The sequence below is a fragment of the Gymnodraco acuticeps genome, unplaced genomic scaffold (assembly GCF_902827175.1).
Source record: "Gymnodraco acuticeps unplaced genomic scaffold, fGymAcu1.1, whole genome shotgun sequence".
Classification (NCBI taxonomy): domain Eukaryota; kingdom Metazoa; phylum Chordata; class Actinopteri; order Perciformes; family Bathydraconidae; genus Gymnodraco; species Gymnodraco acuticeps.
In genome coordinates this window covers 152,092-224,180 of record NW_022990560.1, presented here as the reverse complement: position 1 = coordinate 224,180, position 72,089 = coordinate 152,092, and the positions used below count along the sequence as shown (strand labels likewise).

The window sequence follows — 72,089 nt, the reverse complement described above, 5'->3', positions numbered from 1 at the left end:
TTTGGGGAGCCTCCTCCGGTTTCCCCTCCGCAGCGTGGCTCTCAGCGGCTGAGTTCTGCAGCACGAGGCCAGGCGGGCTCACTTCCTGTTCGGGAGCCACAGAGGCTTTTTGGGGTTCTGGGATCTCAGAGGGCTTTTCTGCTAGCTCCCCCGCAGGGAGGATGGGGGGGGACTGAGGCCCGCTGTCTGCTGCTTGGCTGGGTGCGCTTGGTTCGGAGGACGGGGTCTCCTGGGGCTTTTCAATCTGTATCTCTGGGAGATTCTTCTCTGCATCCCCCTTGTCTACCATAGTCCTGTCCTCTTTCTGTTTCTCGCCCTCCCCCTCCATCTCCTCTGACCCTGGGCTTGCCTCCTTCTCTTCCTTCTCCTCTACAGTTTTAACCCCCCCCTCTCCTTCCTTCTTCTCCTCATCCACTTTCCTAACCTCCTCACTCAACTCCATCCCCTCTACCTCTTCCTCAACCTTCTGCAACACTTCCTTCTCCCCCTCCTCCATAATAATCTCCTTTTTAGCCCCTTCCTTTTCCCTCTCCTCCATCTCCTCATCCTCCTCCTCGTCTTCCTCTATCTCTGCAACCCCCCTGTTACCTGTCACCTTGACTATCTGACCTGCTGGCTTACCCTCCGCCGGGCGGTCCGTTCCCGTTGCCACGGTGTTGCCGTCCTGGTCGCGGTTTGGCTGTCTCCGGGGGCGGGACTCCATCTTACTGAGGTGCTCGGCAAAAGCCTCGCGCCTCTCATCAAACACAGCTGTAGAAAAACAAAAAAGAACAAGACGTTACAGATTAAAAAATGATGGATTTTAAAAGGAGATTTAACAAATAAATGTTTAATATTTTTTTTGTTGCTTTGGCCCGTTACAATGACACGGTCAAAAACACTCCCGAAACAATAAAGATTTACAATAATTGTATCGTTAAATAAAGTACAAAAATATTTGTCTAAATTAGGACCTTGAAACATTAGGAAATGTCTGAGCCTGCCCTTTCGGTCTCCAAAAGCCCTCTATACATGTGTGAACAAGTTGACTTAGTACCATGAAACCACAACAAGAGGACAATTGACAGAGGTGATAACAAAATACAACATGTGCAGTCCAAACAAATAGAAAAATAAAATAGGTTAAAAAATATTTTGGCTACTACAAGAACCAAAAATGTAAACTCTTAAACTTTAGCAAAGAAGCCCCCTACTCACCATTGAGTTTCTTGGTGGACTCGTCGAGGAGTTTCTGTGTGGCGGAGCACATTTTCCTAGGCGCATAAAAGATGTTAGGCTTGGTCTTGGTGCGGATGTATTTCACCAGATGGTTGTTGTGGCTGGTCCACTCCTCTTGCTGTGGATGGAGGAAAGACGATGTCAAAAACAGGCAAAGGACAAACTCTGACATTTGTTTTGTATACAGTCAAACAAAACATAACAACAATGCATTAGCAGTCAAGCACTGTATATTCCCTTGTTTCTTTTGGGTTAGATGCCTGACCACGGGTCTGTGGTTAACTCAAGCTGGGGAGATTTTTAGGTTTTGTTTTACAACATAAAAAAACATCAGTAAATACCCGACTTAAATGATGGTTGGTAACAAATGGCTAAATGAGAAAGTCATTGAACGCTAGCCTCCTTTAGCTTGGAGTGGTCACGTGAAGTCATCTGACTGATGTAGTTTGTTTATATCCTAGCGTTCGCTTTTATATGTAGAGATTATTATGATGAACAACAAACATATGTTATCATAATATTCCAAAATATCCATTGCTTTTTGACAAAGGACACGTTGTTGCGATGCTAACATCAAGGCCAGCCAAAAAAAAATCCATCATCCCTGCACTACTGTGTGCATTCATTTTTCGGACATTAACCAAACCTAAACAAACTTTTTAAATTGCAAAAAAGGCATGTCGGTTGGTTTCTACTGGCTCTGAAATGTGTTTTGAGTATTTGCTTACCAGCTGAGCTAATTCCACTTTCTGCTCCAGCAGTCTCAGCTCAGTCTGTTTGGCTCTCCTCTCCTCGAAGAGCTCCCTCTTGTCAGTCTCCACCTTCTTTTTCTCAGTCTCTGCCTGAACCTCGAGCTTCTGCTCGATCTCTGTGCGCCGCTTTAGCTGTTGGAAGAAGATGGACGGAGACAGGCTTAAGAAGGGAATTGGTCAGCACAGTTCTATTGCACAAGAATCACATTTTTACACGGTGCTTTACGAAACAGAAAAACATTGCACTACACCATCCCACTTAGGAAAAGTGCATTTAGACAGGCTGTCTTTACATTCAACGCATCCCATCAATGGAATTCAATATCACAATCTATAAGAGAGTCCTGTTCCTACTACTCATTCAAGCACAGTGTTAAAAAGTGGCTCATTGACAACCAACAGTGTCAGCACTGATGTGTGGGTGTAGGTGTGTGTGTGAGTGCGTATTGTGAATGTTTTCTTTATTATGACTTGCTCCTTACCTGAGGCCTGTACTACGAAGCAGGATTTTCGCTTAGCCGGCTAACTTCAGGGAAAACTCTGGGTTTCCGGTCCTACGACGCTGGTTCTCTTTTTAGCAGGCTAGATCACCATGGTAACTTATGCTGAGCGGCTAACCTGCCCCGGAGCAGGTTAGGTTGCAGGCTAAGAGCTCAACTCAGTGAAAGCACTGCCTGCTGACCAATCAGAGCTCAGTGTGCGGAGTTTAAAGCGATCAAGTCATATTACAGGAGAAAGGAAATACAGAAAAACTGCCGTTGCAGGAAAGACGGCCGGCAAAAATCACCGACTGTGTGAACGTGAACATTAATAGAATATCACCTCCCATCTTCAGAGCAATCTGACTATTATAACATTAGCGTTAAGAAAGCTTACTTAAATATCTGCCACAACATAAGTAACCGGATCAGAGTAACATTAAGTGCAGTCCGCGGCATATCACTTCATAATGTATCATATATCTCCTTATCTGAGTCAGCTGAGCCGTATCTGGCCGTGCAACACTCAGTGTCACATACTGTATGCAGAAGTATTATTTTAAGCAACACATTAAGTTGACGAAACACTCGAGTCAAATGTAATTAAAGTCAGATCCACTCGTGTCTTAGTGATATCATAAACCTGTTAATGTATGCATTGAAACACTTTTTCTTTTGCCAGCTGTATTCACCTTGCAGGTGCAGCTATGTGGCTTTTATCCTGGATAAAGTGTTTAAGACATGGATGTTTAAAGTTTAACTTCTTCATATTTGACTAATATTAAAGTTCACTTTTCATTCAGGAAGTATGACGCTGTGCTGTCAGTACGCTTCTCCAGGTTTGTTGGACAAATGGTCGAATGCTCCAGATACCACCCCTTTCATGTGAACGCGCACCTAACTAGATAGGACACGGCTGGCTTGAGCGATCCACTTGATAACCCGCGTCGTAGGACCGCTTAGCGAGAGCGCGTATGTTTTGTATTAGGCCAACCGGCTAACTCAAACATATCCAGGTTATGTTGAACCGGCTTCGTACTACAGGCCTCTGTATTCAGCAGTGTTGGGACTAACGCGTTACTGTAACGCCGTTATTTTTGGCAGTAACTAGTACTCTAACGCACTACTTTTTAAATTCAGTAACTCAGTTACCGTTACTACATGGTGCGTTACTCCGTTACTCCGTTAGTTTTTTTATATAGTCAACAGCCAGGCGAACAGAGATGAGAACTGTACTTAAGTACAGTACTTGAGTAAATGTACTTAGATACTTCCTGTGTCACATGCGGAGACGGGCTGTGGGCGTGTTTGTGTTGTTTACTAACAAGACTATCATGGCGGCGGCGGAGCTCAAGTCTAGTTTCTCCACCTGGAGATATTCTCACTATTTCACTTATGTCGAGCACAAAGAAATGAACGTTTCTGTTAAATGTAAGTTGTGTCTTGGCGGGTCAAAGATCCTATCTACTGCCCAAACCAGTAATTCAAATATCTTAAAACATCTGCAAAAACAACATGCTGGGACGAAGCTAGTAGCCTAGCTAAGACCACAGAGACTCAGCTGACGCTACTCCCCCTCCACAAACAGCGGCTGGATTTTAACCAAGGGACTGCCAGCCAGGGAAAAGTCGATAAAGCCATTGCACGGTATGTTGTAGAACACATGCAGGCTATTGCTACAGTGGAGTCACCCGCTTTCAGGGAGCTAGTTAGCATGATAGCATGTCCGGGCGGCACACGGCATATGGGACGGAAAACTTTTTCCAACTACCTGGAGAAAGAATATACAAAAATGGAAAGCTAGCTAATATCGATGCAATCCAGATTGCATATAATGCATGTCAAGTTGATCAACAGATTGTATTATTCTCCAATGCAATGACAGTACTGAACTGAAGGCTATAGCCTTCAGTTCAGTACTGTCATTGCATTGGAGAATAATAAATGGGAGCCCTTTTTGTAAGTAACTAAAACGTTACTTTTCACAGTAACGCATTACTTTTGGGTGTAAGTAACTGAGTTACTTTTGAAATGAAGTAACTAGTAATGGTAACTCGTTACTGGTTTTCAGTAACTAGCACAACACTGGTATTCAGTGATGTCGTCTATTGTAAATATGTACATTTTTTTGTATAACAATGTAGTGATATTTGTATTCTTGCTTTTAGGATGCCTATCACCATCTGGCAAAGGGACTATCGGTGAAAACTAGCCTTTTGGCTAATTCGAGTACATTCACAAGTTTTTAATATGTTGATTAATGTACACTGTCCCTTGTTTTAAATAAATCAATTCAATTCAACTGCGACACCAAGGCTCCCATTTCTTTATTCAGAAATAAGTGATCATCTAAATAAGTGAAAGCTTCAAACTGATTAAAATGTTTTTGTTGTCTTTGCCTCGTTTGATGACAAAAACACGTTCTTCTATTAACCTGTTGAGCCTGTTTTTCAGGTCTCAGGCTCGAAAATGACATTCCAAGAACAAATGACCATATCTTCCCTTCTAATAGAATCATAATGAAAAATATGCCGGTAAAATGTGCCTGGAGAAAACGGCTTATGCCACAATAGGATATCAACAAGTAGTCAAGATAGTCCGTTTAGCTTCGGTTGCTATGCTAACATCACCCATTTTATACCAGAGAAACTTTCATAACAGCGTTGTGATGCCAAACAGCGTTAATTCAGACTGACACACATTCACTTATGGGGAACTGAGGATATGTATCAGCTGCACTCTGGAGAAAAGTATTAGGATGGAGAAGTTGTTATTTAATTTAATCTGGCTTCGTGTGATTAAAAGCAACACGATCGTCGACCCGACGCAGTCCCCCGTTGTTGATGTAGTTGTAGTGAGCACCGTAACACCATTGGGGAGCAAATCAGCGATGTAAACGGTGACGTTATGAGCAGCTGCAGCACCAGTCGGGCTCTGGGCGGTGTGAACAAAACGGGAGCAGAAAAGGGAAACCGCAGCTGAACCAGAAAAGCTCTAGCACGGAGCTAGAACGGGAAAAGCGCTGGTGTGAAAGCCGCATCAGTGATGATACTTAAATGTCAGGAATCTGTGGAATCTCAGCATGTTAGCAAAGCTTGTTTGTGCAGATCCGATAAGTATATCGATCGATTTATACCTAGAGTTCAGGGCTAAGTGCGTAAGCATTTTTTCGCTCAGGGCTCATTTAGAGGCTTCTTGTGAGACTTGTGTTTTGTTTCGGTAAAAATGGTTCATATCGTCAGTTAGCTTAGTTTTTTCCCGTTAAAGGTGGGGTAGGTAAGTTTCAGAAACCAGCTCGAGTGCACTAAAATGTGAAAGTACACAGCCGAAAAGAATCCGCCCCTTCCTTCAGACTTCCTTACAGAGCACCTCCTCCAACACACATGAACGCGCAATGCACGAGATATATTTGTGCGTGCACAAGATGGAAGGCTGACAGACAGGGCGGCAATCCAATCCGTTTAGCCGGGCCGGCTTTTTACAGTATTACGGCTTCCACAGATGACATTTTTTTATGGATTTTTTGTCAAAGCACTTAAGATATTCATTGCTATCGGGATGTTAAGAGCATTCCATGGAATATAACAAAAAGTATATCTCGAGCCGGTTTCTGAAACTTACCTACCCCACCTTTAAGTGAGTATGACACATTCATAGTTTAATACATTTTAAGAAGCCCTGAGACACAGTTCCGTGAAAAAAAAATCTTCATATGGGGCTTAACAGGTTAACTACTCAAGAGGTGGGTTTCTTCTTGCCCCACTAAATGGCGTCAGCTTAAGGCGAGACACGGCAGGCAAAAACATCGTTTTTCAAGTACTGGTCAATTTTGAGATTTTGTGCTATTTTGATTCCATAACATGTTTTCTTTCAGGCTTTTGGAAGGAAAACGTACAAAATACACATTTAAGTGTTTATTTTACTATAGTTTGTCTATTTGCGTCTGTAGATTTCTCCTAAATTCACCAAAAGTTAGCATTCTAACGTAACATAAAGTACCGCGACCGCTGTGTGCACCATGTCAACAGAGATATCGCTGGAAAGCTCCGTCTCTCCTGCACAATCTCATCGGATCCAAATATGGTCATTTCCTTTGTATCAGCAACCAATCGTGAAAGCACAAAGGGGTCTTAAACCAAGACACGAAATCTCATTGGCTGGTGTCAATTTCTGACAACGTGATTCGTTCAGATGCGTCACGTGGTGTGCTAAAACACTTCCTGGTTAGCTTTCAGCTAGAAATTGAAATCTCAAAATGCCAAAAGAACGGCGAAAAAAACGTTCACAGAGAAGACGACAACAATTGTCACTTGCACGAAACAAGGTTATAAAAAAAAAAATGACCCTGAACATGAAATACCTTCACGGAGTGCGTCGATGCGCAAGCTGTCATCCAAAGAACAGGAGGGTTTAGCTAGCGCCTCACTGCAATCTTTAAAGGTCGTTTTCTCAAAATGAGTTTTTTCTCCTACTCTGAGTTCGAAATTTCAACTTCAGTAGCACGTACATACACCAAACCTTCCAGTTATATTCCTATCAATATTATGAAGGCTTTTACAGAAGGGTTTGTTCATATATAATTCATAGCCTGAATTATAAAACATTGTATACCTAAAAACATGGCGAAAATGGATATTTTAGGGCTGTTGACAGTATTTTCTGATTTATGGAGTGATAAAAAGAGATATCCAATATCCCTTCTGTAAAAGCCTTAGATACTAATATGACTACAAAATGAAACAAGAATTTTGAATCTGGCTATATCCAAAGTTCAGATTTCGATTCCTGAAATGTGTTAAAATATGTGCCTATTTAGTGAGATAATGGGTAAAGTGCATATTTAAACATGCTATTTCGGAAAACTTGTAATACAAAAGACAATTGCCTTATTGTAAGTAATTAACTGGAGACATTTCTAGCTGATACCTTTAAGTTAAAAAAATTACCCTATTCACCTGGGGTGTCTCGCCTTAACAGTTCACTCAGAAATTCTGTGTTTTTTCCTTACCTTATCGGTTGAGACGTTTGACTCCTGTTTGAATTTTTGCAGGGTCCCCATGAGCAGGCCGAACATACGCCGATTCCTGAACAGAAAATAAATTATATTTCCAGCTGTGCTTTAATAATACAATTATAGTTTGGGCCATGCCCACACAGCACGGTTTGGAAATGTCATGTCAGGATTAACGTGGCTAAAATAATTGCAATTCACCATATCATCCTGATGAATAAAAAAGGGTTTGTACTTAAAATGGCACTAAAACAAAAATAAATACATTTATTGAATAGACAAATGTGTAGCATCGGTTTTTTCCTTGATTAACTTTTTAATACCAAGTTTTTATCTGCCAGCCTACCTCTGTTTGCCCCTCTCATCGATGGTCTGATCTTGGATGAGGTCTCGGCGTGTTCTCTCCTTGGAGGTAGCTACAACAGACGACTGCAACGCCGGCTGAGGGAAGGCGGGGAAACAATGTGTTAGCTCTGTTTGTCCTTCAACACTTTTTTCTGTATAAATGTACATTCACCCGTTTAATTCATCTCATTTCGATTCATACTATTTATTACTACAGGTTTATCCTTTTTTATCTTATTGTTATGCTTATTATCCTGTGTGTACTATCTGTGTTGCTATGACGGCTACATTTCCCTACGAGGATCAATAAAGGCCCATCTTATCTTAAAACAGTGAATGTCTTTTTCTGATAACTTCTTCTAGATTTGACATTTATACCCCTGTCTCCCTCTCGGACTGCACTTACCAACAGTGCTAACTTCATATAGAGTAAAATAAACTGTATTCTCACCTTTTTGACATCGTCATCATCCTCGGCGTCGCTGTCGTGGCGCGTGTCTCTCCTGGCCCTCTGGTCCCCCGCCAACCTGCAGACATCAAGGTGAGACACCCGTAAGACACAGACACTTCACAAAACAAGCAAATACAGCTGCTGCTGTTCGCATAATAATAATATTTATACAGCACTTTTGAAAACAAAGTTAAAAGTGCTTTATATGCCGTTCAGGCGGCAACAGAACACAAGGTCAAAAATCCCCACCCTAACCAGTAAACTATACCAGTGTTAATTTGGGCAGCTATTTTTGATTTAGTCTTTAGACGAAAATGGTTATTAGTTTTAGTCACATTTTAGTCATTTCCAGACTTCATAGTTTTAGTCGTCGAAAACTCAAAACGTTTTAGTCGATGAAAAATCATTACATTTTAGTCAACTTCTAGTCAAAATGTTTTCTCTCTTTAAGCCAATTCAGTTAGGCAAATACAGGTTTCTGAAATTGGAATCACGGTGACCGCATCAAGTGTTGAAATTCATAAAGCAACATTTCACTCTCAACACTTGTGTAATATCTAGGGATGGGTATCGTTAAGGTTTTAACGGTGCTACTACTCTTATCGATCCGGTACTTTAACGGTATTCTTATCGGTACTTGTTGTTATTTTTTATAAAGGGAAAAACTAAACAAATTAACATTGCTTTATTTAAATGTAAAATATATATAATTATGTTATTATATTGTACTGTACTCGAGTAAAATGTTGAGGTTCTTGTACTTTACTGGAGTATTTAAATGTTTTGCTACTTCTACTCCACTACACTTCAGAGGTAAATTATGTACTTTTACTCCACTACATGTATTTAATCCCTTTAGTTACTTCACAGTAGTGTTGCACGGTGTACCGATACTTGAAAGGTACCGCGATACCCTGCCGTTAAAAACGGTACGATTCCTCCGTTTCATTAGTATCGGTACTTTAAGAATGACGGGGAAAAGTATTCCGGTGAGAAAGCGCCGTTTTAATAAGAGCCGTGTGTGTTCAGCGCTCTACTTCCACTCCCTGCACTGCAGCCGTGCCTGCAGTCCCGCCCCTCTCAAGCACGTTCTAAGTCCCTCCCCTCTCTCGTGCACGCGGCCACGCGCTAGCTGCCAGAGCATGTGAGAAAACGAGAAGCATGGCTGCAGTGGCGGCACCAGAGATTAACTCTAGGGGGTGCTGTGGGGTAGCTTGACGTTTCATAGAGGGTGCTCAAACATTACCAGCGCTACAGTTGCATTTTCTACTGCAACACTCCCCACACACACACACAGTGCACCCGCGACTGTTACAATGAATGCTCGATAATCAGCTCACGGCATATAGGTGTAAGCAGGGCTAAAGTGCTATTTTTACAAGTGGGGAGTGGACCTCACGTCCTCTAGGAGGGACCTCACCTTCTCTAATGGGGTCCGGGGGCATGCTTCCCCGGGAAGGTTTTTTTTTTTAAATATTGAAGTTAAAAGCATCAATCTGGTGCACTTTGAGAGCAACGTGAAGAGATCTATGGATACATCTCTCAACACCCAGATGAAACAGAACTGTAAACAGATTTTCTATTTCTTTATAGATATTTTACAACTCTCCTTTTAAAACAAACCCTTTGAGACCCACTGAGATAACTAGACTAAAGATAACTATCTAAACACTGAGAGTCCTTTACTTCACCTGAGCTGAGGTTATCTGAGACTCTCAGTCTGACAGGAGAGTTCTCCCTCCACCTTGTTGTTGAAAAAGCTCCTTATATCCGTTAGCTTGGCTAGCTAGCACCAGATGCTAACCACAACAATCTCCAGTAGATAGGCCTACCCACCAGTGCGTGAGCTCTCTCGCACACAAAATGGCTCGTGCCACACACACACAGAGCTTGAATGAAACACAGAGACCCAGAAGTAAGCTACTTGTACTCACGAGGCTATGCCATTATGTGCAGAATCCCTCTCGCTTTCAGGTGGTTTTGATTGAGTATCCACACGTGGACGTTTAAGGACTAAAAAACGATCAATTTTTCACTTTGCTGTTAGCAAATAAGTTGGCGCTCTAGCTAACAGGAAGTCCCTCAAGTGTCACAAAGTCATTTAGCCTATGGGTAGGACAAAAATCGAATCGGTGCTGGCCATTGGCCTAATCATATCACCTGTGTTGGCTTTATGTTTTTGGTCAAAAATGTGCATTGATGTAATCAATAACATTTCTAATTTAAAAAAAAAACAAAACACATTTCTTGGGGGTGCTTAGGCAATCCTGGGGGGTGCTTCACCCCCTAGCTCCCCCCTGGCGCCGCCCCTGCATGGCTGCAAGTGGGAGTGCAACTGCCGCTGCACCTCGGCTTGTTGACAAAAAAGACGCCAGAAGCGAAATTTGGAAGTATTTGAGCTATATCTCTGACAGTGAGGGCAAGCCTACGGACACCACGAGGCCTGTCTGTGAGACATGTTTTAGATCCCTGCAAACCAAGGGAGCCAACACATCAAACTTGGCTAAGCACCTCGCCGACCGGCATCCAGAGACAGACAGGTTAGCGAATGTGATAGATAACATAATTACATCATGCTCAGCCCATGCCCTCAAATCTAAGTCAAACAAGTGTAATTTATGTTGTGACAAACGAACGTTTTCGTTGTTTGACGAGGCAATTAATGGCAATGATAACTGTCTAATATGGCTATCTTTTTAGCTAATTTACCAATGTAGCTAACATCTGCAATGTACATTTTGTCAATAATTATTTATATTACTGTACTATTACATGTTAATAATATAAAAAAAATTATATTTTATAAAACAAAAAAGTTGTTTGAGATGATGCTTAATTTTATTTAATACGAATTCTTGTCATTTATTTTGTTTATTGTTCTCATTGTTTAAAAGTTTGTGTTATGGTTCTGGTGTGAAATAAAGCACAATAATTACATTTAAGACTGTTTCGCTTTTTTAAAGAAAAGTATCGAAAAATAATCGGAATCGCAATTCTTGACTTGGTATCGAAACCAAAATGTTGGTATCGTGACAACACTACTTCACAGATGTGGATGAATGATGTGAAATCTAATCAAGTGATAAATCAGACTTTAGTTCCACCTGGAGTAAATTCACAAGCTACCCTGCAGTATACAAAGTCATTCAAACTAGCTGCACCAGCTTTGAGAACACTTTGATCATCAATCATCAGTGCAGCTTAGATGGCTAATTTACAGATGGCCCTGAGCCCAATAGAGATTGCCCTGAAAAATGCGCACGGATGAAATGGCACGAAGGGTTTGGGGGGCCTCCCCCTAGAAAATGTAGATGTTTGTAGGTCTTACTGTAGATGCTGTCTGGTGCATTCTCTAGACCAGTGGTTCCCAAACTTTTTGTGCCCAAGGCACACCAAAGGACAAGTAAAAATCTCAAGGCACACCTATTGTGCAAAATAGCCCTTATAACACGCGTTATCACTCATATCATGTAAAATATCTGTAAATGTACATAATTATTTACTAATGCCAAATAAAATGTGACAAAGACAACTATATTACTGATTAAATATTTATTAACGAAATATTTCAGAAATTTATTTAAAACTTTATCAAATTAGGCTTCATCAAAGCAGCAACACACTCATTTAAACCAGACAGGTCACAACATTAAAAATGAGGCAAAGGAAACTCAGCAGAAATTCAGAACAGAGAACTGTCAATGCAAGGAAGCTGCATTGTCCATGGTCCTGAACTACAAATTATAAATGTAACATTTCAGCAATCAGCATTGAAACATGTGCTATTGTAAATATTTTGCCGACTTACAAATTAGTGAGATACATGTGCCTGTCGGGGCGCGCATCATTTTTTAATCCTTGGTGGCACTGAGGAGAGGGCCACTCGCAAGTCCTGTTCAACAGAGAGCCGTGACCTCCTGTTGTTCTTCATGTAAATCAGAGTAGAGAACGCCAACTCCAGAGATGGGGTCGTTACTAAAAAAATGTAATATATTACATATTACTTTAAAAAAAAAATATATATTACACTACTTCGTTACTATCTACATAAAGTAACTCGTTACTTTACTCGCCGAGCACGTACGAACTGCGCATGCGTGAGTGGCAATAACTTTCCTTACCAGCAGGCGGCGGTAGTGTGTATTTGTCATTCAAAACAGGCAACAACCGGAAGACAGAGAAGAAGCACAGACTACGTGATATCAACAAATAGCTGTGCGGTAGCTTCACCTTAGCATGTGTTCTTTGCAGGTGCTTGTTGAGGTTTGACCACGTGGTGTTTCCAGCAGTGGATAACAGCTTCTGGCCTGGACACAGTTTGCACCTCACCGTCACATTCCTGTCTATTCTTCGGACGAACTCAAAATAATGGGCGTACCTCCACCCCTCGAAAGTTATCGCTGACTCAGCCATGTTTATGCAGCACTGCACGTGGAGATGTGGACGCATAAGTCGCGCAGATTACGTACATATAAACCTACAAAGTACTGATATAGTAAATTAAAAAATAATTATTTTTGTGTAGTTGTATATTGCAATAATAAGGTATGGTTGTCACAAAATCCCACGGCACACCCGGACTTGCCTCACGGCACACCGTTTGGGAACCACTGCTCTAGACCAATGATTCTCAAATGAGGGTACGCGGACCCCTAGGGGTACGTTGGGGTACTTCAGGGGGTACGTGAGGTAAAAATAAATAAAAAGGTTAATTAAAAAAATACCATGCATGATTACAAAAATAATCTTAGGACAATAAGTTAAATAGAAAACACAATATCATAAAAAATATTCCTAGAACCACTAAGGGGGTCCTCATATAAACATGTTACATTTGTGTATTGTATTTATAGTTTTTAATAATATATAATTGGTTTGTTAAACATATATTAATTCAATTGAAAAACTCCTTGGAAAAATCTTTTTTTTCATGCATAAAGATGAAAATATCCTTAGTTTGTTGTAATTCATGCATTAAGGAGTTAATAAATCAAACACTGATGGAACATCCGTGGTCGGTCAGGGGGGTACTTGGCTGTGAAAATGTTTCAAACGGGGTACATTACTGAAAAAAGTTTGAGAAGCACTGCTCTAGACTGAATTATAAGATGAACCACCACAATATTATATTGTACAATTTCAATTTTATTCTTCATTTCACTTGTTTGTTTGTTCTTGTTTGTGTTTGCTCACTTGCATGTCCTGCATAGCTATAAGAAATACTTAAGTTGTTGGTCAAGACACTTTCCATCTGATGAAGGCAAATGCCTTCCCAGATGTAAAAAAGTAGAAAACATTACATTCAGTTGTAACTGCCAAAACAAACATTATTTACACTATTATGGCCCCTGTTAAAAATGTTTGTAATGTTATCTACTGTAAGTTGGTCGAACGAATGCCTCCTCATCCGGAAGCTGACCGAGCAGACCCGAGCAGCAGTCGAGAGGAGCCGAGCGTATCCGCGAAGCACACAAAATGGCGACGTCAGAGTTCCCGTTAGCCGGCAAATCTAAATCTCTTTGGTCCAAATAATTTCCCTTTAGCGCAATACCGCTTCAGTTGCGCCACTTATGTGACAGACAAGAATAGTCAATTCTAATGTCTAACACGTAATGTGGAGAAAGAGATGTCCTGTATGGGTTGATTGTGCGTTGATCTGTTGGTAATGCCTCGGGGTTCCGGTAGGCATGTAAACAAATGCATAATGCTGCGCTATACTTTGTGGCCTCACCCGGTTGCATAGCGACGCTTATTGTTTAGGTGTCTTTTAATAAGCAGGTAGTCATATCATTAGCTAGAACTAGCTGGATCTGATCGATATGGACATAAACGCGAGTGAAGTCTAATCTGACGGGAGAGCGAGATCAGCTGCTGCTGACGAGTCGACACGCAGCTCTGCATGATCACATGCAGCGGTGAGCGGACAAAACACACACTTCAGGTTAGAATATCACACGTAGCTATTTTAATTACCTCTCAAACTACCTAAACTAGTTATAGATATGTTTAGTTTTACTGTCGGGTCACTCATTACTGGATCCACGAGCTGCATGATACTGGCATAATAGATTGCCCGATCGGGCAACCAGCAGGTGAGGCTTCATTGCCCGAGCTAAATACTAGATGGCCCCGGGCCATCGGGCAGTCCTTAATGTCGAGCCCTGATCATTATAAAACATATCATATATATTATTCTGAAATGGACCAATCTGCACAATGACTACTTTTGGTACTTTACCTATATTTTAATGCCAATACTTTTACTTGAGTAACATTTAGAAAGCAGTACTTTTACTGTAACGGAGTATTCATACACTCAGATCTTGTAGTTAAGTAAAAAAGTACCAGAGTACTTCTCCCACCTCAGCGCACCTGATGTGATAACATTACTCGTAATTGGGGCTGGGACAACAGAGCTACGAGTTAAGGAAGTCGAAAATTGTACATTTCTCCGACTGAATATGACGCCTTTTGGCCGGCTGTTTGGACAGACTGCTCGTGTCAACGCGCTTACCCGAAAACACTATTGGCAAATGAGCTTTGTCCACATCGAGCTTTGTAGAGTTTTTTATACTCTCTGAATGCTCCGTCCCGGCAGATCTCTGTGTCCGCTGTAACGTGTCTGTTAGGCCCCGCCCCCCGCACACAGAGAGACACAGGGAGATCGCTCTTCTGGAGTGAAGAGAGCGGAAATAATGATATTGCAAGTTAGAAACGTAAGATGCATTTTGACAGACAAGACGGACAATTGGGGGGAAATACCCTGCATTTTGAATGTCCGATAGTCCACCATTAACACCTTAGTCCTGTCTCGTCTAAAAAATACTAAATATACATTTCGTCATAGTTTTTATTATCAAGAATCTATTTTTAGCTCGCCATCGTCTCAGTCATGTAAAAAAGGTTGTTAACCAACATTTTTCGTCATAGTTTTCGTTGACGAAATTAACACTGAACTATACGACATTTCAACCAAAGCAACATAATCAAAATGGAAAAAATTAAATAAAGTAAAAGCAAATAAAACATGGAGGTTGAGTAAAACCGAGCAGTGGCATTATTAGTTCAAGACTCTAATAAAGAGATGAGTTTAAGAAGTGATTTAAAATCACAGCTGTGATCTCGGCAAAGAGCATTTCTGAATCGAAGAATTAAAAGTGATTCAATTAAAATCACATCAAAGCAATTTCTATTTATGTAATTAACCAGTTTAGCCCTAAGCCTGTTTTTCAGGTCTCAGGCTCGAAAATGACATTCCAAGAACAAATGACCATATCTTCCCTTCTAAAAGGGTTAAATTAATAATCTTTTTTCTCAAAGTAATGATAAACCTGTGAGATGGATGTAGAAAAGTCAGAATCAATATAGATGTTTTTTATTTTAAAGAAAATTCAGATTGAACATAGTAAAAAACTGTAAATTATAGTGTCCGTCCAAAAATTATTTTTTACTTATAGTGAAAACTACCCTTGGATGATGGTAAGGTAGACTAAAAGCTTTAGGAATCCAAAGTACAACATATAATAAGTACCCTGTATCAAGATTGATGCAAAACAAGTGACATTTGACCTTTTTAGAGAGGTTTAGCAAAAAGAAACTCCACCTCTGAGGTGATTTGGGTAGAAATGGGGGTTTTACCGTTTCTTTGGAACCCATTGGTCGATTTTGGTGATTGACATCTCTTTCTGACCGTTAGAGCCAATAGAATCGACGGGGAATCTCCCCACTCACACACACATGGTAAAACAAAAAGGTGGGAGCTTCGCACACACAGTTTTGCATTAGAGTGAAGCTATAGAGCAGGGGTGGCCAACTAGTCAGAGGTTAAGAGCCACATGTTTTCTATGTTACTGCAAGGAGCCACATCAAACACACAGTCACTGATACCGCTTGTTTCAGTTTTTTGTTTTCTGGAGACAAGATTTCAACCACGTCACTGATGCATTTTTGTGGCATTGGGATATATTTTTAAAATCCTCTGGAGCAGAGAGGAGCTGTGTATTATTGTTATTGATTAATGCATCAGTGTTTCTTAGGGTCAAAAACACTAAACCCACAAATTAAAATGAAAGCGTTTAGTTTATTTAATAAAAGAGCACATGTTCAATGTGAAAAGTGACAGTAGTTATAGATTATTTGCAATTTGATGCTATATATATTTTTTAAAAGTATATATATAACACCTTGAATTTCAGGGGGGACGCGGGGCTCCGTTGGCGGCTCGCAGTGCCCCTCCAAGACAATGGTAGGGGAAACACTGAATAGTGTTTAATCAACAATAGGTTTCCCCCCTCAAAGGTGATTGGTTCACTGCATTGCAGGTATTATTGTGATTGGCTGTTGGGCCACATCAAAATTAGACGCACTGTCATCCTCTCATACTGACACCTGACACCACACATACACACGTAGGGAGAGCCGGGACGAAAGTAAGGGACCAAAGTAACGGAGCGATTTTATCCGAGCCCAAACAACTTTGACCGGCCAAATTATGTCAGAATGATCAGCATTCAATACTTAACAGACCTACTAAATATCAGGTTTAACTGTCAGTGTTGTCACGATACCAACATTTTGGTTTCGATACCAAGTCAAGAATTGCGATTCCGATTATTTTTCTTAAAAAACGGGAAACAGTCTTAAATGTAATTATTGTGCTTTATGTCACACCAGAATCATAACCATAACACAAACTTTTAAACAATGAGAACAGTAAATACAATAAATGACAAGAATTCGTATTAAATAAAATTAATACATTTCTTACAGACAGGCCTCGTGGTGTCCGTAGGCTTGCCCTCACTGTCAGAGATATAGCTCAAATACTTCCAAATTTAGCTTCTGGCATATTTTTTGTCAACAAGCCGAGGCGCAGCGGCAGTTGCACTCCCACTTGCAGCCATGCTTCTCGTTTTCTCACATTCTCTGGCAGCTAGCGCGTGCATGAGAGAGGGGAGGGATTTAGAGCGTGCTTGAGAGGGAGGGACTGCAGGCACGGCTGCAGTGCAGGGAGTGGAAGCAGAGCGCTGAACACACACGGCTCTTATTAAAACAGCGCTTTCTCACCGGAGTACTTTCCCCCGTCATTCTTAAAGTACCGATACTAATGAAACGGAGGAATCGTAACGATTTTAACGACAGGGTATCGCGGTATACCTTTCAAGTATCGGAACACCGTGCAACACTAGTCAGGAGTCAGTGTCTCTCCCCCAAACTCACACATATACAATTCGATATGAACTGAAGAGCCGCATGAAACTAGGCAAAGAGCCGCATGCGGCTCGAGAGCCGCGGGTTGGCCACCCCTGCTATATAGAGCTATAGCTCTAGCTCTGACATCTAGAAACCGAACAGCAGGTTTATTGCTTATGGATTATCAGAAATCATTTCAAGGGGACACAGAGGATTAATTTATGGATTAACTTCAGCAACGTTTTTATCGTTTTAATGCCATTGAAGACCACTTTTGACCAGACTACGACACAGGTGAGCCATGTTAGCGTTTTTAGCTACCTAGCGCCACATGTTTTGATGTCTGTTGTTGTTATTATCTCCGCGAGTTCGTATAATCGAGTGATAATGAGGGTACCCTTCGATTCTGTGTCACCTCACGATGTGAAACGATGTGTTGGATGTGCACCAAAGATAAATAATAAGGTTTTGTGAGTGAATTTCGGTGCAGTCATCTGTTAGCATTTTTCGCTCGTTGCTAATTCAGAGGCTCAGCGTTAGCATTGTGGGGTTTTTAAAAAAGAAAAAATTAAAATGATCAGTTAGATGAGTTTCTTCCCGTTACATGGATATAAAACATTCATAGTTTATTAAATGAACATGCCCTCAGACACTGTTTCCTGCAAGATATTGCGGCAGTACCCCGGTCTCTCGGACTTAACAGGTTAAGAAGGGATAAGGCACATTATTTAACATGAACAATTGAGTCCATCATGTAAATGTGACAGATTAGCCAGAGGCTGATTTCTATCTACATACATACAATGGAAGGTTGATGGGGATTGAAAAAAAAACAACAAAATAGAAGCTTGATTGCAGCACATATGATCTTAAATACACACAAGTATAACAAATTAAATAAAAATCTCACCTGAGCAGGGCTCCTTCGATGTCTCTTTGCTTGGCGGGGGGGGCGCTGCTTCCCATGTCTGAGAGACTACGCCTGAGGAAATACACAGAGACGGGCACTCTGTAAATAATCCATATTCCAATTTGGGAAATTGTTTGTTACAGTAGCATGTTTAAAAGAAATTGCACACAAATATAACTAAATAAGCTGTAGAAATGGTAGCTATAGAAGACTCAATATGAAGTATATGAGAATCAGAAATACCTTAAAGGGGACCTATCAAGCAAAATGCACTTTTGTACGTCTTTTATACATCAATGTGTCCCCGGTGTTCCAGGAAACTCACCAAGTGTCATAAAACACAACCCCCTCTATTTTCCTCCATACCCAAATCTCTAAAAAAAAAAAAGGGGCTGCAACGGATCAGGGGAATGAGAGGTTGGGCCACGGCCGGCCATTGCCGCTCGAAAGCGCTGGAGACGCTCTAGCCCTGTAATGCCCCTTTCACACCAACGCGTTTTCAGCCCCGGCTCGGAGCTGGAGCCTGAAAAGTACCGTTTTTTCCTGTTCACACCGCAGAGGAGCCGCCTCTTAGCTCCGGAATCCGGTTCACTTCCAGCTCCAAAAAATTGTCGGTCTAGAGGCAAGAGCTTCGGAGCTAAGAGGCGGCGTCGCTTACGTCTCTACGTCAAGGCGGGGGCAGGGGCATGGGCGGGATCAGCCTCCTGAACAACAACAAAATGCTTGCGTGTGATGTTTGTAAAGTTCCAAGTAAAGTCGTCCCTTGTAAAGTCCTCCGATGCCTTCCATTTTGTTTCGTAAGAGGATAACCAAAGCGAACAGCGCTTCAATACAATCGGCCATTGTTGTTGTTGTCGATGTGAGGGATTTCCGCGCGGTTTGGATTTTATGAAGCAGGCACGTAAATGGTGACGTCATGACGCAGCAGCGGCAGCTCTGGGCGGTGTGAACAGAGCGGGAGCAGAAGAGGGAAACCGGAGCTGAACCAGAAAAGCGCTGGTGTGAAAGCCGCATAAGTGGCGCTGTAGTCTGCCACAAAAGCAGCGAAGAAGACTTCCCTTGCATGGTTGCCCTTCTGTTTATTCTCCGCTGTGGCTCTTTTTCTCCTTCCCCGAGGCAAGCGTTTGCGCCTCCTGCTTTAAAACAAATGAATAATGACTATATAATCATATGTAAGGGATAATGTGCAGCGACGCGGTCATTATGGGGAAAAGAACACCGACAGGCTGATCAGGAGCCCGACGCGAAGCGGAGGGATCTAGATCGATTGAGGCATGGCTAAAATGCAGGATCTGTTTGGTATTTTGAAAATATATATATATTTATATAGGTATGACCCTACTATATATATGTTTCAAATATAGCATGATTGGTCCACTTTAAATAATCCCAATTCGTTTTCATTCATTCAGTTCAAACCACTAAAAATGCATGATTATACAAAAATGTATTGATTGTATTGTCTGATCAGCGATTAGTTTTTAATTAAAACGATTTTAGAGAGATTATGAATCAAATTCATGGTTGTTTTAGAAGATTTAGTTTGAGGTGCAGTTAGAAAAGTATAGTTACATATTATCTTCATTCATATTTACAAGTGTTAATGTACATACATCTAGCATAAACATGTCTTCATTAAAAACCCTGTTGTGTATTTTCAATCACACATCTCCTGTATTGTAGTAAAAGTGAAACAATTCTCACATTTCAAGCAATACAATTCCAAAGCATGGTCCCGATTTTAAAAGCTTGATATTTTATTAAAAAGCGCAAAGGTTGCATACCATTTGATAGTAGCCTCCTGAATGAAAATGAATGCTATATACAGGGTTCCTGCAGGTTTCACCAACTCAAATTTAAGACTTTTTATGACCACTTTGAATAGAATTTAAGACCTATTTCACGGCAATAAAGTATGATGGAAAATTGCTATGAAAGAAGAAATACGTCCCATAATTACTTACAAAGTAAATGTATTCATGTTCAACATAAGAACAATGACTGAACATAACAGTACAGAACTGTGTTAGCGTGTTAGACAAAAAGTGTGTCTGTGTGTGCTTGAGTGTGTGTGTGTGTGTGTGTGTGTGTGTGTGTGTGTGTGTTAGGGCTGTGCAATTAATCGTATTTTAAATCGCAATTACGATTTTGGCCTGCCACAATTATGAAAACATCATAATCGGAAAAAATGATTATTTTTGCTTTGCTAGGTTGTGACAGTGCACTGCAACATATTTGATCTAATTAAGTTTTAGTCTAATTTATTTATCATATTTATATATGTTACGTAGCTTGTGGAAGTGTGCTCCAAAATATTTGTTGATCTTGTTTATTGGTATTTATTATTTTGATATTATTTATTTAATACATGTTTGTATTGGTTTTTCAGTTGAATTATACGTTCAGGGTAATCAACAGTTAAAAAGATACTGTTCAAATTATTATTTGTTTTAAAGTTCAATAAATGGATGTTTTCAAAGTCAATGAATAATCGTTAGGGCCGGGACTCGATTAAAAAAATTAATCTAATTAATTAGAGGCTTTGTAATTAATTAATCGAAATTAATCGCATTTTTAATCGCATATACATATTTGACCTGAGAACAGTGAGAAGCAATTTTTTTCACATGGATTTTAGTATACCATTAGGCGCATTCACACCGCAGTACTTTTCCCACAAAGGTTCATGAGAACTTGGTTCATGAGAACTCTTTGAACCTGGGGGAGGATTAGGCAAATGAAGCCGCTGACGTCACTTCTTCTTCTTCTGCTTTGGGTTTACTGGCAGGCCGCAAACCACTTCACGGCGTATACTGCCGCCCAAAGTCCCCGGCCGGAAGTCCCCGGAGTTGGGGACTGGCTTCAGTAGAAGCTGCTGGGAGTCCCAGCAGCTTCTACTGAAGCCTTCCGAGTAAATCGCCAGAACGCCGACACCTCCTCATCTCCACCGCTCCCATGTTTTATTTTGTGTTGCCATAAGTTAGTCTCTCTGCGTTTCTGCGCTGGGCTAATGCTAATAATGCTAATGCGAGGATAATAAAATGGCGGCTTCACAAAACTTTTTGGGAGTTTTACGGGGCGTGGTTTGCAATCCGCCCAGCCAATCAGAAATATAGCTCTTTTCTCACAAGAGAGCCGTACGAAAGTCCCTGCTCTCTAGCAGCTCTCTGCTCTCTAGCAGAGACTTTTGTGGGGGTAAAAAGGTTCTCATAAACTAATTTTAGTACCGGCTCTTTTTGGTGTGAACGCGATAAAAGAGGCTAACGTCCACGCTAGCTTCCACGCAAGCTGCTATATGTTTTGCATTGAGGTGATACTTGAGGCTTGATGTGCTGCGGTGATATGCGAATTCCTTTTTGCATAATTTGCACACAACCGTGCTCTTATCGACGCTTCCATCCGTCCGTTTTTTAAAACAACATATCCCACTGTTGTTCACTGTGGTTTGTTGTTGTCTGAAGTCATGAACGTTAGTTGGTGCTCCAGTATAATCGGTACGCCTGAAACTCATCCAGTGAGAAACGTTCCGCGGTGCAAAAATAAGTGCGATTAAAATGCGATAATTTTTTTAAGGCGTTAATTTTTGTGTAATTAATTAATCTTAATTAACGCGTTAAAGTCCCGGCCCTAATAATCGTATTTAATAATCATGATATTAATTATTGACCAACATAATCGTCATTATTGCCATAATCGAGCAGCCCTAGTGTGTGTGTGTGTGTGTGTGTGTGTGTGTGTGTGTGTGTGTGTGTGTGTGTGTGTGTGTGTGTGTGTGTGTGAGAGAGAGAGAGAGAGATATACAAGAGCTATATTCAGAGCTCTGCTGCCTTGGCTACACTATTTCATCGTTGCTGTTGTATGATTGGTGTTTAGCTACGGTATTTAGCGTCTACAGCACCTCCGCTTTTAGGGTTGACGTAGACCCAAACGTCGCCCGGAGGTCCCCCGGTGTTGTTGCGGGAGCTGCTGCACTAGCTAACGCTCCACTAGCTAACGCTGCACTAGCTAACGCTACATTAGCAAAACAAACGCTAATTTATTTTTGCAAAAGGTGCAGCGGGCTTCAAACACGTTCCTCTCCACTGGTTTCAACCAAGCACTAAATTAGATGTTTTCCAACCAAATACGGTTGAACTTACACTTCCCCATATTCATTTGTAAGTAGATTTGAAGATACATGAGTTTCTGACTGCCGCTAGCTGAAGCTTGGTTGCTAGGTTACTAGCTGGGTGTTCTCCAATAAGGGGCCGGGGGAAACAAAGTTAGTGATTACTGGTTCCATGTTGATTTAATTAAATACAAATTGTTGGGGGGAACTGAAAGGCTATTACCGTACTGGTTACTTTGCAGCCCGGACATTTCCCCCAAAACACATTTATCGCAACACAGAAGTACCTTTCAAATCCGATCATTTTTAAGACCTTCTAAATCAGTGGTCGCCAACCAGTCGATCGCGATCGAGGTGCGGGTAGATCGCGGACCGTTAAAAAGAAAAGTAACAAAAGAAAGAAAAATTAAATAAAAATAAAATAATGTTTGAAAAATACGTTTTTAGATGTAAACCTATCATCCACCAGCAGGTGCCATTTGATTGACGTATATTTGAGACACCTCAATAATATAATACATTAACCGTGCTTTACGTGAACCTCATCATGACACAAGAGAGGACGGCAGGACTGCAATTTCCCGTGTTCAGTGAATGCAAGAGGCAAGTCACCAGACCAATCAGAGAGTTGCATGGAAATACACGTGTGCTTGTGTCATTCAAGCTCGGATCTGTGTGTGTGTGGCAATAGCGCATTTAGTGTGATAGAGAGGGAGAGAGAGAGAGGGACCGGTGCTAGCGGGGACCGTGTTGTTAGCATCTGGTTAGCTAGCTGCACTAACGGACATAAGGAGCTGTTTCCACAACAAGCTGGAGGAGAGTCCTCTCCTGTCAGACTGAGGGGCTCAGGTGAGCTAAAGGACTCTCTGAGTGTTTAGAACGGTTTTGTCACAAATTATTCAAAAGATTATTTCCGCGGCACACCTTCATATGATCATTATAGTTATACAAACAATAAGAGAATAAATGAAAAACAGGTATGAAATACTATATGGCAGTAAAACAAGAATACAGTTTAAAAGGGGAGTGATTTGTAAAATATCCATAAAGAAAATGAAAATCTGTTTACAGTTCTGTTTCATATGGATGTTGAGAGATGTATCCATATCTCTTAATGTTACTCTCAAAGTGCATCAGATTGATGCTTTTAACTTCAATATTTAAAAACAAATCTTCCTGGGGAGCATCCCCCGGGACCCCCCTAGAGGAGGTGAGGTCCGCCCCCACTCATAAAAAATAGCACTTTACCCCTGCCTATATGCCGTGAGCTGATTATGGAGCCTTCATTGTAACAGTTTTTCAGATGCAATTAGCCTATATAAAAGGCCTCAAGTTGGAAGCACTGTCTGGGCCGTCTTTTTCACTCAATTCTGCAATAAGTAGATCTCGCCTTTCACCTAGGCCGAGGTCGGTGATCTTGGGCTTAAAAAGGTTGGTGACCACTGTTCTAAATCATTTTTTTGGGTCATATTTAAGACCTTTTTAAGGCCTTAAATTCAGACTCAAATGTAAGACTTGTTAAGACCCCACGGGAACCCTCTATATAATGTAGTAGTTACCTGAGCAGGTTCATCCCTCTGCCTCTACCTCCTCCACCGGGGCCTGCCATGGGGCCGCTCATCCGACGGATCTGACCCGGTCTGTAAACACAGCAATACACAAGATAAGAACATGCGAGAACCAGAAACCTGTTCGTTCCGGTAACTCAGCTCCAACAGAAACTGTTAGCATTGATTCCTTGGTAATGCTAACGTTTTAGAAACAGTGCTATTCGCTTCAACTAAACAGGACGACGCATGATAGGCCTAGCAATAGTTAGCATACTGCGTTTGATATCCCACTCCATTGTTTAAGCCAGTAGTGTGTTCCATGCAGTGTTTATGACTGTAGTGTTTGTCATGTATTAGTTTGGATACAGGTGTGGGGTCAGCTAGCACAACACAATCAAACGAGGTGGCTATGTTTGCTAATTAGCTAGCCGACTAATGCTAACACACGTCGCTACCGGTCGCTACTCGTTTGAATGCTAGCTAGTTAGCTTAACTCTAAACACACCCCCAAAAGCTAAATAATCAGTCGGCTTTATTCTTCTTTACCTTGATTCATTAGGGTCACGTCCAGTTAATTTACGAATATTATCGTCCACACTTTTCAGGCTTTGTTTTGCTTTTTCGAGCTGGTCTTGCAAGCTCCGCACTACCACCGCCATCTTGCTTCCAGTTAGCGCGAATCACGTGTTTCCTCCTCTTCTTCTACCTTCGGCTGCTTTTTTCTTCTTCTTTGGTTTATCGGCGGCTGTCACGCGAGGTTGCATTGCCGCCATCTGCTGCTCAGGGTTTCTCCTAAAATCGATAGCCATTTTTACTACATATGTTGCTACTTGGAATAATCTTCACAACCAAAAATAATAAAACCCTGTTTTTTTACAATACTTCCAGACAAACAGCTGAAGGGAAGCATAATGCTTTGATGCAAAATAGTAAAAGGGGACCTTCGATTAGGACTCTTTTGATGACTTCTTTACTGAGTCTGTCCTTGGGTGTTTTCTCTTCGGTTCTTATCATGGTTGAAACATATAAACTGTTTTTGTTGGAATGTGCCTTCTATCAGAAGTAAAAGATGGAGGAAGTGAAGATATTTTACTGCTTGTAAAAGTACTAATACTGCAAATGTCTCCTCTGTGGGATTAATACCAACATTTAGAAATACAGTTACAATTAAAAGTTGTACACAAATAACAATATATCTTAATGTACCAAAAGTTAAACTAATCAAAACAACCTCTTTTTTTTTTGCATTTCATATGATAGTACTGTTTTATAATTATAGCTTTAATGTGTTCATTACTATAATGTGCAGCTGGTAGGGGGAGCTTTTTTTGTAATAATTATATTGCTGTGTACTGTGTAGTTGTACATTTCAACAAGGGACAAGGGATCAATAAATGCATTTTGAGAAGTTATGCTAAGAGAAAATGGTTAGAATAAGCTTGACATTTCAAGATGAAAGGTTAAGTTTGAATAATATAAACTCATACTCCATAATATTACTTTGGTGAGTTGCAACTGTGCAAAAATATTAAACAGTAATTACTAATAATTCCTCCCTATTGTCGGACACACCCCAATGAAGTTGAGCAAGTCTTTATAATTAATCAACATTCTGCTGTCACCCTGTGTGTTGTTTGTTCATCGCAACAATGTGGTATTGCTCCAGATTAATTACATAACAGCATAATCTGATTACCCAAATGTGAAATAAAGCTCTTTGTCAGAGCTATAAACAAAGCAGAACACAGAACAAAATGAGCAGTGAGCATTTTTCTAATGTTGTCATTATTGTCATTTTAATGTCTCAAGATGAGTGACACATATTTACATCTTTACTGCAATAATTAATAAAAGCAAAAGAAGGAAAAGCCTTTTTGTCATATTATTTCAACATAATTCTGCCATTTACTCAAAATGACATATTTTTAAAACCAAAAAAGGATTAATTGGGAAGGTAAGCACTTGAGGTACCTGTCTTCTCCTAATATGTCTTACATTTCTACTGATGTAAAGAGCACAGGAAATCCCATCATTCCTCCTGGTTTTGTGCTTTCAGTATCTCTTACTCCTCTCATCATTATCCAGCACGTTCCTCTGCATTTCCCATCGCTGTGTTGTCATGGTGACAGTGGTTGAATCTCATTTACAAGTGTTTCATGTTGCCCTCTCACTAGGGATGCCCTGCACTGCAGAGCTGTTTCCACTCCCTTCCTGTGAGGAGAGTTGATATTTGATGTTCCCTCCTCAACCGCCCTTCCTCGAATGGAGTTACATTTCAAACATATACATATAAGGTATTGTACATTTTAAATGCACTACATCCTGAACAACATTGCAACCTTTCTAAACCCCAGGAGGTTACAGAATTTTATAAGTTTTAGAGAATATTTATTCTCTCTTCCTAAGTGTCAAAGAATAATTCTTCCTTACTCCTAAGATATTTAACATTTTCTGTGTGTTGACATTTACGATCAGCCCTGCTCCTTATCTTCCGTAAGGAATGTGATAATGCAGTCGTATGTTGATACTATAAGTTCTATGGCTTGACCTAGCGGACATAGGGGGTTTTACGCTAAGCTCCACAGATGAGAGAGACATCTCCTGTGTCTCTAGATGTTAACGCCCCATCTCCCCAAATATGTTGTTTACTCTCTCTGAACTAGTTAAAAGGTCTATCGAGAGATATGCTGATTAGAGTTGACATGACAACCCACCTGTGCAGTCAGAACCTTTTGCTGCTGTGACTTGTGATATGAATTCTCCGGCCGTATCCTTCTACTATCATTGTTCGACATCAAAGCTCCAACTCTCCTCGTGTCTCTCTGAGTCCTGACTCTCCATTGCTGCAGAAGTTTCCCTTACAATAAGCATCATAATCCAGGTCTGAAAAGCCAATGCAGAACTGATTTAAATCTGCATTCTCTCCGATATGCAGCAGGGGGCGTCAGATTTGATAGAAGTCTATGAAAGAATCCTCTTCTTATTAGTGCGAATGCTGTTTACAGCATTCCACTAGTTCTTTGAATCTTTAATCTTCTTCTTATTATTATTTCAGAGGCTGTGTTTACTCGCATCATTCAAACAAGACGCGCTGGCTCGGGGGCTACAACAAAATGAACATATTTTACCGTGATTAAATTGTAAGACACGTTTCTAAATGATGCCGAAGTAACAACATACTGATACCGGTTAGTAAAAACCATGAATTATTGCTTTGACAAGTCTGCAGACAAGACGGCAGGCGAAAAACCTTTTAAAATGCGTGTTTTCTGAATGGCTAAGCTAACGTAGTATATGCTCCGACCGTCCACACTCATAACAACGGCCTACAGACATAAATAAACCAGCGACTGTATTCACCATGACAGACAGTCTGTGGTTTGTACTTGTTTAACCTTTGTCCAGTTTCTGAACAGATATGAGGAGCTGTGAGCTCTGAGTGCTAACTGCTAACAGCTAACGGCTGATGTTTTATGGTTGAACGTCAGTGACGGCAGGCTGAGATTCTCACCGCTGATTGGCTACCGCGAGATCGCGTCACGCGAATATGACGCTTGAGTTGAACAAATTTAACTCGAGCGTTTGTTGCGGCCCCCCTTCAATCGCGTCCATCACTTCATGCTCGCCGTCGGAGCGAATTTGCGTCTGTCCGTGTCTCTGCATTGACTTTACATGTAATCGCGTCGCCCCCAAACATCGCATGGCGTCCGGTGTGAACGCAGCATGACGGCCCCTACACACGGCGGCGTGCGTTGCCGCTTCAACGCTTCTGAATGGGGTGACGTCACGATTCGCCGAACTGCATTGTGGGAGCAAAGCGTAGCTTCTCTCGCGGTGCTCGCTGCAAAAGTAGAGCAATGTTCTACTTTTGACGCCTCGACGGAGGCGTCAGCCAATCGAATCATATGCCAGTACAAGCTCTAGCCAATCAAACCGCGTGCTTGTGTGTCTGGGGCGGGAGATTCATGTGATTGGTTGTTGGTCGAGTTTCAGCCCCCCCCGCCGGCAAGTGACAACGCACGCCGCCGTGTGTAGGGGCCGTAAGAGTGCGTGATGTCACAGCTAGAGTGGAGGACAGCTTGAAATTCGCCTTACATTTTTTCTCTTTTTAACTGCCATAATTCCCAAACCCTACACTCCTTGGAAATAATTGTTTGTGAAAAACGTAGGAAAACCTCTCATAAATAAATAAAATAAAAAATAATAAACAAAATGCCTCCTGAGGGCATGAAGTGACAACAACTTTCAACATGTCTCCATTTAGGCCCATTGTAATCGAGTCTGATCTGTCGTCAGAGCAGCAGCTGCACACCTTTAGTAAATCTGCCAAAAATGCCACATTATGGACCCAAAAGTACAGAAAAAGCAGATTCCGACACTCCTCACGGTCCTGACATCCTCCACGCGTTGACATTTTACGAAAGCAGCTACTGTTTTTAAACTATAGTTAGAAATGTAAGAGGTTTATTTCTCATTCAGAACAATGCTAATTTAGCAGATTATGTTCCCATGTTGAGTCAAATGTAAAATACAGCAGGATAAGCTCTATGGCAGGGGTCACCAACCTTTTTTAGGGTGAGGGCTACTTTAAAAAATAAAACAAGTCGGGGGTTACTTTTACTCCTCTTTTTTTTGTTTTTTGCAGTGTATATATTTAGCACATTTTAACATTATTATATGCTTACCTTTAACCTTTGTGTGCTGTTTGGGTCTGTGGGACCCGTTTTCAGTGCTTACTAAAAGAACATGTATGCAATTTAATTATTTTAACCTGTTTTATTTGGGGGTGGACGGTCCTCACCTCTTCTAGGGGGATCCGGGGGCATACTCAATTGAAATGCATCAATCTGGTGCACTTTGAGCACAACATGAATGTATGGATACAGCTCTCAACACTCAGATGAAAGGGAGCTGAATACTTTTCAATAATCCAAACATCTTTAGAATATGATTACAACCAATAACAAATCATTTAAACTGGTTTATTCTTATTTTATGTTACCTAGTTAGCATTCCTTATTTTTATTTATGCATATTTTACTAATCACTCCCCTTTTAAACGGTTTTTAGTTTTTTTTACTGTCCTATACACATTGGAATGATTTCTTACTTTACCTATATTAAATAGATAAAGGTGTGCTCTCTCTAGCTCTCTCTCTCCCTCTGTCTCGCTCGCTCACAGAGGCTATGTGCTCCTCCGTGGCGATGATGGCTTGCGTTAAAAAATAAACATATTTGTAAAGTGGGGGGACACAAACGGGATTTCGAAAAGAGCGGGGGACATGTCCCCCCCCCCCCCCCCCTGTCCCCAGTGGAGATTACGCCATGCGTGTGTGTGCGTCAAGTGGAATAAATACATAGGCAAGTTGCAACACACACAGAGTAAAACTCTGCCCCTCATGTGTTGTATAGGCTGGCATGATAGGCTGTTCAATGGGGCTGATGTGTTGTGTAGATTCTGCCAGAAGGAAATTCAGCGGGGCGGTGCCGCTCCACATTGCTTTTCTTCCCGACTGCAACGCTGGTCCCGCAAATCAAGCAAGAGTGTGATTGGTCGATATTCATTTTGGGGTGGGGGAGGAGGGGTGTTAGATAGATATAGAGTTGTAGTAAGTAGATAGAGTTTGCTATGATTTAAGTTTAGTTTATGCATAGGGTAGATTCTTTTAATTACATTTCCTTTTTTGTTTTGTGTATTTTATACATTTTGGATTTGCTTGGCGAGCTATTTTTAGAACATGCCCCGCGGGCGACTAGTGTTGCACCGTGCAAGTGGGCACCGTGTTGGCTACCCCTGATCTATGGTTATCACTCCTTTTCATTGAGAAGAGCTCATATTCTGTTACATCGGTTTCTTTAACCATACATACAGGTTAAATTGGTGCATATTCAATGCACCCTCTACACAAAATAGTGACATTTTTTAACCCCAGAAAGTATTGGAATTGTATAAACATATGCCAAGCAGCAACCTCAAGGTCATAGATAAGCCTTCTTCATACAGTGATTTCTACTGATCTGGATTTAAAAGTGAAGCTAATGTGGAAAGTCACAATTTGGCATTCTTTCTAATTGCCAGTAGGGGCCGATTCCTTCGTTTTCCCTACTTCTCATTAGATTTGTTACCCAACTTAAAGGTCAAATATTATGCAAAATACACTTTTTCATGTCTTTCATACATAAACATGTGTCCCCTCTGTGTAAGGAGATTCTGAAAGTTTCAGGAAAAAAGATTCCCTGTCTTTTTGTCCTGATCCATTTATATAAAAACCTGTCTGAAAATGAGCTGATCAGATTTTGGACACTTTGTGATGTCATAACGTTTTTTTGGGTTGTGTAACCATTAGCCAAAATCTCCTCCTAGAGCACCATTGAGTTATTTTTAACCAAATATCTCTCAGAGGGGCGTGGGGAGGGGCTCCTTATTTTCATCTAAAGTAACAGACAGAGAATCAGCACTTTGGAAACAGGGCTGAAACAGAGGGGATTATGGGATGCTACAATGCATGATCTGTTTGGTACATGTTTTGTATATAACTGAGACCTATAATATATTGATGAAAAAGAGTATAATAGGGGACCTTTAACACTTCCCTGTCAAGTTTATGGTCTTAGACTCTAGTTTATGTTTTTGAATATAGCATGATGTTCTTTTTGTAAAATATGCAAAAAGTAAAATAGATCATTAATCAGGGTATGCTTTAGGGCAGGTCTACACTGTGATTGACAGGTCTACCACAGTACCATAGGATAAGGGCTGATGGAGCTGAAGCTGGAAACAGGAGATAAATAACACAATGGAAACAAATCACTTTGTAATGCTTTTATTAATTGACTAAAAGAAGAGAAGCATTCATTCAACATGAATTCAAATCAACATGAATTCAAATCAACATTCGGCAGGTTGACCCCTCAAGTGTGCACCTTGTAAAGAGGTTTTACATGGAGGTTTGTAATGTCCCCTCCCTTTTCTCAAACACAAAACCATGGATCCACACTGCTCACTAAGATAAAATCTGTCCTTTCAGCTGGAGAGGACTCTTTCCCTGCAGATAAAAAAAAAAAAAACAGCTGGAAAGGTTTCAAATCCGGGTTTTGTATTAGTCTAAATTTAATTAATTAAGAGCGGTTTCACAGGCATAGATTAAGCCAAGTTCTCAACTAAAACATTCCCTTATGTGGACAAACAGTTTTTTGGAGTGGAAACTCCCGTGGCTGGTCTTAATCCATGCCGTTCATAATACAGATCAGATTAGGCCATTTAAGAAACAAAAAGGTATTTAAAATGTGCTCCGTGTGATTTGAAATCTGGTCCAGCTGTGTTTGGGTTACGTCTGGTTCCCTACTTACAGAAATAAGGTACTGCTATGTGCTCACTTTAACAAACAAACACAATCACACAGGAACATAACGCTCAGAATATTCAACATTAAGGATGGTAAAACAATTTTTTCCGCATAAAACACTTGACAACATAGCTTCTGATTTACAAAGTCTGTGTGATTTTTATAATATACTTCATGTTCATAAATTGAACCCGGACATGTGTTGCATAAGTATACCACGGTAATGCATTGTTGATACCTAATACAAATATGCACTGTGTGAGTTAATATATATATCTATTTATATAGTTTATATTTCTTCCTCTATGGTTTTCTAAAGAGGCAGCCGGGCGCTGTCAGCACTGCTCGTGCCCCTTTGTGGCCACTAGTAAGACTGCTGTTATTGCAAACTGTCCTGATTTTAAACAAATGCACAACATTCGTACCACGATAACACTGGGGCCGTCTAGCCGGTCTCACAGAGACCAAGAGTGAGCCCGCCGTCACCGCTGCTGTCGCTGGGCTGGCTGACCAGAATCAAAAACAAAAAATAAAGATCTTAAAACTAAATGATAAGATTTCAGAAATCATCATAAGGCCAAGTATTGTCATTGCAAGTTCTTAATAGTTCATTTCTACTGCGTGACAGTGAGAGAAAGAAAGAAAAACAAACAAAATAATAGAGAAGCGTGTGGATTATATGCATTCCTCTTGCATAGTTGTGCGGCTGGCCTGCCTGCCGGGCTAATTGGGAGGTTTGGCTCTCCAGACTTGACAAGAAAGACTTTGTTTAGGGGCCAGAAACATCGGAGCCACAGTAGCTGAGATCTAAACGAAGATAGTTGGCTGACACTGAGCATGAATATCTATCAGTTCCTTGATGCAGCCGGGCGCTTACACAGACCCCCGGGGGTGTGTGCGCCGCGGCGACTGACAGGAGTTTGGCCGGGTTATGCTATCAGTGCCGTTTTGTTGTTTCTTCTCTAGAAATAAAATGTGGCAAGTAAAGCCTTTCTGCTCTGTGTGAACCTCCCCCCTCCGCTGAGATATTATACACACCTACATCTGTTATTCTATACCAGTGCAATGCACATCCAGTGTTTTTCCTCCCAAGTAACAGAAACATACATCAGGATGTTTTCTCACATTCCTGCCTGAGTCCAGCCCTGTGTGAGCCTATTCAAAGTCTTGCATGTAATGGTAGTAGTCTATGGTGTTAGGTAAAAACACCAGAAATACCCGTCTGAAATCTCCCATTGTGATGAGGACGCCCTGTCTCCTAATCCTGTCACTGTCTTAAGCCTTGAACCATCTAAACTAGCTCCTTTCCAGCTATTTAAGAGTCAAGAACATTGCAAACGTCCCGAGAGTCGACATTATAAAACTCAAGTTGGCATTGAGTCTGAGCGGTGAGCCCGTTTAGACTGATGCAGATCTGACAGTCTGTTGCTTTGGTACTAAAATAACACACTCTTGTTTGTTTCGATAGGATTTGTATTGGCGAGTAAGTGTCCAACCCAACTCCAGGACAGATGTACCCAGATCCCTGTTTCCCTACAGCTCTGCTATCACATCAGGCTATATTTCGCCATGAATGCATATTAAAGAGCATGGAAAAAACCAACATGTCAAAAGGGGTCAGCTTGAACGGGGATTGATGTACAGTAACTGCTGGTAATGGTCTCCTGTATAACCGGCATCTCATTTATAGCCTTAAAACCATCTTTTTTTGTGGCAGAACTCTTAAAGGTAAGGCTCCATCAGTCTTCCAGTGTACACACAGTATAGTTTGGCCATACACAAACCTCTGTCTGCACATGATGTATAAATAATTCCCAGACACCAGGCGTTTTCACTTCCCCTTTCCGTATTGCGATGTACTTTACTCTAGATGGTTGATTTAATGTGTTAAAGAGAAGAAGACTCCATTAACTGTATTTAGTACAGTCTTGGTATGTTTCTAACACTTGTAACCTTTTGTGTGCCAGACACAAAAAAGTCCCAGAAATGGTTTCAGCAGAAAGCGCGTTAGAACCACGGTAAACATTTAGAGAGACCTCCACTCTGCTCAGACCAGCTGGTAATCTGGTGTGTAGTCAACACCATCTGCGTCTTGTAACCCTAAACAAAAACCTCTAAATAAAAAAAATTATAATATATATTTATATAGATTCTTAGTTTTCACGCAGACGTACACTGTTTGCAAGTCTGACGGCCTGAGCGACCCCTGCATGGAATGTTCCATTCCCTGGCTGATCTCTAGCAGCAAATCACGTTACAGCTCCGCAAGCCTGGCGCCAAACACTTTTCCATCAAGTATGACCTTGGACACAGGAAACACATCAGATCAGAACGCTGGCCTGTGTCCCAGCTACAATGAAATCTGTCAGAAAGTAGCTCCAGGAAGCATGGAAGGGATTGATTAGTCCCTGAAGTGTTCAGAGATGACCCCGTCCTCCTACATTCGCTCACAGTGAAAACAAAGAGGAGTATAAGCCTTAAAAAACATACTGCACTGGACTTCAAGGCCTCTCTTTGCTATATGCAGTGTAGACCCAAAATCCCAAGATAGGAATTGGCCAGTAGAAGTTGAACTAGCACAACGTTGGCCAGGTACGCTTTGGTCTCTTTTCACACTGTTGTGACCCGGTACAGCACAGTATAGTCTCTCCACAGATTGGTAGAAGTTAGTAGACTAGGAGCCACTGAGAGTGAGGAGAAAGAAGGAGAATACTGGACCAGCCTCCTGTGTGTGTTTGGGCACTTCAGATAGACTTGTGTCTGTTTGTTCCACTCTGGTCTTTGGCAGCTTTAAAAACACATCAAGGTATGGAGAACAGATCCAGAGACTCCTACGGTCCATACAAGTGAGATCAAAGGCCTGAGCTATCGTGACCTTCCCACCTCCTCCTCCCACTCTTATTGAAAGCCGATTGTACCCTGAGAACGAACGATGCCGTTTCCTGCCGTGATAAGACTACACTCCTGAACGTGAGCAAGCCCTCCCCTTGTACATGCACTCGCATATCCATGCTGAAACGTATTTCTACTTGAAAGTTAGATGAAAAGCGCAAGAAAATACAGGCACACTCCAAACACTAGCTGCTAACGCTGCGTTTCTTAAGCTAACAATCACAGCAACGACTACAAACGACACAAAGCTGATAACTTGGAGAGCAGAGGTTTGAAAAGCACTCGCACTCTGGAAGCTTTCAGGCACACACTGCTTAATGTTAAGATGTGAGGGATGACAAAAATGGACCATGGATTTTTTTGCATATGGTAGCTTAAAATGCTATCCCATACTGTGACCAATTTTGCCAGTATTAAGTTGTTCAGCATACATTTGGTTTTGGTGAAGAAAAACAGAAGGAAAGGTTGTTTTGCGACACCTTCTGCTCCCACACACATCATACATAGTGTTTATCTCAGCAACTCTGTGATTTGGGAATATTTCTACATTGCAATTGTCAAAACGTTAACTTTTGATAGAGAATATGTACTGGCGCCTGCTTATAGAAATACTTTTTCTCTCAAAAGTGTTAGGAAGTTAAATGTATTTAAATTGGGAATATCATTCCTATTAGATGTTTCTTTTTCCGTTGAATCTGAGAGAAACCACAGACCATTTGTTTTAACATGTGGGGACTTAAGACTTAAGGATCCATAAGAGGAAGCGCACACAGAAGGTGAGGCTGGTGTTTGTAAAATCATCTTTTTTCGTACATTTCTATTTCACCAGCTCAATTCTAGTTTGAAATAACATTCTACTGTTGCAGTTTTCCCCTTCTTATCAGGTGATGCCTATATACAATACAAACAGCTTGAATCTCTCACATGAAGGAGCGATGTAGAGTTCTAAAAAACTACACGAGAGGAAACACCCAAGGAGGGGAGGAAGAGAACAAATATTTTAAAACATGTTTGGTCTGAAAGTGTTATGTTGGCATTGCTCTCCCCTCTGAGTGCTCTATATACAGCCTTTAAAAGAAACTCTTGGTACCAGAGTGCATTTGTCCTGAGATATGGACCAAGGAGAGATTATCACTGTAGAACCATTGATAACAGATGACCTAACATTTGGTAAACACAGGCCAACCACCACTGCAATCCAATTCATTCCGAACCAAGCAAAGTGCTGGCACACTGTATAACTCAGGATCCATATCAGTCTATGAAAAGAAACGCACTTCAACCTTGTAAACTACAGACCTGGATATGGACCTTCACAGTCTCTGATGCCATTGCCCCGACTTCGAAAGTGCGCAAAACAAGCTAGCTGACGCCATTCTGGGAAGCTAACTTTCCAAGCGATGGCTAGTTGACGGCACTTACTTGTGAAAGTTAGGCGCTCTAATGCCCGACCCAACTCTTTACATGCTGAGATCCGAACTCAAGTTCAAGAAATACCCCATTAAGATTTAAGTACAACAGCAATTATAACCAGATGGAACCGAGTTATCCACTGGTTGTACAATAAGGAAGATATGTGGTTGGTAGAGCCCGGCTTGAGGGCTGACCATGGCATGGTTGAACTTCAAGAGCCTGAATAACATTTATTTTGTTTGTTAGAACAGAGGCATCTCACTCTTCCCCAAAAGATAGAATCCGACGATTCAAGCGACTCATGCCCAATATCCCTTGTGCCAGGCCAAAGGTATTTCACCCCGGAAAACGGACTACATTCAGTTTCAGACATTATTCGGGCCCAGCAGGTCACTCCCTTTCCCCCACAACATCTCCTGGAGTTATCATAAAACATGTGCAATGAGCAGACTGCCATTCTTTAGTCAACCTTAATCATTGAAAACAAATGTATGATAAGGTTCGCTGATCCCTGTAAACCGAGGTGTGGCGAGGGATTAAAAGATGGCAAGATAAACAACATCATCAATAACAACAACATCTGTATCCAGAAAACAAGGGGGCTGTTTCCAAGGCAACTGTGAATCGAAAAGGAGATTCAAATAAAATAACGACAGTATCTAACGCTTAATGATTGTTTCACACACACCCTACTCATCACTGCAGCGGTCCTGGTCATAGTGATGTTAAAAGCCTACCTGAGACTGACAAAATATGTTTCACCACAGAAATACGACATAACGTTTTGAAACCAAAACCCTTGTTGTGCTGTAGGTGCCGCGGAAAAAATATTCCGCCACTGACATTGGAACCCATGGTATCCAAATAATGGCTGCCTTTGGAACCTAGGATATTGAAATGCTAGAAACCATTGGAACCTAAAATATCCAAATGCTGGCTGCCATTGGAACCTGGGATATCCCATGCTGGCTGCCATGGCTCATACAATATCCAAATGCTGGCTGCCATTGGAACCTAGGATATCGAAATGCTGGCTGCCATTGGATCGTACGATTTCCAAATGCGTTATTCAGCAGCAATGACTATTGTGGCAAGATAAAGCACATTTCTGAAGAAAGTATAGCTTTACAGTAGGCCTTGAAAAAAAAGGGCAGACTGGCTAACAGAGTTAAGTTACATTCAGTGCCTCCTTAACTTTTCCCTGTTCTTAATCATGAAATGTTTTACACCAAAAGAAGAAAAACCTACTGCTAGTTTCTGCCAAAAGACTCGTAGCATACTTGCAAAGCCTCCGTTTGGTACTCAGGGAAGTCGTGCCTTCAGAATACTGGTTTTAGACTTTGGAAGGAGTCAGAGATTTTAAAATATATATTTATTCATGGCATAATGAAATGAAGACCTACTTTCTCTTCCGGATTATGCAGGTTGTCTAATCTCAGAGTCCTTCATGTTGTGACGCACACTTCCTTTCTTCTATTTAAACTGGTATTCCACATTTGAATATTCTGTAACCAGTGATACTTGTCAGTAAGTCTTGACCTAAAGAGAGCAAAGGTAGAACAAGATGAAAGATTGCACTAGCTTACTACAGATCCAACAAAGCGGGGGACTTTGTTTTGTTGTGGGTGAATGTTATAGTTGCACTCTGAATGTCTGTCGGAAGAAGAGGCTCTCCATTTGATTCACTAGCAAGGTTTCTAAAAAAGTCAGCAAGTGGGGAGTGTGTTGGCTAAAAGTATGTAACAATATTCTCTAATACACCATTGGTAAGGGGCTCTAAATCCTTGATAAAACCATTTACATATATCAGGGTCATAATATAGCAGTGGATATTTCCACCTTGCTGCGAAGGCTCAATCTAGTAGACAAGTGCACTAGGTGCTCTTTGCGAGCAACAGAAGAAGCAGCTAAGGATGCATTATCAAGGAAGTGATTGAGTGGTTAGCTTACAAACTCTAACCTTTGCTCTGCATTGGTATGTCAGTCTGCTCCACTCTAGTAAAGGGTTTTAGAAGAAAGACGAAAAAAGAAAAAACACGTTCACAACCAAAACACTCCCCCAATAAATCCCACCGGCCCATCACTCAACCTGTCTTAGCTGTGAGCAGGATGATAATAATATATCTGTATTTAAATACACACAAAGCCTATACAGGCAAGGGAACCACCACACAGGAAAAACAAGATTATACACAGAGCGGGGAGTGATGAGAAACAGTCAACAAAAAATAGAAAGAAAATAAAAACATCCTACAGAGGCTCTGGAGGTTTTTAAGGTGAAATAGAAACATTGAGCTATCAAGACCAGACCAGACCAGACTGAGCATCTGGAGCTGCAGTAACCCATTTTTGCAGACAAAAAGGGTTTATGATTCAAGTCTTGTATATGGTACAGGGCCAGAGATTGGTATGCCTTTAAACTAAATAAATATCACGTTTTATTAGAATAACCAGTTTTAAAGGGATATTGTTGAATATTTAAAACATCAAAGATTGATGATCTGTTTTCCCCAAGTCACTGGCTGACTAAATAATCAAAGAGACAAAGCACCTTAAAAGGGAATAGTTTTGAAAATGGTAGGACTTGATGGTGTGCTAAAAACGCTGTGAAAAAAAACAAAGAATAAAATTATAATAAAAACAATCCTTTAAATGTAATTCACGGATTGTTTTAAGACCCAGTTTACATCTCTCCCTGCTTTGGGGACCCTTTCGGAGGTGTGTTTGGTCTGGCCTGGTCTTGACACGGTGTAGGCTGTGATGTGTTGGACCTGCCTACATGCCCATGCTGAAGGCGTGCAGCTCGCGGTGGAAGTGCTGGGTGGGTTCGGACAAATCCAGGCTGGAGGGGTGCCACCCGCGGCCGAGGCCCAGAGAGACCTCCTTCACCAGGTTGTGGACCGGATCGCCCTCCATGCACACGGACTGGTCCGGGTCGAAGTCGATGCTCTCCTCGGAGACGGTCAGGACACGAAGGCTGGAGCCCCGCAGTCGAGAGATGGCCACCAGGTTATGGGACCAAACAGTGTAACCTACAGAGAGAGATATTTGTCAGGGAGGTTGGACTAAGTTTGCCAATATTATGGATAAATAATTTAAAAAATGATTTATAGATGTCATCACTGCACAACTCTACAACACCCTAGCAAGGGGTACAAACTATAACATAATATATGATGATATAATCGTTCCAGATTCACAGTGATTAGGATTTGGTAATCTTTTGTTAATTTTACCTTCTTTATTTCACATTGCTGCAAAAATGAATCAATGAAAAGATTCGAGACAAACACAATGGCTGTAAAACGGCAAATTAGAGTATAAATATAAATCCCAATGTCTAGACCAGGGGTTTCAAACTCAAGGGCCGGGGGCAAAATCCGGCCTGCAACTTCATTTGATGTGGCCCCGCAAGAGCTTGCAAAGAATATAATATGTTTATTATACGGTTACATGCCACTTTACAGAAGCAGGTTGCCCATAAACTACATGTCCCACAATGCATCTCGTTGTGTGATATGCACACTGAAGAGACTTGCAATTATTTGCCTGGACTTCTGCTTTCAGACGTAGTTAATTACTAAGTTATTATCCTATCCGATAATAATTCAATTCAGAGGCAATAATGTAATATAATACATTATTTTATATATTTATTATATATTTATATAGTTACAACCGGCCCTTTGAGTGCAACCGTTATGCGAATGTGGCCCGCGATGAAATTGAGTTTGACACCCCTGGTCTAGACCAACTGTTGTGCAATTTGAACACTTTTAACAATAAGCAAATCTTTTTCATGTTCAAGACTGTTATCCCAAACACGATCAGCATGTTTATTTTTCTTTTGCTGTCAGCAACTTCACTCTTTGGTTCACTCTCACTCTAGTAAGTTTCCAAACATAGCAGGAAGTGGTTTTCAGTGAAAATGAAACTGTAGAAAAAAACAAACAAGAAAGCCAAAGTTAGAGACTAACGGGAACATAACATTTAGCAGCTAATGAGCTTATCGTTTGTCCTAAAGGAGCTAGGGGTGAGCAAATTGAGCAAATAGAAGGGGGAATAGTGGAAATAAATCCATCTCAAAACTTCAGATGAATGCTTATGCATTTCTTTATCTACTGGATAAACTATTTCCCAACCAGAAAAACTGTGTTTTGCATTTACAAATTATTGTATTAACTCCTATTCGCAAAAGAAACCCCCAAAAATATTTAATGTAGGTTTAATATTAAGCTTAATACAGGGTTCTTACACCTTTTCCAAAGTCAAATTAGGGCTGGGCGATTTGCCCTAAAAATAAAATCTCGATTTTTTTTCTAACTAATGGCCAATTTTCGATTTAAACCTCGATTTGTTTCTGTTTTTTTCTAAACAAACCAGACCAAGGCAACATTTAAATACATATTTTCTTTATTAACACAATAAAAATAAATGAGATTACCAAGTAGTCTAGGCCTATGTGAACAAATCAGTTGTTCAAGAATAAAAATAATAAAATAAAAACAGCACCACGGCACTTGGCTGTCATTAATGTGCAAAGATCTTTTTTAAATCTGAAAAAAAAATCTCTTTTAGGCCATCCCTGAAAAAACTTGTAAAATGAAATACAACAAATAATAAATAATGATAATGAAATGAATAATAAAAAAATACCCTCAAACAAAATAACATCCCTTTAACTTTCTAGGAAGTTGTCTACAGGTTTTTCGCGAGGAAGACAAGCCTGTCTACTGCCTCTGGCTTGAGGCATGCTCTTTGGCATGTTACCCCCCGTACTGAAAACCCTCTCCGACGGGTGGCAGGAATGGAGAGATATTTCTTGGCCAGATTACTCAGTCTTGGGAAGTTAGCTTCATGTAGCTTCCACCACTGCAGTGGGTCTGTCTCAGGGTCTGTCTCAGACGACAACAAATAGGATGACAGCTCAGCTTCAATTTTGTCCTGCTCTGACTGGGAGGTAGACGACACTGTCAGTGTCGTTTGTTTACAGACGTGGGTAGCATGAGACAACATCAAGAACTACCGGAAATGAAACCAGCCGTGAAGTATTTCCTGTATTTTTTGGAGTATTGATTACAGCGTTCAAAACCATATTAAATGAAAAGTCATGAACGAGATAAGGAGGAGAAAAAGCGTGTTTAGTTATATATTTAATGTACAATGTCTGAATCCTCTGTTATGAGCAACAACGAACATTGGAGACGTGGAGGGCCGGCCCCCAGCAGCGCCAACCGGCACATAGGGAGGAGCCAGCAGAGGAGATATAACAGCTGGAGAGGTGGAGCTTGCTCTATTCCCTTTGCTCACCCAGAACACAGCTGTTTTTCTGACTGAACAACATCCTGCTTGTAACATACCCGCACCTTTTTTAATTAAAGCACCATTTGAACCTTCTCAGAGAGTCCATTTAGTCTCCTTTTAAAGCTTCTCTCCTGGACGTGAGAATAACGAACACAGCATAACAACAGCAGATCGGGCAGAGCTGCAGATCGGGTAGTCACAGGCAATGTGGCTGAGTTTTGTGCGCGTTCTGGAAAGTGAGAGAGTAAGCTACTACGGAGTCCCTTAAAGCAAAACAAATCTGCGGAGTCTAGAAATGTTTTTAAAATCGCGATTTTTCGGTTCAGCCATTTCACAAACCGTAGGAAAGTAAAAATGCAAATTAATCGTTAAAATCGCCCAGCCCAAAGTCAAGTTCAAGCACTTTTCAAGCATCTTACAGCTGATGTAAATTACATATTTATATACACATACTTATACTCAAATGATTATTTCCCTACCTCACATTAAATCAGATGTTCTTTATGCTAGTATAAACAACCAAATGTGTGTTTCGTGATAGCATTCTACACAAGGATGAAAAATTAAAGAAAAGAAAAGTAAGTTTAATATTTCAAAATGAGTGATCTGTACGTAGACTAGGCCTCCCATATGACCTGTCTGAGCCAATATAAAACAATCAGCCAAATAACTTTTCAATACATTATTGATTACTATTTTTGAGGTACTTTTAGGTTGGAAGTGAACATAAGTCAGAGGCACATGGTGTACTTTTCCTCCACTATATGTATTTAATCCCTTTAGTTACTTCACAGATGTGGATGAATGATGTGAAATCTAATCAAGTGTTAAATCAGACTTTAGTTCCACCTGGAGTAAATCCACCAGCTACCCTGCAGTATACAAAGTCATTCAAACTAGCTGCACCTTTACCAGCTTTGAGAACACTTTCATGATCAATCATTATAAAACATATCATATATATTATTCTGAAATGGACCAATCTGCACAATCACTACTTTTACTGTCGCTACTTTCACTATATTTGGATGAGAATACTTTTGTACTTTCACTTGAGGAACATTTTGAATGCAGGACTTTTACTGTAACAGAGTATTCCTACACTCTGGTACTTCTACTTTTACTCAAGTATAAGATCTGAGTACTTCTACTTGTACTCAAGTATAAGATCTGAGTACTTCTACTTTTACTCAAGTATAAGATCTGAGTACTTCTACTTTTACTCAAGTATAAGATCTGAGTACTTCTACTTTTACTCAAGTATAAGATCTGAGTACTTCTACTTTTACTCAAGTATAAGATCTGAGTACTTCTACTTGTACTCAAGTATAAGATCTGAGTACTTCTACTTTTACTCAAGTATAAGATCTGAGTACTTCTACTTTTACTCAAGTATAAGATCTGAGTACTTCTACTTTTACTCAAGTATAAGATCTGAGTACTTCTACTTTTACTCAAGTATAAGATCTGAGTACTTCTACTTTTACTCAAGTATAAGATCTGAGTACTTCTACTTTTACTCAAGTATAAGATCTGAGTACTTCTACTTTTACTCAAGTATAAGATCTGAGTACTTCTACTTTTACTCAAGTATAAGATCTGAGTACTTCTACTCAAGTATAAGATCTGAGTACTTCTACTTTTACTCAAGTATAAGATCTGAGTACTTCTACTTTTACTCAAGTATAAGATCTGAGTACTTCTACTCAAGTATAAGATCTGAGTACTTCTACTTTTACTCAAGTATAAGATAAGTATAAGAGTACTTATTCCACCTCTGGTAGCGTATTATCCTGAATTGTAGCCACAGAATCACGCAGAGCTGCATAGAAATAGACCCTAACCCTTTGTAGGTAATTTGGACTGCTCAAGACACCTGACTTAGACATCTTCAAAGGAAGACTGTGTTTATTCTACAATTACATGGGATTAAAGCTAAATGTAGTTTTGCTTGTATAATACTTCAATTTTATATAAAAGACAGTTTGTTTTCAAATAAACAAAGTATTGGCTTTCAGAATATTAAACTTGTTTCGGCAAATGTAGATGATAAATACAACTTTGAAGCTTCGGCATAATTACAAGCAGAGAACGGACTAATGTAACGTCACAGCAAGCAACAGCCGGTGTTTCTTGTGAGTGTTTCCCCGGTACACAAACGCAAAAATACACAAACACACTCGCGAGCTTCCCCCAGACCAGTAATACAAACGAAAATGTGTCTTCGGGTCAATGTGACTGATTTCGATAGAGCAAGTCACATTTGGTTTAGGTACGAGACATACTACCAGTAGAAATACATTGCTTTCAAAATCGCTCTGTGTCGAATCAATAGATTATATTTCGTGACTATAACACAAAATGCCGTGAGTGCTTCATCCTCTGAACACCACAGGATGGCGACTGTAACGCACATAACATAGGTACGCTCCTCTGAAATGATTGTCCCCTGCAATTATTATTATCCCTCATCGAGTTCGCTATTCAGCTCGCTAACGTTAGCTTAAACAAACGTAACATGCAACGTTAGCCTAATCTAAAATGCTCAACTACGGCGTACCTTTCATGTGGCTCGTCAGCGCAGACTCTCCCATCGTTATTTTTGCAAACTTTGCAGGAGGCTACTCGTGGGCTTGACCCTCGTCTTAGCCATGGCTTGTATTTGTCTTCTGCTAGCCAACGCTCGTTGAAACGGCAACCTCCTGGCACACAGTCATTTATCACTCATCAGAATGCCCAGGTCACACGTAACACAAACACTTGCAGGTCGCGCGCATAGCGCGGGAAGGTGCAGCGGAGCTGTTTTATGTAGAAGCGAAGCAATTAAACTCGCTCCGACTTCTTTATTTTTCTTTTAATCTAAAAAGTGAAGTACAGCATTTACAATTTCAAGCACTTTATCCCAAATTCAAGCACCATTTCCAAAATTCAAGCACTTTTCTAACCTTGAAAACACCTCATACAATTTCAAGCATTTCCAGGGATTTCCAGCACCCGTACGAACCCTGTTAATAGCAACATTATACAACTTTTTACCTTTATACAACTGCTTCCAACTCTAACTCTATGATAATGCAGCAATACATTGATTTTGGTAAATATATAGAATTCAACCCCTCCCAAAAAAATCGATAGTAAATAAGTGTTAGCTATTTTTTGAAACGTTTTACTACTTTACCTAGCTGTCAGGACCTGCAGCTGTTCCCTAAACTCCAGTCACAAACCACAATACAGTCATTTTGACCTTGCGGAACACAGGAGTTTCTAGTCTACAGCTGCCCCCATTAGCTCATTTGATTTTGTTGTGTGACTGAACTACCCGTTTAAAAAAACACTATCATCACTGACATCACTGACGTACAGTAGGCCAAGCAAACACCATAATAACAAATAAATATGAAAAGCTTTATTTAATTTCTCTATGAAATCTATATCACAACAAACTATCACTTGTTGAATGACAGCCTACATTTGCAGCCTTGCCGTTTATCTAGCTTTATTTTTTTCCTCATAAGCACCAACCAAAAAGATTCTTGCTCTCAAGCTTCAGTCTGACAGCAACATCCAGCTCATACCAGCCAATACACTCAAAGAGATTTCATTTTCGCTCTTTGTAATGATATTTCCCATCCAAAAAACACGGCTGTAAGCAGCTTCTGGTGGGATGTTTAAATATTTTCAACTGGAAGGGCTCATGGCTCATGGCTCATGGCTCATGGCTCATGGCTCATGGCTCATGGCTCATGGCTCATGGCTCATGGCTCATGGCTCATGGCTCATGGCTCATGGCTCATGGCGGGCGCACAAAAAAGGTGAAGCAGCTCTTTTTCTGGAAGTTGCTTCACGCAAAAAAGACAAAGGCTTGAATTGAAGCACGATGTGGATACAGGGACTTCCTGTAAAACAAGCCAAACTCACCATGTATCACCAGTACAGCCAGCTGAGTACATCTCCATGCCAACAGGACCAAGGGGTCTTCGTTCCGATTGATGCTGAGGTCGGGGAAGTCGGGGTCATCCCTCAGGAGCAGGAAGTGCGTCAGTGTTTTTTTGTACTGCTGAGTGATGAGCTCCAAGGTGCCGTCGGTCACCAGTGTGCTGTAACTGTCCAGGTGGAGGCGCTCGAGAGGGAGGCTGGGCTTCAGGACTCGGAGGAGCTCGGAGCTGTCGACCTCCAGGGCCATGAGGTACACTCGCAAGTTGGTGCTCGAACAAATCTGGGGAGGAGTAGGCAAACTTGAGTGGTGCACATGGAGACTTGAACCTTTTTTTTTTGTGTGTGGAGAAAACAGCTAGAGGAGTCTGGTAAATTCAGAAAATGACATCCTATTAAAGTCATGCAGCCTTTAAAACCAGGAAAAAACACTTATTACCGTATGAGAAATCTGAGTTGATATATATTGTCATATCCCGATATCGGGAAACAAAGAAACATCTTGCATTACCAGGGATTTCCAATCTTCCTCGGTAGCGGTCCCTTCCAGCGGTTTGAACTCCAGGGCGGCGCCGTTGAGCAGCAAGGACAGGCGGTGCAGTGGAATTCGGCGCGGAGATGCTAGCAGAGCGCAGAGTTCGGACGTCAAATCGGAGAAATCCAGAGCCAGAGAACGAAGATTAGACAGACGACTCAACTCTGAGGGTGAGATGAGGGGACCTGATGGAGATTCAGGAGAGGGCAAAGGTTGAATAAACATAACACATCACTAATGAATATCTAAGGCCGTTTTTGACGGACTTGAACGTAAAAAATCAGTTGTAGTCCGAAAATGTTAAGTCATAATGTCCGGTGAAAATAATTCCACTAAGCACAATTTGAAGTATATTAAAATAGACAAGTCGGCACACAGACCTATATGTATGTTGGTCTGTTTACAAATAGTTTTTATTCTATTTTATTTTATATAAGAATATGAAGGCCTGAGGGAAACTCTTTGTTTTAAGTGTTACAACTTATTCATGTTTTTGAAAAGCCTACTGATGTTTTATTGGAAATACAAAATCGACATGCTTTGCTGGCAATTCTTTATATAGCCTTCCTATCAATTGTTTTCAAGCTTAATAACAAACACAGATAACATTTAACTGGAATATCTTGTTGGCAGCAATAGAATATTCCCAAAATGTAGAATGGCACTAAAACACTGTTCTATGAGAACAACTGCTAATAATTTAAATGAATACAATCGATTCGTTTTTATTTTATAACTACATTTAAACTTACAGTCAAAGTCATCCAGAATGACACCAACACATACCTAGCTGGTGGTCCAGTAGGCTGAGGTGTCGCAGGGTCTCAGCTGAGGGGTTTGACAGACAGGCGAAGGAGCAGGGAGTCACCAGACCCAGCATGAAGCTACAGGACAACCACCTCAGCTGCCTGCTGTTAGACAGCAGCTCCATGAACAACTGCTGGATTCTGCAGAGAGCACAGGGGAGGAGAATTAGCTCATACTCACTTTAGCAGCTGGATTACAGCTTCTTGACATCATAAAAGCAGTATATACCCAAATAAAAGAAAATGTGAATCTCCAGGTAAACCTTGTGGATGAAGAATTTAAAAAAGGGTTCCTATATATTTGTGCCAAGTGAAAGATGTGCGGGTAGTCCTACAAAGCAGAACATAGAACATATGAAACAACATGATATGTTCATGTGATGCCACCCACCTCACTACCACAGAGCTGCAAAACAAACCCTCACTGGCTGCTATGAATAGGAAATACTGATGCGATAATAAGAGGAAAGGCAATTGAAATGCTGTGTGTTCTGCTCTAGATCAGTGGTTCCCAACCTGGGGGGCACGCCAGGCCTCAGATGATTTGAGGGCAAATATCATATTTAGACTTTTTTTTTAACATAATTGTAACGCAATACATGATTGTCGCTAAAAGCCTTGTCTATACATTACAATCAAATATAAAAAAGAATTGATTAATTAATTTTAATAAAAATTCAAGTTAGTAGCTACAGATGTAGCATTCGAGAACAGACTCCAGCCAACGGCTTCCTGCCAACGACCCAAGGATCCCAGCGGCTGGGAACGTTAAGCCCTCCCACTATTTTACAAGAGGGCGTTGCCAGATTTTCAATTTCAGGATTGAACCATTAGATGGCGCTTCATTCACAAATACAGAAAGACAAGTTTCATGGACTTTCAGTACTTCAGTTGTGTTTTGGTGAAGAGCATTTGAACACATATTTGTTATGGTTTTCACAGGCTACTACAGTATAACGAAAACACATCAATATTTTAGATCAAATAAAGTATATCTAATCTTGTAATTCAATAATATATAGTCTTTATATATTAAATAATCATAATAATAAGGTAAATGTTTACACTTCTTTATTTGTTATGCTCATACTTTTACAATAGTTTGCTTTAATATGCAGTATATTTTTTGTAATATTTGTTTGGTGTTTGCTTCCTCCTGCTTTCTTTCGGACACATACTGTATGATTTATTATTATTATTATTAATATGAACATATTATTAAGATAAGATAAGATGTTACTTTATTGATTGAACATTTTTGTTTAGAGTTCTCAGGTCACATTCCGACCATTATTTAAAACAATAGGTGCTTTCACACCGTCTACAGTTTGATGTGTATAGAGGGAGCTGTGGCTGAATGGCCGGCGATTAGGTGTGGCGCATTTATCATAGGTGATCAGAGCTAACTGCCTGCCGTCAGATTTCATTTAAAAAACAGGTCTGATTTTAAGATCCTAAAATAAATACAAATAGCCTATATGTGTAGTGTAGGGTTGGGAGGGTTACTTTGTAAATGTAATCAGTTACTGATCTGATCTGAGGGTTAACTGATTTGAATCGGCAAAATCCGGCTTACTTTGAGCATGTGTTTTAAACAGTTTAATCCCTTTGTAAATTGTTTCCACTTGCGCCGACCTTTAATTTCTTCATACAGCGGGAATCTAAATAAATTAATCCTGAGTCCAATAACCATCAAAGTCACTCCAACAGTGCTCCTTAATTACGCTTTCATCCTCCTTTAACAACATACTTCACATTCATCCAGTTTGTGACAGTAGTTGTAGCATTTTTTAGGCTTGTGTGTGTGTGTGTGTGTGTGGGGGGGGGGGCGCAACTTCCAACAGGAGTCATTTGGGGGGGCTCTTGGGAAAAAGGTTGGGAACCCCTGCTCTAGATCAATGGGCTGTGAATGTTGAAAGGCCATTATAAGCAGGGGTGCCCATAACTTTTTTGCCCTGGTTCTCAAAGGAGCACCTGGAGATGTTGCTTGGTGCTCATCCTTAAAACACACGGCACTGAACACACATGCAGAGGTGAACACAGAACACACATGCAGAGGTGCACACAGAACACACATGCAGAGGTGCACACAGAACACACATGCAGAGGTGAACACAGAACACACATGCAGAGGCGAACACAAGACAACATTAGCACGACCAGTAATCCTACAAGCTGTCATCACTACCCTCCTGACTGTTCTCCTCACTGTCTTCCTCTCTGTCAGACATGGTAGCTGATGATGTAGGCCTACTACTTTCTCTCTGGTTGAGTCTGCGATTAGCTGCTTGCATCCACAAGTCAACAGCTGGTTTTGGGTCGAAAGTCTCTATTGTCATCTTAGAAAAGTGGATGTAATCAAATAAGTATGTGAACATAACCAATAACCTACCATAGCCAATAACAAATGAATGTAACTTATTTTATTTGTGTTGTTCATTCATATCTTATTTTACCTTAACATTTATTTATTTATGCATTTTTTTTATCTCCAGTTTTAAAGGATATTTTTGGTTACTGTCCTATAGTATACATTGGAATGATTTAAAACCTGTTTATCCCAATAATTATAAAGGAGTGCCTTGGAAATATTTGTTTACATAAATTGTGACCAAACCGTTTGAACTTAGACTTTACCTCACTGAGCTGTAGTTATCGGTCTGACTGGAGAGGACTCTCCCTCCACATTATTGTAGAAACATCTTCTTCTTATATCCATTAGAGCAGCTAGCACGGCACCAGATTCTAATAACAACAGCGCTGGTACCGGTGCACCCTCCCTCTCTCCCTCGCATTTTGGCTGTGAGCTGCGGGCGCCAGATAAGCCAACATCCCCCATTTTCATCACTTACAGCGCCCATCGTACAGGGCAAATGAAACGTGTAACCGGGGTGAAAAGGGTGTTACATTTACTTAATTATGAATATTGTTACATCAAGGCCGAAAATTAGGATGAGCCCCAACGGTCAAAATGTTTTTATCCCTCCCAGAGCTGCCAGCGCAGCGACTCCCCAGATCTGGCGCCTTAGGCGAACATCTAGCCAGCGCTACGGGCCGGCCCTGAGTTCATATCATGGTTCATATGCAACTCGCAAATATCTTTCTTTCTTTCTTTCTCTCTCTCTCTCTCTCTTCTCTCTCCTCTATTTTCTATTTTCTCTTCTCCCTTCTCTCTCTCCCTCTCTCAATGTTGGTACGCAAATGCGCTTTGTTTCAAATGACCCGGTGCTCTTTTTTTGGCGGAGGTGCGCATGCGCAGCTGCAGTTATGTGCAGCCCTGATTATAAGGAAACCCTATGTTATTTTTCTCATATTTGAGAGAACTAGCATGAACGATACTTCCGATTCGACTTGCTATTCGTATTGCCAGCATTTGACCTGCATTGTTTTACTGCTTCTATGAATGCACCATGTTTTGAGTTTGATTGCATGTGGCTATGCTCAGGCTTACTCATTGATCTTTTTATCCCCCTGGTGAATTTGGTGCAGGTTGGAGCTGTCCAATAGTCCCTCTTGCTGGAGAACGCAGGTGTCTCCATAAAGACTCAGCTTCCGCAGGTTTCTGGAGAAAGATAAAGAGCCAATGTTAGAAATGTAGGAAAAAATGGTTTTAATAATAGATGCACATATGCTTATATTAGGAATGCTCCGATCGCCAATTTTGGGGCCGATACCGATCCGATCAAGTGGGCGGGGCCTATGGGGATCTTCCATTTAAAGTGATGTTTAAAACTCAGTTAATGGGGCTCATTCACTGGCGCTTCCACACACAACAACCATGCCTTCTACATCAACAGGTAAGCAAGTGATATTCTTACCAAATAACAGCGTGCAATGATAGTCATTAGGGGGTGCTGTGGGGTAGCTTGACGTTTCATAGAGGGTGCTCACCATGAAGGGTTTCCCATTAATGCACCAGCGCTACAGTTGAATTTTCTACTGCAACACTCCCCACACGCACACACAGTGTACCCGCTACAATGAAGGCTCGATAATCAGCTCACGGCATATAGGTGTAAGCAGGGGTAAAGTGCTATTTTTACAAGTGGGGGGTGGACCTCACCTCCTCTAGTGGGGTCCGGGGGCATGTTTCCCCCGGGAAGATTTTTTTTTAAATATTGAAGTTAAAAGCATCAATCTGGTGCACTTTGAGAGCAACATTAAGAGATCTGTGGATACATCTCTCAACACCCATGAAACAGAACTGTCAACAGATGTTCTATTTCTTTATAGATATTTTACAAATCACTCCCCTTTTAAAACAAACCGTTTGAGACCCACTGAGATAACTAGACTACAGTGAACTATCCAAACACTGAGAGAGTGCTTTACTTCACCTGAGCTTATCTGAGACTCTCAGTCTGACAGGAGAGAGTTCTCCCTCCACCTTGTTGTTGAAAAAGCTCCTTATATCCGTTAGCTTGGCTAGCTAGCACCAGATGCTAACCACAATGACACACACACACACACACACACACACACACACACACACACACACACACACACACACACACACACACACACACACACACACACACACACACACACACACACACACACACACACACACACACACACACACACACACACACACACACACACACACACACACACACACACACACACACACACACACACACACACACACACACACACACACACACACACACACACACACACACACACACACACACCCTTTGCTGGCGGCATATTCATTACAAAAGACACTCGCTAACCCTAACCCTAACCCTAATGTTTATTTGTAGATATCTCCTAAAGCCTACAGATAAAGTGTGACATGTAGGCCTGTTACATTTGTTATTGAGCGATATATATTATACACACTGTTCTGCTTTCTGCACTGACCTCAGCAGCTGTTCTCACTGTAACATCACCTAACATCCAGGGGACATGTGATTAGTGAGTAAACAAACGGTAAAGGGCAGAAAGTGTGATGCACATTTGATCATCTCAAATAACTTATAATCACAACGGGAACAGTTTGCAGAGCTGTGCTTTGTTGACAGAAGTCCAGCCATGCGTCACACCTCTTTTAAACATCACTGTTGGCTGAAATCGTCTCAGGAGAATACTTCAGTGTACCCTCGGTTATAGCTCCTCCAGAGAGACTCCTCTCTCCTCTAAATCAGTGTATCCTCGGTTACGGCTCCTCCAGACAGCCTCCTCGATAATCGATCCTCGACGACCCTTTAGAGAAATTTGTTTTCCTTCGACATCCGTTTCCGGGTCGCTGCCGGAGCACCTGGGACGCGAAAATTAGAGAAATGACAAACGGCTCATTTCCCAGGACTCGCGCACGTCTGCTTGACGCCGGGACGACCTGCCGCCCTCCCCGACAGGCGCACGGACGCGAGGGCCCGCTCATCACTGCGCGCACAAGTGCGACCACAGTTTTAATTATTATTATTAGGTTATGTCCTATGTGTTGGACATGTGTGGTTGGACTCTGTCTCACAGGCAGGTTGCAGTGTAACATCAGAGGAGACTGGGCCAATTGTACATTCTCAAACTGCACCAGAACTAACTAAACAATGCAGAGATTATTTTTATATAATTGTATTCAATAACCGTAAGAAATTAAACAGTATGAAGTGATTTGTAAATAGGAATACAGATTTGACTTAATGTTTTCATAAATATATTTTTCTCCCAGTTTGACTTATTTTTACCCTCTCAAAGAACCGGAATCGAGAACCGAAAATAACCGGAATCGAAAAGCAGAACCAGAATCGTTAAAATCCAAACGATACCCAAACCTATGTGTGATGCAGTAAAATCTTACCGCTCACTTACGTTAGCGGTGTCGTAAAAACCGTGGGAAAATGTAAAATACGATGGCGAAGAAGAAGATTCCAGTGGCCCCAAATATTTGTCCATTCTGAACAAGTGAAAAATGTATTCGGACAAGTAAATTGCCAAACTCACTTGTCCATGGACAAGTACTCTCTAAAAACTTTTTCTCACACTGAAAGGACTCTGAGTGTTTAGATAGTTAATTTTAGTCTAAATTATCTCAGTGGGTCTCAAACGTTTTGACCACAATTTATGTAAAACACATATTTCCAAGGCACTCCTTTATAATTATTAGGATAAATAAAAACAGGTTTGAAATCACTCCAATGTATACTATAGGACAGTAACTAAAAATATCCTTTAAAGTTGGAGAGATACAAAAATATGCATAAATAAATAAATGTTAAGGTAAAATAAGATATGAACGAACAACAAAAATAAAATAAGTTACATTTATTTGTTATTGGCTATGGTAGGTTATTGGTTATGTTCATATACTTATTTGATTATTAAAATGTAAACCGATCTTTTTCATATGGGTGTTTTAGAGTTGTACCCCCTAGATCAGGTCTCTAGTAATTGTGTGCTCAAAGTGCACCAGATTGAAGCATTTTACTTTAAAATGCATACCCCCGGACCCCCCTAGAGGATGTGACGTCCACCCCCCATTTCAAACATGTTCATACAATACTGAATACATTTGAAGCCATTTTGACGTATATGACCTATGTCAATAAGTTTCTGTTTTTGTAGTGTATTTGTCTTTTGTAGAGATTTTTCATTTATTCTTTATAAAATCTCGCCTAGGGCAGCAAATTGGCTAGAACCGGCCCTGGTACTAGGCCTCAAGAGCCTTTCTTGTGCTGGCATACACACAGAAACAAATTAGCGGGGCGCACTTCGCACGTGCACACACTGAAAAATTCCACGCGCTCCACGCTCACATTGTGCTGGGCCCACGTGCCTTAGCACCGCTGCTATGACTCCATCCTAGGGGAAACACTGTAGATGGATATTTGCTTATCATGCGAGAACTTGCACTTTGCTGCACCTTCTGTCCAGAGCCCTTTACATCCTGGTGCCCAAAATAGATGTGACATTATCTTTTGCAATATTGTCTGCTGCTTTATTATCTAATGCATCTGATTACATAATGTCTGTTATGGTTTTAAAAACGATGTTTAGAAGATAAAAGTTGTACATTGAGGGAAATAATTGTGTGCAACAATGATGTAGGCTTGTACCTGTATGGTACAATGTTCATTATGTTCGATGAAGCCCACTTTCTGTAAATGAAAAGAGGGCTAAGCTTCACAAAGAGCCTCTGCAGAAACCAACAGCAGTCTTATGTGCAGCTACTTAGTGTGCAAAACCACTAGTAAAGGAACAATTGGTTATCTATTCTCGTTTTTTTTACATGTTACAGTACCAAAGGAGTTGGACTGATGTTAGCTGAATGAAAAACTTCAGTATCCTCATATGATAACATGGATTCCTTAAGATAAGGTGGGAAATGGATTTAAAAATGTGTTTTGTTATATTTCTTGAATTCCATTTCTATCAATATATCAAAATCCTTAAACTATATGTCGCTGGTGATGGACTGTAATAAGTCGACTTGCCTTACAACCTGCGTGCAATTTGCCTAGCCATAATTGCCTTTCTAAAAGTACTAACAATAGCCAAGTTTGCTGTTTTGTTTTATTATTATTATTATTATTATACGTTAAAGCAGGGGTACTCAAATAAAAATCTTAAAGGTCCAAAATAAATGTTTCAATAAGACAAAGGTCCGTTTATTACGGTCATTCAAACTTTTAAACAATAGCAACAAGATTCTTAACACGAGGTTGCAAAAACAAAAATAATCTGTATGCAACAGTTTTCATTGTTATTGTGTCTGTGCTTGACCCCTCAGAGTCGAAGTGTAAGTATGGAGGACGGAACATGACTTAAGTATAAATAAATAAATGTATGAAGAAATACAGGAATAAATAAATAAATACGTAAATAAATAAATAAATACAGGAATAAATAAATGACGAAATAAATACAGAAATAAATAAATGTTGAAATGAATACACAAATAAATAAATAAAAGAATAAATGCATAAATAAATATGGAAATAAATACATCAATGTATAAATAAATAAATAAAAGTCGAAAATAAAACAGAACACACGTTATTATATATCTTTCATTTATTTCTACATTTACGCGACATACATTTATTTATTTATTTATGTGTCCGTATGCTAATGAGGTGGGCGGTCCTAACCTCAGTCTGAAGCAGGATTCGCCAATTGTTGGAGCCAGACAGAAGCAATAGATTTGTGGCAAGTCACATCATGTCGAGCTGAGCCAAGTCCTCTATACATCGTTCCACACGAAACTGGACATAGTCTTTTGGTTCTCCGTTCTCTAAATGGTCCGCTAATGATCGTAAATGATCTCCAATGGCTCTTAAATCAATATCCATAAATAAACCTTACAACTGTGGATAAACCATGGATGTATAAAGATAAGGGCTAAACAGTAAAGCTCCTGCATTCGAATCAGCGCGGTTATCCAGGCGTTAGTAGTAGAGCCCTCTGCCAGAAATGATCACACACTCCTGTAACCAATCCTGCTTCAGACTGAGGTTAGGACCGCCCACCTCATTAGCATACGGACACATAAATACATAAATAAATAAATGTATGTCGCGTAAATGTAGAAATAAATGTGTGTTCTGTTTTATTTTCGACTTTTATTTATTTATTTATACATTGATGTATTTATTTCCATATTTATTTATGCATTTATTTATGCATTTATTCTTTTATTTATTTATTTGTGTATTCATTTCAACATTTATTTATTTATTCCTGTATTTATTTATTCCTGTATTTATTTATTTACGTATTTATTCCTGTATTTCTTCATACATTTATTTATTTATACTTAAGTCATGTTCCGTCCTCCATATGTAAGAGCTGCACAGTTATGAATAAAGGCAGCTGCATACTCTTTCATTCAGCATTCCCATTATTGCTTTATAAATGTCTTGCCCCCTTGTGTGTCCACTGAGGTTCGTCAGGCCCAACACATCTTCAACAAACTCCCCCTTTGCCTCATCATAAAAACTCACAAACACCAGCAACTGAGCATTGTCAGTGGTGTCAGTGGACTCACCCACAGCTAAGGAAATGCACTGTGCATTTGTTATTCCATCACAAAGCTGATGAATCAAATCACCAGCCAGTATTTATGTTCTTCTGGTTGCTGTGGAATCTGAGAGGGGGATTTGCTTGATTTAACCTGTTATTTCCTCTTTTTGTTTGCCTTCAACATGGTCTCCATCACTTCAGACTAGTGTTGTCACGATACCAACATTTTGGTTTCGATACCGATACCAAGTCAAGAATTGCGATTCCGATTCTTTTTCGATACTTTTCTTAAAAAAAGGGAAACAATCTTAAATGTAATTATTGTGCTTTATTTCACACCAGAACCATAACCATAACACAAACTTTTAAACAATGAAAATAATAAACAAAATAAATGATAAGAATTCGTATTAAATCAAATTAAGCATCATCTCAAACAACTTTTTTATTTTATAAAATATAATTGTTTTAATATTTTATTAACATGTAATAGTACAGTAATATAAATAATTATTAACAAAATATATATTTCAGATGTTAGCCACATTGGTAAGTTAGCTAAAAAGATAGCCATATTATACAGTTATCATTGCCATTAATTGCCTCGTCAAACAACGAAAACGATCGTTTGTCACAAAATAAATTACACTGGTTTGACTTAGATTTGAGGGCATGGGCTGAGCATGATGTAATTATGTTATCTATCACATTCGCTAACCTGTCTGTCTCTGGATGCCGGTCGGCGAGGTGCTTAGCCAAGTCTGATGTGTTGGCTCCCTTGGTTTGCAGGGATCTAAAACATTTCTCACAGACAGGCCTCGTGGTGTCCGTAGGCTTGCCCTCACTGTCAGAGATATAGCTCAAATACTTCCAAATTTCGCTTCTGGCGTCTTTTTTGTCAACAAGCCGAGGCGCAGCGGCAGTTGCACTCCCACTTGCAGCCATGCTTCTCGTTTTCTCACATGCTCTGGCAGCTAGCGCGTGGCCGAGTGCACGAGAGAGGGGAGGGACTTAGAGCGTGCTTGAGAGGGGAGGGACTGCAGGCACGGCTGCAGTGCAGGGAGTGGAAGCAGAGCGCTGAACACACACGGCTCTTTATTAAAACGGCGCTTTCTCACCGGAGTACTTTTCCCCGTCATTCTTAAAGTACCGATACTAATGAAACGGAGGAATCGTACCGTTTGTAACGGCAGGGTATCGCGGTACCTTTCAAGTATCGGTACACCGTGCAACACTACTTCAGACATGCATTATTTTATACTTCAGTTATTATCCAGTGGAAAGTCCTTACCTACTGGCCTAGTTCAATCAAAGTGGTTACTTTTTTTTGGCTGGGCAGTGTAGTTTTACACACCGTCTTATTTGACTTTCTCAGGACTTAAAACAGTTTTTTGGGGGCAGAAGAAAAAGAAGAAAAGAAAAAAATATATTTACACACGTAAGGTCATCATCTTAATAGTTTTGTATGCTCATCCGTGAGGAGAGCATCAAGTTGATATGTCTGATACAGCTGAATGCGGCGATTACCATCTTGTTCAGCAAAACGCCTCACAAACGTATTAAGATCAACAGCTTTAGTGCGTTTTGATTCAATGCTGAGTACAGTCAAACTGACAGTCTCTTCTCTGTCATTGTAGACCGCAAATACCTCATTCCTTCAGCGCTTGGGTCCGAATGCTTCTCGTTTTGCACCGTCCCGTTCAAATGAATTTGCTGCCAATCATATGTCCACGCTCGCGCCAGGACCGGGGGAGGGGTTACATGACGTGCATCTTGTGCTGCATTCACTTGCACTCGGACATTAGAGATTTTCTCTCATAAATGTCCGATGAGCCACAACTTTTCTTTCAAAACAAAGTTGCCAACTAAGGCCTATTTTTAGGGTGTCAGTTGCCACCCCGGTAGGTGAAACTAGGCTACTAGCTCCAGTACAGATGGAACTAGATGAGCTGTTAACTCTCGCTCTGAATTTTTTTTTTTTTAAACTCTCGCTCTGACTCAGACAGGTTGAAAGAGACACACACATTTTCCCCACCCACATTCCGCTAAGACCCGCCCTACTGTGCCTCTGATTCGCAGATTGTTTGGGGGGAAAAAACGCTGACGGGATGCTGAATGTGATTGGACCAAAGCGTTGACAGACACACACAGACAGTGGAACAGGACATGCAGAGCGCTGTTTGCAGGACATAGCGGATCATTTTGACTCGTTGCGTTGTTGCGAAGTCTCGCAGATAACACAGATAATACATATGAAAAGTGTAATTTGCTCAGAGTCCAGAGACCGTTGTGGTTCGGTCCGGATCCTTTTCAAGCACCAAAAAATTGTCCGGCTAGAGCAAAAGCACGGCATACGTCACGCTTACGTCAAGGCGGGGCAGGGGGAATTGGAATCGTCGTTGAAGTTGATGATTGCGATTGTAACGACTGTAAAGTTGGTAGTAAAGTCGTCCCATTTCTTCCATTTTGTTTCGACAGAGCAAAACCAAAACGAGTAGCGCTTCAACACAATCGGCCATTGTTGTTGTTGTCGGTGTGAGCTGTGAGGGGTTTCCGCGTGGTTTGGCTTTATGAAACAGGCACGCAAATGGTTACGTCATGACGCAAATGATGGCGCAGCACCAGTCGGACTCTGGGCGGTGTGAAAGAGCCGGAGCTAAACCGAAGAACCGGTTCTGAACCTGAAAAGCTCTAGCACGGAGCTTGAACCGGAGTTGCGTTGGTGTGAATGAGGTATAAGAGGTTTATTCTATGAAAAAAGTTTTACAAAACCAAATGTTTCCTTCTTACGCTTTAAGTTCGAATGAATACAAAAATGTTGAATAACATAATCGAGTCTGGCACATTTTCTCATAACATACTGCTAAAAATGCTCACTTGCCATGTCAACATTTTGTATTGCTGGTGCGCTAATAGAAGTCTGGAACTAGGAAACTTCACAGGACCTGCCGCAATATCTATTTTCTAGAGTTCTAGTAGTGTACTACAACATGCTACTTTAATGTACTAAATACTACGTTTCATGCCATGGCTTTCCTTTCTATACAAGAAATAAGCCAACTTTATTCTTTAGTACACAAAGTAAATGATACAAATCCTGCATCAACCAATGCAAAGCTGTTCAATGAGGAGAAGTGCGACAACTGAAACGGTTTCAAGCCCCCTCAGCAGAACTAAGACATGGACTGCACAACATTGGATGAATGCTGTTTTGACACTACAAAGCACTGTAGCGAATAATAAAGAATGTGGGAGAAGGTATTATATAGAGGAGTTATGCACTGAAACAGGAAACTTTGCCATTTAAATAAACATTTTACAGGAAACAACTTCCACAGCAGAAAGTGGCTAGAATATAAGTACGCAGCACATAGGTGATTATATCCAACAGTATGTAACGACATTCCAGAGCTAAATATATACACATATACACACACTGTATATGTGTGCTGATATCAGCAAGTTACAGCCAACAAAGCCTTCTCTAGCCACCAGCAGTACTGCATTGTATCTGCTGGTATGAAGACCCCAATGCAACGCAGAATATAGAACTGGCAACAATAGAAACGCAGGCAAGCGTTTAAACGTCGTCACATATGCATACACCACAAATATGTCATTATGTAAAAGTAAAACTGTAAAGGAAAGACAAAGAAATGCCTCCTGTTGTATTGATAATGCCCTCAGAGACATTTAGCGTCGGATGCTAACTGCACTGCAAAGACATGACCCTATTACGTAACGGCTAATGTCAGGGTTTGTTTATAGCTAACTATGCTAGCTTGCTGCGACGCAACAAATACTACGGATTTCAAAAAAAGCAGAGGGTGTCATGGGAATTACAGACATTGAATACAAATAAACACTCAGAAAGTGATTTTAGAGCAAGTTTTTCTGTAACATTACCTGTTGTTACGGGTGCTGGAGAACACACATAACACCTGGTCCAAGTAGGTGGCCATGGCGTCCCTCCATCGCTCGGAGAGCTGCGGGTCGCTGTCTGGCTGGTCCATCCTGGGGGGGGACGGGTCGTTGCTCAGGGGACTAAGGTAACCCTCCACCGGGGCAAGCTCCAGTTGCAGCTCCCGCACGAATGAACCAAACTTACGCATGAGGAACTCCAGCTTCGGGGTCTCCTCTGAGGTGGATCCGCCACCGTTACATCCACCACCTACCCGCAGCTTGAGCTCAGTCCACAGCGCGGGGTAAAAGAGACACTCCCTCCAGCGTGAGCACACAGACGAGGCCCGGAGCTTGTCTCGGTCGGACAGAAAGGAGAATATATGAACGATAAGCTCGCTGGGCAAAGCCATGGCTCCGATACCCTCACACAGAGCCATGGCAAGCAATGAAAGCTGCTTTGCGAGAACCAACCAGCTATAAAATAAATGGTACAGCCGTTTTAAAAAATTGGTGCTGCAGCAGATAACGGCAACGCTTCTTCCTCTGGGTGAAAACAAGTCGTTTTTTCAGCGTTGCCTTCAATACTATTGGACCGTACCACCACTTTTCAATGAAGGGGAACAAAACAATCCTCACGCAGGTTACACAAATCCCCTTTGCCACAAAAGTACCACTGTTTGTGAATTTTATCCTAAATATATTATTTATTTAATAATATGACGGCTCTTGTGATTTAAAAAATATATGTTTGGTAACTAGTGACTGTCACTGCATCGCAACGTTGTCAAGTGAATGGTTTAGTCCTGAAGTGCTGTTATTTTTGCCATACTGCCATACCCCCGCGGGAGGGCGCTGTTTTGCTGGTTTCAACACAGACACAACTCTTCTCCTTAATAATCAATGGATTACAACCCATCCAGGCTATGCACTCCACTTTAAACACGTATTACACAAGGTGGAAATAACCACAGCACAACAAAGTTAAAGTGATAACAGTTTGGCAGTCCTAACAAACTCCTATGCCTCACAAAAGTTTCAGGCAGTAGGCTGTTGCACTGGAAAGCATTAACATTCCTGGTATTTTATCTGACAGCTGTGCACCACACTGCAATCATACTGTATCTATAAACCTTCACCTCAGCCTTTTATTAAAGAAACCAATATATTATTTCAAAAACCAACACACATCTTAAGCCATATAACTAACAACAATACTGTAACGTTCCACAATAGGAGTCGGAAACAGGCCTCAAGTTATTAGGTTTAATAACTCCTTTGATAGCATACAGATGGTTCATAGGTCACAGGTTACATGTCGCAGGTTCAACATCACTCAGTACTCCACTCCCTAACTCTCTCACACACACACACACACACACACACACACACACACACACACACACACACACACACACACACACACACACACACACACACACACACACACACACACACACACACACACACACACACACACACACACACACACACACACACACACACACACACACACACACACACACACACACAGCAGGGTCAACGTCACACCCTCTTCAGCCCTCCCCCTCTGCTCCCCCAACCACAGGCCCACACACCGACCAGCAGTGGCGGCGCCAGAGTATTTTTGTTGGGTAATCTATAGTAGGGCTAACCCATACAGTGGTGGGGCTCAAGTCAGTATTTGTAATGTAATTACATACACGCTATATCGCACCCCTTGACAGTGAAACGCCAAGCGTGAGGCTTTTATTAGATTTTATTAGTCTCCTTTTATCAGCTAAATTACATCGAGAGCAACAGGTGTGAGTTAAACAATACAATAGCCTATTCTGCTAATTCCACGTTGTTACAACATGCTACGCAGCGGCAGAAACAAGAAAAGTTGGCATATACAGTGCTTGAATTGGAATGAAAAAGGTGCCAGTACTCTAAAATCAGCAACTTTTTCAAGTCAATTTTATATATACAGCCCACAAACAAGAATTTGGCTACTATAATGCTGGTGGGTTTGTCTCTTTACTACTGTATATTTTAGAAAGGTTCACTGTACTTAACATTTTTATGATAGGCAGCGGATATGGCTAAAGCTCAGTAAGGTCAATATTAACTGAAAATATAGCAATCAAAGTCTAGATCTTCTGCTGAAGACACATGAAGCAGAGACCTTTCAGGTGAGAGCCCCTCTGGTGGTGTTCAACATTAATGACAAGGAAACAAAGCTCTGGTCAGAAGCATTTTTTATAAAAAGCTTTAACAAAATTAAGTATTTCTGTACATTTTGAATGCAATCTAACTTTCCAACTCAGAAAACGAAAAACGAAAAAGTGCCAAAAGTCTTCTCACATGGCTGAGCTGCTTTGCAATATACTTCACCACTGAAGAATACAAATATGTATAAAGTAAACTATGATGCAATCTAACTTTCCAACTCAGAAAAATGATAAAGAGCATGAACAAAGAACATGTAAAAACAAATGCAAAATTTGCACAATCTAAAATGAGAAACTGTAACTGCAAGTAACAAAGTCTGAGCCATGGTAAAGAGTTACATTGAACACCAAGCTGATCAGATAACTCCCTGGTTGGTCTGAAGTCCTTCTATCTCCAGGATCTGTACAAATCGGCACATTATGCCAAAAGTCTTCTCACTGGGTGAGCTGCTTTGCAATATACTTCACATTGTTAGAAAAGGCTCCAGAAGGCCTTGGGGACATCAGTATCAGGGGCTGGAGCTGGACAGGCTCTTTCATCAGCACTTCTCCTTCCCTTTGCCAGCCAGGACCTCACATACTGTTCCGGATTGAACTGTCCTAGTGATGGTCCATTACATTTAATGAAAACCAGGCTGGACAGTCGGCTGACAGAGAGAGCATTCCTTTTTGCAGTAAGGATATCGTTCATGCAGCTGAATGCCCGCTCACACTCACTAGTGGAGAGAGCGATGGTTCGGACTGCTTTCAGTAGAGGCTCCATGGCAGCAGGTGTACGGGATGCCCTGGTTTCCTTGTATTCGCGAAAGCCCTGAACAGTCTCTCTTCTGTCCACTTTCAGCACTTCGCACAAACGTAGCACATCTACGTCCCCATACTGTACGTCTAACTCCTCTTCAGGCCAACTTCCAGGATGGATAACTTTCATGTCCTGGATTAGCTGATTGTCCCGGGCCTCCCGGCCATGTAATGGGATTTCTCTTGTGCTGACATGAGAGGAGGTTGTGGAAGTCATTCTGTGTCTCAGATTCTCTACCATACTGCGGAAAAACTGACCTGCATGAATCTGTACAAGCCTGCCATTCTCACGCAGGGCAACACCCTTGAAGGACTTCTCAGCTAGAGCTGTATGAACTGTAGTCATGTGTGGGCCAGGCATGGTGACCATGGATTCAAAAACTCGTATTTCTCGAGTTAAGAGCCTATCTGCTGTAGGCAGTGTCATCTCTCTTTTTTGGAGTTGCCGAGAGAGGTCGCTGAGCTCTGTGAGCGCATCGTACATCAGTCCCAGATTGCTGACAAACGTTGCAGATGTGAGCACATCATCCAGGCCCTTGTACTTTGCTCTGTCTCTGGAATCCCTGCTCGTGTCGTTTGCAGCATTTGTGAAGTGATCATGAAGCACTCGGTAGTTTTCCCAGACTGCTCTGACGCTCCTTTCACTTGAAGCCACCCAGCGGATGGACAAAACACACCCTATCACCAGGGGACGCTGTCCGACTGCTTGCGCACACTGCGCTAACTGCCTCTGATTTTTGGGGGAGGCATGGAACAAGGAATAGAGTTTGTCAAAAAAGATCTGGAAATGATTGAGCCCTGAGACCTCCTTGACCACATCCCCAACTGCCAGCTCTAGACGATGATTGGAGCAGTGCCACACAAACAGGCTTGGGAATTTACTACACAACTGGGTAGCAACGCCTGTTCTCTTCCCTAGCATGACTGAAGCCCCATCACATGCAAAAGAAACGAAACACTGACCTAAAAAGTCCTCGTTAAAATCTCTTCCAAGACACTCCATTAACGCCTTTGTGATGTCATCAGCCGTTGTTCCATCCAACTCGATCAGCTCCCAAAAAAACGTTTCGGGCTCAGCATCAGCTAATGCTGAGCGTAGACACACAACAAGCACCGTTTTACCACTAATAGTGGTAGATTCATCGACCAAAACACAGAGTTTTCTTTGGTTTTCTGTAATGTCTTTTGCCATTTTTTTCTTCAGCTCATGAGCTATGTGGTCGATGATTTCGCCACAGGTTTTATTGGAGTGCAAAACCCTGCCCACGTTCAGCCCATTCAGTTTCTGTACATTCAAATCAATTGGCATGTCTGTGAATGGCCGGCTATGTTTGCCAATTTTATATGCCGTTCGAAAAACTCTGATAGTGGTGTCTAATTCAGATGTATGCATAGACTGCACTTGATGTTGAATAGTTTCACGTGAAGCAGATGTAAGGATGTCAGCAGCTTTTACATGGGCTTGTGATTCTTTATGTTCTTTGATTTTTTTTTCTCAGGCTAGCTTGTTGTTTGCCCTTGTCAACACCGAAATGAGACACTGCACACTCACCCCATTCAGTTGACAGTTTCAGTCCTTGTCCAGTGTGTATTCCCAAAGATTTGACATCTCTGCATATCCGACATCCTAGCTTCTTATCTTTCAGAAGGAGCCATGCATTGGTCTTGCAAAAATATTGCACCTGGTCCGTTGTCCAGCAGTCAGGTGCATCGCTTCGCCCGGTGTTGGTGGTGGCAGTTGCGCCAGCAGCAGCTAACGTTAGAGGCTCTGGAGGAGGCGGCGGAGCTAGTGCTAATGCTAATGCACTAGAACTTGGAGCAGGAGGATCAACCAAAGAAAGCTCCCCATCAGACACAATTTCCAACACAGGCACAGCATTCTCTGTATTTGAAGTTTCTTCCGGCGACAACCGCTGTCTTTTTGCACTTTTATTAATCCACTCTAACATTTTAGAAATGCTAATTTGTGACGTGACTTGCTTTCCTTCTCTCGGGGGCGTGCCTGCTCTGTTCTATCACTCTACATAGCCACCCACTGGGTGGGAGTTGCACTGCATAAACACAACACACGTGCATCTAGGTATGTAAATTGTAAAGCATTAAAACATGGTTTTACTAACAGTTTTCAGTATGTTGTTACTTCGGCATTATTATTATTATTATTATTTTGAAACGTGTATTACTATTAAATCACGGTCAAATAGGTTAATTTTGACATAGTCGTTTCCACCACAGTATTTACATGGAGAAGATAAGCCCCGCCCCCTCTCCAGCACGTTCTGTTTGAATGACAGGAGTAAACAGCTGACAGCCGCTGTGAAACTCCAGCGGTTAGAGCGATGAGAATGTCCGTTCGGCACCTCATGACGCATCTACTGAGTACCGGGCGGCTGTATATATATGGATGTATAATAAGAACGGCGGGAGAGTGTTGAGTACTGGCACGGTGCATGAGTACCGGAGTACCACCAGCATGCCGGTACTGAGCAAGAAGTGCCGGTACTCCATGGGTCAGAACCAGAAGTGCCGGTACTGCGTACCGGTGAGTACCGGCCCAATTCCAGCACTGCATATAGAATTGACACGGAGAGAGAGAGAGGGAGAGTGAGGGAGAGAGAGAGACAGAGAGAGAGACACAGACACAGGGAAACAGAGAGAGACAGACACAGCCAGTGCTTGAATTGGAATGAAAAAGGTGCCAGTACTCTAAAATCAGCAACTTTTTCAAGTCAATTTTATATATACAACCCACAAACAAGAATTTGGCTACTATAATGCTGGTGGGTTTGTCTCTTTACTACTGTATATTTTAGAAAGGTTCACTGTACTTAACATGTTTTATGATAGGCAGCGGATATGGCTAAAGCTCAGTAAGGTCAATATTAACTGAAAATATAGCAATCAAAGTCTAGATCTTCTGCTGAAGACACATGAAGCAGAGACCTTTCAGGTGAGAGCCCCTCTGGTGGTGTTCAACATTAATGACAAGGAAACAAAGCTCTGGTCAGAAGCATTTTTTATAAAAAGCTTTAACAAAATTAAGTATTTCTGTACATTTTGAATGCAATCTAACTTTCCAGCTCAGAAAACGAAAAACGAAAAAGTGCCAAAAGTCTTCTCACATGGCTGAGCTGCTTTGCAATATACTTCACCACTGAAGAATACAAATATGTATAAAGTAAACTATGATGCAATCTAACTTTCCAACTCAGAAAAATGATAAAGAGCATGAACAAAGAACATGTAAAAACAAATGCAAAATTTGCACAATCTAAAATGAGAAACTGTAACTGCAAGTAACAAAGTCTGAGCCATGGTAAAGAGTTACATTGAACACCAAGCTGATCAGATAACTCCCTGGTTGGTCTGAAGTCCTTCTATCTCCAGGATCTGTACAAATCGGCACATTATGCCAAAAGTCTTCTCACTGGGTGAGCTGCTTTGCAATATACTTCACATTGTTAGAAAAGGCTCCAGAAGGCCTTGGGGACATCAGTATCAGGGGCTGGAGCTGGACAGGCTCTTTCATCAGCACTTCTCCTTCCCTTTGCCAGCCAGGACCTCACATACTGTTCCGGATTGAACTGTCCTAGTGATGGTCCATTACATTTAATGAAAACCAGGCTGGACAGTCGGCTGACAGAGAGAGCATTCCTTTTTGCAGTAAGGATATCGTTCATGCAGCTGAATGCCCGCTCACACTCACTAGTGGAGAGAGCGATGGTTCGGACTGCTTTCAGTAGAGGCTCCATGGCAGCAGGTGTACGGGATGCCCTGGTTTCCTTGTATTCGCGAAAGCCCTGAACAGTCTCTCTTCTGTCCACTTTCAGCACTTCGCACAAACGTAGCACATCTACGTCCCCATACTGTATGTCTAACTCCTCTTCAGGCCAACTTCCAGGATGGATAACTTTCATGTCCTGGATTAGCTGATTGTCCCGGGCCTCCCGGCCATGTAATGGGATTTCTCTTGTGCTGACATGAGAGGAGGTTGTGGAAGTCATTCTGTGTCTCAGATTCTCTACCATACTGCGGAAAAAACTGACCTGCATGAATCTGTACAAGCCTGCCATTCTCACGCAGGGCAACACCCTTGAAGGACTTCTCAGCTAGAGCTGTATGAACTGTAGTCATGTGTGGGCCAGGCATGGTGACCATGGATTCAAAAACTCGTATTTCTCGAGTTAAGAGCCTATCTGCTGTAGGCAGTGTCATCTCTCTTTTTTGGAGTTGCCGAGAGAGGTCGCTGAGCTCTGTGAGCGCATCGTACATCAGTCCCAGATTGCTGACAAACGTTGCAGATGTGAGCACATCATCCAGGCCCTTGTACTTTGCTCTGTCTCTGGAATCCCTGCTCGTGTCGTTTGCAGCATTTGTGAAGTGATCATGAAGCACTCGGTAGTTTTCCCAGACTGCTCTGACGCTCCTTTCACTTGAAGCCACCCAGCGGATGGACAAAACACGCCCTATCACCAGGGGACGCTGTCCGACTGCTTGCGCACACTGCGCTAACTGCCTCTGATTTTTGGGGGAGGCATGGAACAAGGAATAGAGTTTGTCAAAAAAGATCTGGAAATGATTGAGCCCTGAGACCTCCTTGACCACATCCCCAACTGCCAGCTCTAGACGATGATTGGAGCAGTGCCACACAAACAGGCTTGGGAATTTACTACACAACTGGGTAGCAACGCCTGTTCTCTTCCCTAGCATGACTGAAGCCCCATCACATGCAAAAGAAACGAAACACTGACCTAAAAAGTCCTCGTTAAAATCTCTTCCAAGACACTCCATTAACGCCTTTGTGATGTCATCAGCCGTTGTTCCATCCAACTCGATCAGCTCCCAAAAAAACGTTTCGGGCTCAGCATCAGCTAATGCTGAGCGTAGACACACAACAAGCACCGTTTTACCACTAATAGTGGTAGATTCATCGACCAAAACACAGAGTTTTCTTTGGTTTTCTGTAATGTCTTTTGCCATTTTTTTCTTCAGCTCATGAGCTATGTGGTCGATGATTTCGCCACAGGTTTTATTGGAGTGCAAAACCCTGCCCACGTTCAGCCCATTCAGTTTCTGTACATTCAAATCAATTGGCATGTCTGTGAATGGCCGGCTATGTTTGCCAATTTTATATGCCGTTCGAAAAACTCTGATAGTGGTGTCTAATTCAGATGTATGCATAGACTGCACTTGATGTTGAATAGTTTCACGTGAAGCAGATGTAAGGATGTCAGCAGCTTTTACATGGGCTTGTGATTCTTTATGTTCTTTGATTTTTTTTTCTCAGGCTAGCTTGTTGTTTGCCCTTGTCAACACCGAAATGAGACACTGCACACTCACCCCATTCAGTTGACAGTTTCAGTCCTTGTCCAGTGTGTATTCCCAAAGATTTGACATCTCTGCATATCCGACATCCTAGCTTCTTATCTTTCAGAAGGAGCCATGCATTGGTCTTGCAAAAATATTGCACCTGGTCCGTTGTCCAGCAGTCAGGTGCATCGCTTCGCCCGGTGTTGGTGGTGGCAGTTGCGCCAGCAGCAGCTAACGTTAGAGGCTCTGGAGGAGGCGGCGGAGCTAGTGCTAATGCTAATGCACTAGAACTTGGAGCAGGAGGATCAACCAAAGAAAGCTCCCCATCAGACACAATTTCCAACACAGGCACAGCATTCTCTGTATTTGAAGTTTCTTCCGGCGACAACCGCTGTCTTTTTGCACTTTTATTAATCCACTCTAACATTTTAGAAATGCTAATTTGTGACGTGACTTGCTTTCCTTCTCTCGGGGGCGTGCCTGCTCTGTTCTATCACTCTACATAGCCACCCACTGGGTGGGAGTTGCACTGCATAAACACAACACACGTGCATCTAGGTATGTAAATTGTAAAGCATTAAAACATGGTTTTACTAACAGTTTTCAGTATGTTGTTACTTCGGCATTATTATTATTATTATTATTTTGAAACGTGTATTACTATTAAATCACGGTCAAATAGGTTAATTTTGACATAGTCGTTTCCACCACAGTATTTACATGGAGAAGATAAGCCCCGCCCCCTCTCCAGCACGTTCTGTTTGAATGACAGGAGTAAACAGCTGACAGCCGCTGTGAAACTCCAGCGGTTAGAGCGATGAGAATGTCCGTTCGGCACCTCATGACGCATCTACTGAGTACCGGGCGGCTGTATATATATGGATGTATAATAAGAACGGCGGGAGAGTGTTGAGTACTGGCACGGTGCATGAGTACCGGAGTACCACCAGCATGCCGGTACTGAGCAAGAAGTGCCGGTACTCCATGGGTCAGAACCAGAAGTGCCGGTACTGCGTACCGGTGAGTACCGGCCCAATTCCAGCACTGCATATAGAATTGACACGGAGAGAGAGAGAGGGAGAGTGAGGGAGAGAGAGAGACAGAGAGAGAGACACAGACACAGGGAAACAGAGAGAGACAGACACAGCCAGTGCTTGAATTGGAATGAAAAAGGTGCCAGTACTCTAAAATCAGCAACTTTTTCAAGTCAATTTTATATATACAACCCACAAACAAGAATTTGGCTACTATAATGCTGGTGGGTTTGTCTCTTTACTACTGTATATTTTAGAAAGGTTCACTGTACTTAACATGTTTTATGATAGGCAGCGGATATGGCTAAAGCTCAGTAAGGTCAATATTAACTGAAAATATAGCAATCAAAGTCTAGATCTTCTGCTGAAGACACATGAAGCAGAGACCTTTCAGGTGAGAGCCCCTCTGGTGGTGTTCAACATTAATGACAAGGAAACAAAGCTCTGGTCAGAAGCATTTTTTATAAAAAGCTTTAACAAAATTAAGTATTTCTGTACATTTTGAATGCAATCTAACTTTCCAGCTCAGAAAACGAAAAACGAAAAAGTGCCAAAAGTCTTCTCACATGGCTGAGCTGCTTTGCAATATACTTCACCACTGAAGAATACAAATATGTATAAAGTAAACTATGATGCAATCTAACTTTCCAACTCAGAAAAATGATAAAGAGCATGAACAAAGAACATGTAAAAACAAATGCAAAATTTGCACAATCTAAAATGAGAAACTGTAACTGCAAGTAACAAAGTCTGAGCCATGGTAAAGAGTTACATTGAACACCAAGCTGATCAGATAACTCCCTGGTTGGTCTGAAGTCCTTCTATCTCCAGGATCTGTACAAATCGGCACATTATGCCAAAAGTCTTCTCACTGGGTGAGCTGCTTTGCAATATACTTCACATTGTTAGAAAAGGCTCCAGAAGGCCTTGGGGACATCAGTATCAGGGGCTGGAGCTGGACAGGCTCTTTCATCAGCACTTCTCCTTCCCTTTGCCAGCCAGGACCTCACATACTGTTCCGGATTGAACTGTCCTAGTGATGGTCCATTACATTTAATGAAAACCAGGCTGGACAGTCGGCTGACAGAGAGAGCATTCCTTTTTGCAGTAAGGATATCGTTCATGCAGCTGAATGCCCGCTCACACTCACTAGTGGAGAGAGCGATGGTTCGGACTGCTTTCAGTAGAGGCTCCATGGCAGCAGGTGTACGGGATGCCCTGGTTTCCTTGTATTCGCGAAAGCCCTGAACAGTCTCTCTTCTGTCCACTTTCAGCACTTCGCACAAACGTAGCACATCTACGTCCCCATACTGTACGTCTAACTCCTCTTCAGGCCAACTTCCAGGATGGATAACTTTCATGTCCTGGATTAGCTGATTGTCCCGGGCCTCCCGGCCATGTAATGGGATTTCTCTTGTGCTGACATGAGAGGAGGTTGTGGAAGTCATTCTGTGTCTCAGATTCTCTACCATACTGCGGAAAAACTGACCTGCATGAATCTGTACAAGCCTGCCATTCTCACGCAGGGCAACACCCTTGAAGGACTTCTCAGCTAGAGCTGTATGAACTGTAGTCATGTGTGGGCCAGGCATGGTGACCATGGATTCAAAAACTCGTATTTCTCGAGTTAAGAGCCTATCTGCTGTAGGCAGTGTCATCTCTCTTTTTTGGAGTTGCCGAGAGAGGTCGCTGAGCTCTGTGAGCGCATCGTACATCAGTCCCAGATTGCTGACAAACGTTGCAGATGTGAGCACATCATCCAGGCCCTTGTACTTTGCTCTGTCTCTGGAATCCCTGCTCGTGTCGTTTGCAGCATTTGTGAAGTGATCATGAAGCACTCGGTAGTTTTCCCAGACTGCTCTGACGCTCCTTTCACTTGAAGCCACCCAGCGGATGGACAAAACACACCCTATCACCAGGAGACGCTGTCCGACTGCTTGCGCACACTGCGCTAACTGCCTCTGATTTTTGGGGGAGGCATGGAACAAGGAATAGAGTTTGTCAAAAAAGATCTGGAAATGATTGAGCCCTGAGACCTCCTTGACCACATCCCCAACTGCCAGCTCTAGACGATGATTGGAGCAGTGCCACACAAACAGGCTTGGGAATTTACTACACAACTGGGTAGCAACGCCTGTTCTCTTCCCTAGCATGACTGAAGCCCCATCACATGCAAAAGAAACGAAACACTGACCTAAAAAGTCCTCGTTAAAATCTCTTCCAAGACACTCCATTAACGCCTTTGTGATGTCATCAGCCGTTGTTCCATCCAACTCGATCAGCTCCCAAAAAAACGTTTCGGGCTCAGCATCAGCTAATGCTGAGCGTAGACACACAACAAGCACCGTTTTACCACTAATAGTGGTAGATTCATCGACCAAAACACAGAGTTTTCTTTGGTTTTCTGTAATGTCTTTTGCCATTTTTTTCTTCAGCTCATGAGCTATGTGGTCGATGATTTCGCCACAGGTTTTATTGGAGTGCAAAACCCTGCCCACGTTCAGCCCATTCAGTTTCTGTACATTCAAATCAATTGGCATGTCTGTGAATGGCCGGCTATGTTTGCCAATTTTATATGCCGTTCGAAAAACTCTGATAGTGGTGTCTAATTCAGATGTATGCATAGACTGCACTTGATGTTGAATAGTTTCATGTGAAGCAGATGTAAGGATGTCAGCAGCTTTTACATGGGCTTGTGATTCTTTATGTTCTTTGATTTTTTTTTCTCAGGCTAGCTTGTTGTTTGCCCTTGTCAACACCGAAATGAGACACTGCACACTCACCCCATTCAGTTGACAGTTTCAGTCCTTGTCCAGTGTGTATTCCCAAAGATTTGACATCTCTGCATATCCGACATCCTAGCTTCTTATCTTTAAGAAGGAGCCATGCATTGGTCTTGCAAAAATATTGCACCTGGTCCGTTGTCCAGCAGTCAGGTGCATCGCTTCGCCCGGTGTTGGTGGTGGCAGTTGCGCCAGCAGCAGCTAACGTTAGAGGCTCTGGAGGAGGCGGCGGAGCTAGTGCTAATGCTAATGCACTAGAACTTGGAGCAGGAGGATCAACCAAAGAAAGCTCCCCATCAGACACAATTTCCAACACAGGCACAGCATTCTCTGTATTTGAAGTTTCTTCCGGCGACAACCGCTGTCTTTTTGCACTTTTATTAATCCACGCTAACATTTTAGAAATGCTAATTTGTGACGTGACTTGCTTTCCTTCTCTCGGGGGCGTGCCTGCTCTGTTCTATCACTCTACATAGCCACCCACTGGGTGGGAGTTGCACTGCATAAACACAACACACGTGCATCTAGGTATGTAAATTGTAAAGCATTAAAACATGGTTTTACTAACAGTTTTCAGTATGTTGTTACTTCGGCATTATTATTATTATTATTTTGAAACGTGTATTACTATTAAATCACGGTCAAATAGGTTAATTTTGACATAGTCGTTTCCACCACAGTATTTACATGGAGAAGATAAGCCCCGCCCCCTCTCCAGCACGTTCTGTTTGAATGACAGGAGTAAACAGCTGACAGCCGCTGTGAAACTCCAGCGGTTAGAGCGATGAGAATGTCCGTTCGGCACCTCATGACGCATCTACTGAGTACCGGGCGGCTGTATA

At 41.5% G+C, this 72,089-nt stretch overlaps 2 protein-coding genes across 2 annotated transcripts in view; both read right to left on the bottom strand.

Moving 5' to 3' along the window:
- The window catches only part of pnn (pinin, desmosome associated protein), a 25,811-nt gene extending 984 nt beyond the window's left edge, over nt 1-24,827 (bottom strand). The window contains exons 1-9 of the mRNA XM_034227659.1: nt 24,563-24,827; nt 24,026-24,106; nt 18,359-18,430; nt 8,257-8,332; nt 7,807-7,901; nt 7,458-7,533; nt 1,947-2,102; nt 1,198-1,336; nt 1-750 (exon numbers count right to left, since the gene is read on the bottom strand). The exon at nt 1-750 is cut by the window's left edge and continues 984 nt beyond it. Coding sequence (XP_034083550.1) covers nt 1-750; nt 1,198-1,336; nt 1,947-2,102; nt 7,458-7,533; nt 7,807-7,901; nt 8,257-8,332; nt 18,359-18,430; nt 24,026-24,106; nt 24,563-24,675 — 1,558 coding nt within the window. The 5' untranslated portion in view covers nt 24,676-24,827. The remainder of the gene's footprint in view (nt 751-1,197; nt 1,337-1,946; nt 2,103-7,457; nt 7,534-7,806; nt 7,902-8,256; nt 8,333-18,358; nt 18,431-24,025; nt 24,107-24,562) is intronic.
- A 5,997-nt stretch (nt 24,828-30,824) lies between these two features.
- Nucleotides 30,825-59,652, bottom strand: LOC117553658 (F-box only protein 33). The gene is made up of 6 exons (XM_034227663.1): nt 59,116-59,652; nt 49,697-49,807; nt 46,226-46,386; nt 45,416-45,624; nt 44,890-45,187; nt 30,825-38,699 (listed from the first exon to the last, which is right to left on the bottom strand). Exons 1-6 carry the CDS (start codon nt 59,547-59,549, stop codon nt 38,443-38,445), a joined length of 1,470 nt encoding a protein of 489 aa, XP_034083554.1. The 5' UTR covers nt 59,550-59,652; the 3' UTR covers nt 30,825-38,442.
- Between the last annotated feature and the right edge of the window lie 12,437 nt (nt 59,653-72,089).

Coding starts and splice junctions, on each gene's coding strand:
- LOC117553658 (XM_034227663.1), bottom strand. CDS start 59,549: ATGGCTCTGTGTGAGGGTATCGGAGCCATGGCTTTGCCCAGCGAGCTT. Junction 46,387..49,696: donor GGGGATAAAAAGATCAATGA/GTAAGCCTGAGC, acceptor TGCTCTCTGCAG/AATCCAGCAGTTGTTCATGG. Junction 38,700..44,889: donor GGCTGTACTGGTGATACATG/GTGAGTTTGGCT, acceptor CTCTCTCTGTAG/GTTACACTGTTTGGTCCCAT.